Raw genomic sequence first — 72,089 nt, forward strand, 5'->3', positions numbered from 1 at the left:
AAATATTCTGGAACTGAGGGCCATTTTCAATGCCCTAAGTCAGGCAAAACCCCTGCTTCAAAACCAGCCGGTACTGATCCAGTCAGACAACATCACGGCAGTCGCCCATGTAAACCGACAGGGTGGCACAAGAAGCAGGACGGCGATGGCAGAAGCCACAAGGATTCTCCGATGGGCGGAAAATCACGTGTTAGCACTGTCAGCAGTGTTCATTCCGGGAGTGGACAACTGGGAAGCAGACTTCCTCAGCAGGCACGACCTCCACCCGGGAGAGTGGGGACTTCATCCAGAAGTCTTCCAACTGATTGTAAACCGTTGGGAAAGGCCACAGGTGGACATGATGGCGTCCCGCCTAAACAAAAAGCTAGAAAAATATTGCGCCAGGTCAAGAGACCCTCAGGCGATAGCTGTGGACGCTCTAGTGACACCGTGGATGTACCGGTCGGTTTATGTGTTCCCTCCTCTTCCTCTCATACCAAAGGTACTGAGGATAATAAGGAGAAGAGGAGTAAGAACTATACTCATTGTTCCGGATTGGCCAAGAAGAGCTTGGTACCCGGAACTTCAAGAAATTATCTCAGAGGACCCATGGCCTCTGCCGCTCAGACAGGACCTGCTGCAGCAGGGGCCCTGTCTGTTCCAAGACTTACCGCAGCTGCGTTTGACGGCATGGCGGTTGAACGCCGGATCCTGAAGGAAAAGGGCATTCCGGAGGAAGTCATTCCTACGCTGATTAAAGCTGGGAAAGAAGTGACCGCGAACCATTATCACCGCATTTGGCGAAAATATGTTGCGTGGTGTGAGGCCAGGAAGGCCCCAACGGAAGAATTTCAGCTGGGCCGTTTCCTGCACTTCCTACAGTCAGGGGTGTCTATGGGCCTAAAATTGGGTTCCATTAAGGTCCAGATTTCGGCTCTATCGATTTTCTTCCAGAGAGAACTGGCTTCACTGCCTGAAGTTCAGACTTTTGTTAAGGGAGTGCTGCATATTCAGCCCCCTTTTGTGCCTCCAGTGGCACCTTGGGATCTCAACGTGGTGTTGGATTTCCTAAAGTCACATTGGTTTGAGCCACTTAAAACCGTGGAATTGAAATATCTCACGTGGAAAGTGGTCATGTTGTTGGCCTTGGCTTCAGCCTGGCGTGTATCAGAATTGGCGGCTTTGTCATGTAAAAGCCCTTATCTGATTTTTCATATGGATAGGGCAGAATTGAGGACTCGTCCCCAGTTTCTCCCTAAGGTGGTATCAGCTTTTCATTTGAACCAACCTATTGTGGTGCCTGCGGCTACTAAAGACTTGAAAGCTTCCAAGTTGTTGGACGTAGTCAGGGCCCTGAAAATTTATGTTTCCAGGACAGCTGGCGTCAGAAAGACTGACTCGCTATTTATCCTGCATGCGCCCAACAAGTTGGGTGCACCTGCTTCAAAGCAGACTATTGCTCGCTGGATCTGTAGTACGATTCAGCTTGCACATTCTGCCGCTTCCTAAATCAGTGAAAGCCCATTCCACGAGGAAGGTGGGCTCTTCTTGGGCGGCTGCCCGAGGGGTCTCGGCTCTTCAGCTTTGCCGAGCAGCTACTTGGTCGGGGTCAAACACGTTTGCTAAATTCTACAAGTTTGACACCCTGGCTGAGGAGGACCTAGAGTTTGCCCATTCGGTGCTGCAGAGTCATCCGCACTCTCCCGCCCGTTTGGGAGCTTTGGTATAATCCCCATGGTCCTTACGGAGTCCCAGCATCCACTTAGGACGTCAGAGAAAATAAGAATTTACTCACCGGTAATTCTATTTCTCGTAGTCCGTAGTGGATGCTGGGCGCCCATCCCAAGTGTGGATTGTCTGCAATACTTGTATATAGTTATTGCTTAACTAAAGGGTTATTGTTATGAGCCATCTGTTGAGAGGCTCAGTTATTGTTCATACTGTTAACTGGGTATTGTATCACGAGTTATACGGTGTGATTGGTGTGGCTGGTATGAGTCTTACCCGGGATTCAAAATCCTTCCCTATTGTGTCAGCTCTTCCGGGCACAGTATCCTAACTGAAGTCTGGAGGAGGGTCATAGTGGGAGGAGCCAGTGCACACCAGTTAGACCAAAAGCTTTCTTTTAGTTGTGCCCAGTCTCCTGCGGAGCCGCTATTCCCCATGGTCCTTACGGAGTTCCAGCTTGTACCCCTGAGATACTATCTGAAAGATCCAGGGATCCACCCGTGAGCGAGCCCACTGATTGCTGAAAAATTTGAGACGGGCCCCCACCGTACCTGGCTCTGCCTGTGGAGCCCCAGCGTCATGCTGTGGACTTAGAGGAAGCGGGGGAGGACTTTTGCTCCTGGGAACTGGCTGTATGCTGCAGCTTCTTTCCCCTACCTCTACCTCTGGGCAGAAAGGACGCGCCTTTAACCCGCTTGCCCCTATTGGGTCAAAAGGACTGTACCTGATAATACGGTGCTTTCTTTGGTTGTGAGGGAACATGGGGTAAAAATGTAGACTTCCCAGCTGTTGCTGTGGAAACGAGGTCCGAGAGACCATCCCCGAACAACTCCTCACCCTTATAAGGCAGAACTTCCATGTGTCTTTTGGAATCTATATATGCAAAAAAAGAGAAAACAAGATTGCCTTATAGTGGTGCACATTGCTAATATAAAATGTAACTTTTAATTTGTATTAATAAAAAACATTGCGAAATATAGGATAAAATCTAAAGGTGAAAAAATAGAAAAAGTGTTTTAAAATATGTGACTCCTCGCACACAGGGCGTCCGCAAACTGTAAATTCTGTATGCCTTTATAATATGCAAATGTTCATATATTTTACTGTATTTATTAATAAACGTTGTATAATTCCCAGCAGTGATTCATGTCTTGTTTTATATTCATTAAATATTATATAGTTACCAGCAATTCATGTCTTGTTCTTTATTCCTTATTTTCAATATAACCAATAAAGGTCATGTATGACAAGATATACTAATATTCAATCTATATGTAAGAGAATCACTATAGGAGTCTCTAACAAATCAGTGTGCTAGTTAATTTCTTCACAGCAAGATGTTTACAGATGATTTTATTAATTTCTATGTATATACAGTGTGTGTGTGACTCCTTGGGATTCATTCATTCCAGTGAACAAAACAGTCTTGCTTGGTTGCGTTTCTAGAATAAGTAACGTCCATTAAAGACCAGATCCATATCCCACAAATGTCTGGACATATGGTAGAGGTCACTATTATTCCATCTTACCACACATTAAGGAGATATACTATAGTGCTAAGAGTCTAATAAATGTTGTTATATTATGTGTCTGTTCTTCATTTATAGTGCACTATTCAGTCTAGCTGTGACTCATATATCGCCACTTATATTTCAATGTTATAGTTGATTCTATGGGGTTAATTCCCTTCTACACAGGCAAGTATTGATAATAACGGTCATACAGCGTCTGTGTCCTTTATTAGCAGCACAAAGCAAACAGTCTGACTATAACTCATGTGTGGCTCCAAATGTATCAATATTGTAGCTATTCGTTAGCTTCTATCAGCACAAGCAATTGTTGATTGATGTTGTTACACTGTCCGTATCCTTTATTGGTAGCCCAGTCACACAGTCTAGCTGTGACTCATACACTGCTGTGAATGTTACAATATTGTAACTATTTCAGTGAGGTTAATGTCTATCAGTACAGACAGCTCTTAGAACATGATTTCTGTTTAAATCCACAGTATGGTTTATTTCTGTGTGATTAGTGTGGATTACTAGTGCATTCCTTTATTGCAAATTATCCCACCTCAATAATTAACACAGTATATATCCTTCCCTAATTATCTACAGTATTTTACTGCATATACACCATACACTAGATCTCATAATAGAATGTGTTGCTAGTGGTAATTGATTCTATGGGGTTAATTCCCATCAGCACAGACAGCCACCAGTACATAGAATTACACAGCGTCTGTGTCCTTCATTAGCAGCACGAGTCACACAATCTGACTATAGCTCATGTGTGGCTGCAAATAGCTGTTAATTAATGTTGTTACACTGTGTCTATATTCTTTATTGGTAGCCCAAATACGCAGTCTAGCTGTAACTTATATAGTGCTGTGAGTGTTGCAATATTATAACCATATTCATGGAATCAATTTCTATCCGTACAGACAGCTATTAGGACATGATTACTATTTGGATCCAAAGTATGGTTTATTACTGTGTAATTCTTGTGGATTATTACTTTTGGAATCTGCATCTCCTGTCCACTGCCGAGTCCATAACCCTCTCCTGGCAGAAATGGACATTGCACTAATTTTGGATGCCAGCCGGCAAATATCCCTCTGTGCATCCCGAATGTATAAAAGTGTGTCTTTTACATGCTCTACGGTTAGCAATATAGTGTCCCTGTCTAGGGTGTCTATATTTTCTGACAGGGAATCTGACCACGCAGCTGCAGCACTGCACATCAGGCTGAAGCAATAGCCGGTCTCAGTATAACACCTGTGTGTGTATATATATAGATTTCAGGATAGCCTCCTGCTTTCTATCAGCAGGCTCCTTCAGGGCGGCCGCATCCGGATACGGTAGTGCCACCTTCTTTGACAAGCGTGTGAGCGCTTTATCCACCCTAGGGGATGTTTCCCAGCGTGACCTATCCTCTGGCGGGAAAGGGTACGCCATTAGTAACCTCTTAGAAATTACCATCTTTTTATCAGGGGAAGCCCACGCTTCTTCACACACTTCATTTAACTCCTCAGATGGAGGAAAAGCTACTGGTAGTTTTTTCTCTCCAAACATAATACCCTTTTTTGTGGTACCGGGGGTAACATCAGAAATGTGCAACACATTTTTCATTGCCTCAATCATGTAACGTGTGGCCCTACTGGAAGTTACATTAGTCTCGTTGTCGTCGACACTGGAGTCAGTATCCGTGTCGACATCTGTGTCTGCCATCTGAGGTAGCGGGCGTTTTAGAGCCCCTGATGGCTTTTGAGACGCCTGGGCAGGCACAGGCTGAGAAGCCGGCTGTCCCACGTTAGGTATGTCGTCAAACCTTTTATGCAAGGAGTCGACACTGTCGCGTAATTCCTTCCACAGCACCATCCACTCAGGTGTCGACCCCGCAGGGGGTGACATCACATTTACAGGCATCTGCTCCGCCTCCACATCAAACATGTCGACACAGCCGTACCGACACACCGCAAACACACAGGGAATGCTCTGACAGAGGACAGGACCCCACAAAGCCCTTTGGGGAGATAGAGAGAGAGTATGCCAGCACACACCAGAGCGCTATATAACACAGGGATCCCACTATAAATAAGTGTTTTCCCTTATAGCTGCTTATTTATATATCATATATATATATATATATATATATATATACTGCGCCTAAATTTAGTGCCCCCCCCCCCCCCTCTCTTTTTTACCCTTCTGTAGTGTTCAGACTGCAGGGGAGAGCCAGGGAGCTTCCTTCCAGCGGAGCTGTGAGGGGAAAAATGGCGCCAGTGTGCTGAGGGAGATGGCCCCGCCCCTTTTTCGGCTGACTTTCTCCCGCTTTTTCTGGAATACTGGCAGGGGTAATTTTACATCTATATAGCCTCTAGGACTATATATGATGTAGATTTGCCAGCCAAGGTGTCATATATTGCCCTCAGGGCGCCCCCCCCCCCCCCCCCCCAGCGCCCTGCACCCAGTGACCGGAGTGTGAGGTGTACATGAGGAGCAATGGCGCACAGCTGCAATGCTGTGTGCTACCTTGGTGAAGACCGAAGTCTTCTGCCGCCGATTTTCCGGACCTCTTCATGCTTCTGGCTCTGTAAGGGGGACGGCGGCGCGGCTCCGGGAACGAACACCAAGGTCGAGTCCTGCGGTCGATCCCTCTGGAGCTAATGGTGTCCAGTAGCCTAAGAAGCCCAAACTACCACCTGTTAGGTAGGTTCGCTTCTTCTCCCCTTAGTCCCTCGCTGCAGTGAGTCTGTTGCCAGCAGATCTCACTGTAAAATAAAAAACCTAAATATAGTTTCTAGGCGCTCAGGAGAGCCCCTAGTGTGCATCCAGCTCAGCCGGGCACAGGATTCTAACTGAAGTCTGGAGGAGGGTCATAGTGGGAGGAGCCAGTGCACACCAGTTAGACCTAAAGCTTTCTTTATAGTTGTGTCCAGTCTCCTGCGGAGCCGCTATTCCCCATGGTCCTTACGGAGTCCCAGCATCCACTTAGGACGTCAGAGAAATAACCTTGCAGATAAAATCTCCAATGAGATGGCGGACTCCCGCACGCAACAATCAAAGGCTGCGGGATTCTCAAAGACAATGGAACACGTTCTCATCAGGTTAACGCCGCCCGCATAAGCCGTAACAAATGTATGCAGGGCAGTTAAAAGGCCTAATCCTCTTGTACCAGAAGCAGAGGAGAAAAGGGTCTTCTCATTGATACAGAGGAGATGAGTTCATTGAATCTAACCTAGCTGCCGATTTTCCAGAAGAGGACACGGCAATCTCAGGTATTGATTTTTTAAGCGAAGCGGTGAAGGCGATCCTAAACTTTAAGGTAGCAGAAGTAAAGGAGCCAGAAGAATTCAAATTGTTCGAATCCCACAAACCGCGTTCAGCAGCGTTTCCTATTTTTAAATCCCTCCAATCTCAAATGAAGGAGGCTAAATGGAGACAGCCTGACAAACGTTTTCAATTTTTGAACAGTGTTTCAAGTAACTTATCCCCCACCTAGTGGTGTAATGGATAAGTGGGAGACTCCACCGGTAGTGGACGTTTCCCTAGGAAGGTTGTCAAAGGCGACAATCTTACCGTTACCTAAGGTAACGACTTCACGAGGTTGACACAGCTTTAAAGTAAATTTTTGTAGCAGAAACTGAGACCTACGGTCGTCTACGCTTGGGTTACCAAGGCCAGGGGCACATGGTCTGGACGTATTGTACAGGCTATTGAAGAAAAAAAAAAAATTGCTTGGCAGAAATTACCCAACTTGCGGAACACATTCAAGAATCCGCTTCATACTTGCGTCAAGCCTCTAAAGATATTCGCAGGCTAGCATCGCGCGTCTCTGCATCAGCCATATCGGCTAGACGGACGGAGAATGGTGAGAAGACTCTGACACCAAGAGGGCGGTAGAATCCATCCCCTTTGGGGGTGAGATACTTTTAGGTCCAGAGTTGGACAAGTGGATTTTGCAAGCTACAGCAGGGAAGTCCTCTTTTCTGCCTACTCCTTATACAAGAGCCACTCCACAAGTTAGGAGAGGTTATTCGGGAACAGCGTTTAATTCATTTAGATCGCCGTCCTTGCGAGCCCGAGGAAGAGGCTTCGGTACACAAGTACGTGGAGGCAGAGTAGAGGCCGCTCACAGGCAGCAGCCAGAAGGATAAACCTGCTGACGAGACCAGGGCAGGACGGTCTCCCGGCTCACCTGAGATCCCCCTTGGTGGTGCACATCTGGACTGTTTCGGAACATCTGGGCCAACACCGCACCAGAACTTTGGATAAATGACCTAATCTCCCAGGGGTACAACCCGGGTTTTCCCACAGAGGCCTCACAGTCCGTTTTTTTTTTTTTTACAAGGATTGCCTCTGTGCCCTCAGTAAGCAAAAGCACGACTGCCTGCATCAAACATTGCTGCGGTCAGAGGTCATTATTCCGTTTCCCACCTCTGAGAGGTACGGGTCTCTATTCCAATTTTTTGTCATGCCAAAGCCAGATGGGACGGTCAGGCCGATGCTCTATTTAAAAGTTTTAGACCAGTTTCTAACCTCTCCAGTCGGTCATTGCAGGCTTAGAACAAGACGAGTTCATGGTATCCATGGACATAAAGGCTGCATATCCCAATCCGGGCCCTTCACCAGGCTTACATAAGGTTCGCACTGGTGACGGATCCCTACCAATTCACAGCCTTGCCGTTCAGTCCATCATCGGCCCCAAGACTCTTTACGAAGATCATGGCAATCATGGTTGCAGAATCGGGACTATTGAGGGTTACGATTAATCCTTATCTAGACAATGTACTAATCAAGGCATCCTCTCGGGAACAGTTGATCAAGGATGTTCAGACATCTCATCAATTTCTCATTCAACATGGATGAATTGTGGATTTCCAGAAATCCAACCTCATGCCAACTCAACGGATTCAATTCCTCGGTCTCATCTTGGACACGGTACAATTAAGCGTATTCCTACCAGAGAATAAGGTCCAGGACCTACAGAGATCAGTGGCTCCGGTACTGAGGTCACAACCGGTTTCTCTACACCTCTGGGTGCAACTTCTCGGGATGATGGTGACATCTGTCTAAGCTCTCCTGTACGACAGACTTCATTCCCGACCATTACAGATGAACCTCATTGCTCAGGGAGCAGGGTTGCACTGGCTTCCACATCAAAGAATACGACTTCCAAGGCAAGAGATTCTGCATTTGGGATTGGAGGATCCTGACAACAGACGCCAGTCTCAGAGGTTGGGGTGCCGTCTTAGAGATTGCTACTGGAGAGCAGACTTACCCGTAAACATTCTCGAACTAAGAGCAGTTTACAATGCACTTTTCTTAGCCGAAGACCAAGTCATGGGCCAACACATAAGGATGCAGTCGGTCAAGGTCATGACGACGGCATGCATAAACCGTCAAGGTGGAACACTGTGCAGGGTGGCGTTAAAAGAAGCCACACAGATCTTGTTGTGGACAGAAAGGCGTAACATCATCCTCTCGGCAGTGTTCATTCCAGGTGTGGAGAACTAGGAAGCAGATTATCTCAATCACCAGGACATGCATGAGAGTGGTGCCTACATCCACTGAATTTTATTTTTTCATTTTTATACATGGTGGTGAGGAGATGGGGTCTACCTCAGGTCGACCTAATGGCGTACGACAATACAATCTGCTGCCCAGATGTGTGTCCAGGACAAAAGATTCAGCAGCACACGGAGTTGACGCATTCACACTTCCTTGGTGTTACAGGAAGGTTTTAAATTTTTCCACCTTTCCAACTCGTACCCAGGTTTTCTGAACATTAAAACGAGAGCGAGTGTGGGCGTTTCTAACCGCACCAGATTGGCCCCGCAGGAGTTGGTACTCAAACCTGCGAGGGTTACTAGCGGAAGATCCTTGACGGATACCTCAGAGAGAGGACCTGCTATCTCAGGGACCGTTCCAACACCCAGACCTGAACAGGTTACGTTTAACGGCGTGGCTATTGAAACCATGGACTGGTGTCAAGAATGTGGGTGGAATTCGACGAACTTCCACTTTTCCAGACTTCTACTTTTCCTTTCGGCTGGTCTGGAGGTAGGACTGAGGCTGGGCTATCTGAAGGCACAAGTTTCGGTTCTCTCCATCCTATTTCAAGAACGGTTAGCATCCTTGCCAGAGGTTCAAACCTTTTTACAGGGGGTTCAGAGGATCCACCCCCCTTTTTCGTCCTCCCACTGCGCCTTGGGATGTAAATTTGGTGTTGGAATTTTTGTGACCACCAACTTTTGAGCCTATAGACCTGACATATCTACTCTTGGATGGTCGCATTACTGCTTGCCTTGGCTTCGTCCGGGCGGGTTCCTGGGTTGGGAGCCTTATCATGTAAAGGCCCCTTTTTAAATTTTTCATGAGGATAGGGCAGAACTCCGTACAAGAGCAGATTTCTTTCCTCAGGTTGTTTCGGGGTTTCACGTAAAACAGTCACTTGTGGGTCCATCTTTCCAGGATCTCGCAGTTGGGGACGTGTCCTGGGATGTGGTCCGAGCTTTACGGGTAAACGTACAGGTTACGTCGTCTTTCAGACATTCAGGCCTTTTGTTTGTCTTAAGGATGGGCCAACGAAGGGTTGACCAGCATCTAAATAGTCTTTGTCTAGATAGATTAGACTTGCCATTCGGCAAGCTTATATTTTTTGTGGGAAACAGGTTCCGGTTCAGACGGGTGCTCATACTACCCGCTCAGTGGATGCCTCAGGGGCGGCTGCCAGAGGTGTTTACACTACTCAACTTGCAGAGCGGCATTGTGGTCCTCAGCTCACACGTTCGCGAAATTTTGCAAGTTTGATGCCTTTGCGTCCGGAGACTCTACGTTCGGACGTTTGGTTTTGCAGACCACCGACAGCACTCCCTCCCTGGAAGATAACTTTGGGACGTCCCCTATTGTATAGGACTCCAGTGTCCCCTAGTGGATGAAAGAGAAAAGAGGATTTTGGTACTTACCGATAAATCCATTTCTCTGAATCCTCTAGGGGACACTGGACGCCCGCCTCGGTGCTGTCGACCTGCTGTGTTCAAAAGTTCTTTTTAAAACAGTTCGTGCAAACAGCGTTAGTTTTTCTGTCAAAAGAGTTATTGGTTGCGGTTTGCTATGTTGTACGGTTCGGTTCCTCGCTATGGGCTCTAGTATCATGTCCTATTCTCTCGGTCAAATTTTCCAAACCTGAGGGAGGAGGGATATGAAGGGGGAGGAACCGGCTGTGCAGACAATGCTAATTTTAGATTGTGCCACACCTCCGGTTGCAAGCTTCACACCCCTATTGTATAGGACTCCAGTGTCCCCTAGAGGATTCAGAGAAATAGATTTATCGGTAAGTACCAAAATCCTCTTTTTATCTTTCCAATTGTTTCTGCTTGAGTGATCCCAAACTAGCGCTAGCACACGAGAGTGGTTAGTAGAAACCCACCACAAACCATGGTGTAGAGTCTTGGAACCTGTAACATAATTTGTCTCTCAGATCACAGTAACAGAGGTGGCAATGTTGACATTAGGCCAGAATTACAGTCCCCCCTAAGGCGGAGGTTCTCAAATGCGGTCCTCAAGGCACCCCAATGGTCCAAGTTTTAGGAATATACATGGCTCAGCACAGATGGGTAAATCAAGTTGACTGAGTTGGTAATTAAGTCACCTGTAGCCAAGCATGAATAAACTTAAAACCTGGACCGTTGGGGTGCCTTGAGGACCACGTTTGAGAACCTCTGCCCTAAGGACAACTGTGTCCACAGACTTTGAGGATGCTAACAAGTACTGAGAGAGCACCATTAGGATAGGACTATGACTTTCCTACAAGCCAGCCGAGGTTCTGTTGACCATTCTAGCTGTGTAGAGCCATGCTCCATGCACTCTGGGAACTATAGTGCAGTAATTAAGTAAGCAAGACTGATCCACCAAGAAGACCACAGTGGACCCTGCTGCTTGCAAACTTTTTGCAGAATCTGTTGTGCATTTTGGAAGAGGGGTGGACTAGAGATTACCTATTATGGGGGCACCTACTTTGAACAGGGGATTCCTATCTTTCTGTGTGCTATTATGGGGGAGATATAGGTAGATATGGGGATCAAATGAAGAAACATCACTATCATCGATGATGAGGTCCCAATATCTTCTCACCATCAATGCTTTCCTTCCATAAGTATGCTGTGATTGGCTCACAGGGCAGGCCCTTCCCTTCCTGCTTTTAGTTCTTCCTTCAGAATCTGATCTCCCACTGGCATTCCCTACAGAGAACCTTCTGCACAGGGCTCAAGATCAGCTTATTGCGGGCAGTTGCTTTGTCACTGTAGGGGAGATGAGTCAAACCTTTGAGAGATAAAGTGGAGAAATTACCCATAGCAACCACTTCCTCTCTCTAAGGTTTTGATACATCTTCCCCTGTGTCTCACTCGGTTGTTTCGCTGCAGTGCAACTGTGCCTGCTGAAGAGCAAATGCTGGTAATGTTAGGCCAAATAAGTGTGGTTTGTGCGTCAGTTGCCTTTTACTGTGGAACAGGCAACCATTTTAACAGTGCTGGGCAGAGGCCACTGTATTACATTCTAGACCTGGTGCATACCACCCGTGACCCTACAGCAGTTATGTAACTACAAGTAACAGCATGCCCCATAAGACCTAAGGCAGGGCTGGCCAAACCAGTCCTCGAGATCTACCAACAGTTCACATTTTCCAGACCACCTAGCTGGTGCACAGGTGCAGTCATTACTAATTAAGATGTGCTGCATTCATTCCTAACTGACAATTCTACAGATCTCCAGGAGGCCTAGAAAACAGGAACTGTTTGTAGATCTCGAGGACCGGTTTGGCCAGCCCTGCCCTAAGGGGTCTATTTATGAAGCAGTGAAAGACTGGAGAAATGAGCCTGTGGTGAAGTTGCCCACTTTTCACTGCTTCATGAACAGACCCCTAAATGTCAGCAAGTCATGCTAGGGCTTTCCACAATGGCCAATAGGCAGACTTTATGACTCAAGTATTGTAGGCTCAGGCCTGACCAACCTAGGAGTCTTTGATTGCTGTGAACCACAAATCCCAGCATAACATGCCAGTCATCGGAGATGACAACTCCATGTTTTGCATGCCTCAAAATGCAAAGTGAACACACATTAAACTGCTCCTTGTCATTAAAATTATATTTGTCTGTGTGTACATTCTTGGTGTTCTAGTATTTGGGAGCTTGTTAAAGTAATACAGGTGTGCTCTCGCGTTAATCACCCACACAGATATATTGTGGGTTTTAAGTCTGTTCAATTATATATATCGTTGAGAAAAGAGCACATTATGGCACCAAAACAGCTGCCTGGTTTAAACACCATGGTGGGAATTCACATGTTTGAAAAGTTGGTTGTGTGTCTATTTTTTCCTGTCTATTAGATAGGAAAAAACAAAACACTCAACTGACTTTTCAAACAATTGAATATCCCCATTTGTCATTCCGTGTAGGTCTCAGTATTGCTATGCCACTTTATAAAATGAATATGGTTACAACAAATTGCAGAACGTCTTTGTATTGATGTGTGAGCTTGTCCTGAAGATGGGGTCCAGGCATGTACTAAACAATGACGCATAATATTCTTAGATGGAAAGGTTTTTATTTCACATAAGGTAAAAGCAGCAGCATTTCCCCACCTTCTTAGAAGATATAAAAGTATTACATACCGTGGCAGAATGCAGAGACGCACAATGTGAATACTGTAAATACGTGAAACCACTCACATACATTGGTCCTGTGACGTGGCCCATATAGAGGTAATGAGAACGGCAAGCTGTAAGTCAGATCCCCACAGTGGGAAACTGCTTACTGTAATCACTCATCTGGAAGTTGGAAAGTACATTTGTTTCACAAATATAAGCCTTAAGGCGTTCCATTAATAAAAATATATAGTTTTCTTTGTGTGTTGGCAGAAAAAAAATAAAAAACACAAGTATAAAATCATTCATCGCAGATATATACAAAGCTAAAATCAAGCAAACTTGGCTATAAATAATAATAAAAAAAAAAAAAAATCAATACAACAATGAAAACAGCACCAAGGGCACTTTTAGTGGGGTGCTGCACTGGAATATATCTATCTGTACACAGACACATACGCATGTGACATTTACAAAACAATTCATGAAAGTTTAGACACTGGAGGGAAATGATATGTTTCATCTCGCAGCAAGTCCATTGGTAGAGTGTATTACATAGAAAATAAGATCCAGACCAAAGGCTACAACGACATGAGAAAGTCCTTCACCTGAAGGGGGAAAAAAAAAAAAAAAAAATGCAAGTTTTTAAACATCACTGTTAAGTTTCGAACTTCCACATAGTTACACGAGGAAATAATAAATACGTGAAATGTAATATAACGGCCAAGCCCAGTTCTAGGGCACCCACCCATTGTACAGGCTCTCATGTAATGGGACTTTGCTTGAGAGAAGGGTCGCACTGCACGGACGCAGCGTTTCCCCAAACTCAATCCTCAACAGTCCAGATTCTAAAGGATATTTATGTTTGAGCACAGATGGATAAATCAAACTGTCTGGGGTACTAGTTAAGACCCCTGTGCTCATGTATGGATATCCTTAAAACCTGGACTGCCAGGGTGCCTTGAAGACAGAGTTTGTGAAATACGGCACTAACTGAACAGACAACTACCTCCCAAGAGAATGGTCTAGGCCAGGGTTTCACAAACTCAGTCCTCAAGACACTAACAGTCCAGGTTTTATGGATAGCCATGATTATGCACATGTGGCATAATGAAACGGAGGTCCTAATTAAGTCACGTGCTTAAGCATGGCTATCCTTAAAACCTGGACTGTTAAGACAGGGCTTGACAAATTTTTCTAAAATTTAGAAGCCAGCACACCGCTTACCACCCGCAAAATAAAACCCTGAAACAACCCTCGCCGCCCCCCCCCCCCCCCCCCTTTTCCCACAGCCATATACCTGAGCAGCTTCCGCCAACCTACCCCGGCAAATGACCTCCATGGTCACATAGCTACGGAGTACCCCAAGGCAAACCAGTCCTCCACAACCACACTGCTGTGCAGCTACCCCCCAGGCAACCAACCCCCATGGCTCCACAACCAAGGGTTAACCCCAGGCAAACCACCCCTCTGCAGTCACCCCCTCGGCAAACAATCTCTCCCACCCTGTGGCCACATCACTACATCCTCCAAAGCTGCAGTCCCCAGCCACACAGACCCCATTAACGGAAAGCTCTATGCAGCCAGCTATTGATGATTTGAATTGTCGATGGTCTATGACCAATGCTGAATATTTTTACCATCAATGGGGGAGAACCAGATGGTTTACGACAGTCGTTGGTACAGAGCTACCAATTTTTTTTCTCTTCAAGTGTCAGGACACTGAGCTTAGCTTCGCCCCTGACACCCAACAAAGCCCCGCTCCCAGGCTCTTATTGGGCCGCAGCTCATCTAACACCAATGATACCATCGAGAGATAACCCACCAATGGCCATCCCTAGCTGGGACAGACAGGAGGAGGAGGCAGCGCAGGATGGACAGGCACAGCAACCAGCATAGGACAAGACGGACACTCAGCACTTGCACTCCTGTGTATGAAATGGTCACCGCAATACAGGCTCTCCCACGGATGTCCACTGGGGAGTGCCTGTATTAATCTGCTAGTCAGGCAGCTAAAGCTAGGGGCCATTTGTTCAGTCTGCTTTTAGGGTACCACTGATGTAGGCAAGCATCCAATCAGGAGACTGCTTTTATTTTCAGTCAGTCCAGTGGATCCCTCCTATCAGCAGCCACCTGTAACAAAACAAATGCACCACAAAATGCCCTTACTTGTGGCCGGTGTCCCCCTGAGCTGCGATAATGGATAACTGCAGCTGACGCACAATGGGCCTACTTCAGAACTAATCAGTGCTGTGCGTTTTCGGGCCTGACATGTGGGGAGGACTAGCCCTGTGCATGTCTGTGTGATTTAGCACGTCTACGATCAGGTCTGAATTAGGCCCAATGTTTTCACGTTTGCAGTAACACCTCCTGGCCACTTGGTGCTCCCACACTCTCATTCATTGAAGCTTTCACAGGTGCTGAAACCATTTATCATAGCAGTCACTAATGTGACAAGCACCGAGGCTGTATTCACATAACGGTGAAAACAGATGGTCAGCATTAAAGTCCCTGTGAGTATGTACCTCACGCTTAGTCTATTACTAAGACAAACAGATGGTACTACACAACATGCCCAGCAAATGGGGAGGCCACTGCCTGTGTCTTATCAGAGACAACAATGCAGCTATTACAGTGTTGCACAACAGACTGTAATAGATGACCGACCGCATGGACATCTTCAATAAACAAAAAAGGACAATCCCACTTAGGATCCCTCCAACGCAAGATAAGAACTATGGGGTAAATTTCCTAAGGTGGGAGTCTTTTAGAACTGCTGATGTTGCTCATACCAACCAATCAGATTCTTTCTAGCTACTTTTAGAAGATAAGATAGATAGATGTTAAGTAAAATCTGATTGGTTGCTATGAGCAACATCACCAGTTCTAAAAAACAAAACAAAAAAAACCTCCCACCTTAGCAAATTTACCCTGATGTTTCTTACACCCACGTGTTTCATCGGGTGGTAGTCAGTATGCCGGCTGTCGGGATCCCGGCGCCGGCATACCGACACTTATTCTCCCTCGTGGGGGTCCACGACCCCCCTGGAGGGAGAACAAAATACCGTGCCCGCAGTGTGGCGAGCGCAGCGAGCCCACAAGGGGCTCATTTGCGCTCGCCACACTGTCGGTAAGCCGGCGGTCGGGCTCCCGGCGCCGGTATGCTGGTCGCCGGGAGCCCGACCGCCGGCAGACCGTACTACACCCGTTTCATCAGCTTATGTATTACTGTACTGCTATTCCTGGAGAGCTGGGCATCCTCCCAGTATTCCTCATACAGGGGCAGATGTATTAACTTGGAGACAGCATAAGGAAGTGATAAACCAGTGACATGTGCAAGGTGATAAAGGCACCAGCCAATCAGCTCCAATATGTAAATTAACAGTTAGGATCTGATTGGCTGGTGCCTTTATCACCTTGCACATATCACTGGTTTATCACTTCCTTATGCCTTCTCCAGGTTAATGCATCTGCCTCACAGTGTGTAAAGTGATGATGTACCCCTGCATCCAGCTCAGAAACCGTAAATTCACTTTCCAATTGCTACAACTTATATGGCTGAACACATCTTAAATCAATTTAGAAACTCTTACTTTGTCAATCAATGCCTCCTGCTTGATCTTGTCATGTTTGAAGTCTTCATTTACATCCAGAACCAGAATTGGTGTTTGTTTGAGGGATTCAAAATCCAATCTATTGGGGGAGAGGGGGGAATAAAATTAAAATGAATACATAATAAAAATGTACATCCACTTTAAAGAGAAACCCTTCATTTTAACCAACTAATAACATGGCTTGGATCATCTATCACATTGAACACTCCATCCAAGTTAGGTGGCTTTTTATAATGCACCTGGTTATCTTACACAGTTCAGAGGCAGCCAACTTGGGCAAAAACTTATTTTTGGAGTGTAACCAATCCATCTCCTCAGACCTTGGCAAGAACGGTCCAGCTTAAAGGCCGAACACTGATCGCAGTTGTGTTATCAGGTTTTGTATGAAGAGCTCAGGAACCACACAAAACATCCCCCCCTATTAGTGTTTTAGTGGCGCTACAACCACCATATACTTCAACAGTTTTTGGATACAAATGGTCAATGTTAAATTCAGAAGCCAGACCAATACATCCTAGAGCCAAGCCAAGGCTGCATGTATTTCAGAAAGATTCCAAAAACATTTTTCAAGCATTACGTACTTGGTCGTCCTTTCGTACAGCCACTGTTCATGTTTATAATGCAAGCTTTCCAAGTATTGAAGCTCAATTCCTTGCTCTTCTTCCCGACCTCGGGAATGTAACCTCCCCATGCATTTCTGGATTATTAGAAAACAGAAAAAGTTCACTTACAAAAAAAGTAAACAGGTCTGAACCTCTGGAATCATTTCTATATTTTATGGTTTCATACATGATCTACTGCAGTATTATATAGCTGTTACCTGGCTCGATTAACATCAGTTACTTAGTAATTGTGTGCACCCAGACTAGCAGGGGGACTTAAGTTTAGGCACTAAAGGAGGGAGGGATAAGTTCAGGCACCACCAGGGGGAGGTTAGAGGTAGGTTGCAGAAAGGGAGGGTTAGGGGAGAGGGATCAGTATTAAGCAACGTACACACGGGGGTGAGATGTGTGCTGAACAATCTATCAGTGAACGCTCCGCACACATCTCTCCCCACCGCTCAGCACAACGCGATGTGTGCTGTGCGAGTAGGGGGGGGGGGGGGGGGGGGGGCTCATATCACTCAGCGGTGAAATGAGCGACCTGCTAGATTGTGCCAATCTAGCACCAGCGATAGCGCCACGCATAACTATCGCTGTGGGGGGTACACACAGAGGATCCGTGCTTAAATTCTAAGCAATCTAGTCAGATTGCTTAGAATTTAAAGCATAGATCTCTCCGTGTGTACCCCCCTTTTACCCCCATCATGATTTACACTACCTGGATGCTGGGCAATCATACTAAATCAGTCACAACCCTCTCTGCTCTCTTCTCACATTGTGTACACCACCATATTCCTTATAAAGACTAAGCGGTAGCTCCTATTTAGGTGCATGCTGCAGATTGAGAGTTGTGGATATCTCTGCAAATTTGAAATTAAGTTTAAAACTTGCACTGCACCAGGTAAAGTAAATGCACATTTTTGCGTTCTCAACCCACAGAGGGCAAGAGATGGTAAGAAAAACCCTTATCTTGAGGTTAAAATGTCAAGACACCATGCAGAACCTCTTGGACACCCCCACAATGACTAAATTAGGCAATTGTAATTTGCCCAATAATTCTACGTGGGTTTTTTTTTTTTTGGGGGGGGGGTTAGTACGAAAAAAAAATGCCCTCAAGTTACCCAAAATCAGCTTTTTCATTGCTTTATGCACCCAATTTAGAGTATTTTTCATTTATTTATATTTAACAATTGCTTTTTATATTTTTTACATTTACTGAATCTGCAGAATGCAAATCTTTTAGACACCGGCAGCCACTAGATGGTGCCCAATGGAGATATTCAAATATAGCTCCGTTCGGCCGCCGGCTTCTACATTTCGGCTCACACTTGCTGGGGAAGGGCAAGCTGTAATGTGTGGAGATAAGTTTGGCCGCCTAAACAGCACTTTTTTGGATTGCGTCTATTAGTTTAGTCAGGTTTACACGGCTAAACCAAACACTAATGGACGCGATCAGAGAGATAGGGGGCATCAAATGAATATCACCCCCTGCGATCTCCAGTCACTTTAGACGGGAGATCAGGGGCGATAAAATTTGAATTCCCCCTCTTAAAGTCACCTGAGTACCCCAAAAGCATTTTCCCTACTTTTTCCATACGAAAGTAAACAAAAAAGTTGCTTATAAAAAAAAAAAAAAAAAAATCAGCCATTTTACACCTTTAAAAAATAAATAAATAAAAATCTTAGTGTTTTCCTCTTGCCCACTAACATCCTTCTATATGAATCTGCTAACTAAATTATCACTTTTCTGGGGTCCAGGAAGGTATTCCCACTGTTTCACGCACTTCTCACAATTCATAAACCCCACGCTGCAAGTTCCGCAAATATGCATTTTTAATTGGATTGGAGAATTCTTGGGAGATCACACCTAATTGGATTGAGCACTAAGCTTTGATGAGTAGGGCCCTCAATCCTTTGTCCTCTACATAATAATGCTGCCTGCTCACTGTAATTATGAGTCAATGGGCAGGATTCAAATGTTAAACCCTCCCCCTATCGTGCCCGCCGGCGTTATTCTAATGTTACTGCCGACAGGCGCGACAGCTTAATTTCTGCACGCCACCCCCGGAGGTAGGGAGCTGAAATGGGTGTCAAGAGACCCGTTTGGGCCCTCTTCACAATAACACCCATTACTTTAGTAGGGTTTCGGCGCTTGTCGCGCCTAAACCACACTGTAACGAGTGCTATCGGCGCGACAGTGGGGCACATTTGAATATCGCCACTATCTCCCGTCACTTTAGACAGGAGATTAAGCGGGTGTGATGTCATTTGAATCCGGCGCTTTGAATTGCCTTAATTAGTCTGTACTTCTGTATCTGGCTGTCAGCTGTATTCCCTCCCCCCCAGAACACTTGTGGCACCTTATTAATAGACAAAACCAATGTGGCTGCTTCTATTTAATATGAGCATGCAAATATAAGCCACTATGTACTTCTTTCTTAGAACCTATGTAGCTTGTCCTTACCTCTGGTGTTGCCCTGAGATAAATAATGCCATCCAGCTCTATATCACTCTCAAATTGGTTCAGGAGCCAGGTATGCCAATCTTGATAAATAGCCCACTCCGTTTCATTGATGTTCTCCGATTCAAACAAGCTTGAGGCAAACACGTACCTAGGAAAGCAAGAATAAATGGAAGTTTGTCATTTTGGGGAGAGGGCGCATGACGCTAGACTGGTTTCAACTGGCGTATTAATATTTAGAAGTCACTACCTGTCGCTGTATACTGATCGTTCGAAGAACTGTACGGGGTGTTCGGCTTCTCTGAGTTTTGGAGAGACTGGCTTTAGCTGCGCCTTGACACGGCTCAAGCAAGCATAGGTCTGGAAGGTGTACGCCCATCTTTTAGGGTCGTCGTACAACATCTGAAGGAGGTTCCCCCCACTCTTCTGTGAGGTGGACAGTTCCTGCAGAATAGTAATAAAATATTTATTTAAAGAGTTTCCTATTATCACATTGCTGTGATTAAATAGAAAAAAATAGGAATTCAGATTTATTTATTTTATTTATTTTTTATATTAGGACACAATATTTACCTCATGTTCATCTTCGGTGGTTTGAACATTACACCATTTTGCAATTGGCTCGGGCACAACCTCCCATTCATTGCTCGCTTTTTCTAAAATGCGAACAAAAGTGGACTTCCCTGCAGCTGTATAACACGGATTGAGAGAAATACATGTTAAATATACTCTTTCTAAAGCAGATTTATACCAATCTTAACATTTACACAAAAAAAAGCTACGTAAAATGACTTAAGGCCCTGTGTCGGTATGCAGTCAATAGATCTAGTGTCTTGTTAGACAGTCAAAATCATATGGTCGACACAAACATGGTTGACAGGTGAGTATAATTTTATTTTCAGGTACCCCGGATTCTACTTGGAGACGTGGACAGTCGGCGGGTCAACATAGGTAAGTATGTGTGTGTCGGCATGTATGTAATAAAGTTGTACTTTCACGGTGTGCGTGTCCTGTTTTTATTTGGGTATTTTTTTTGCAGAAGAACTACAGGTACCAGCGGGCCCGTTTTACCCCCGCATGCTGGTACTTGTGCTTCACCCCTGTCCCTTGGGTGGCTGGAGGGGGGGGGGGGACCCCTTGATTTCAGGGGTCCCCACTCCTCCAGGGTACCCCGGCCAGGGGTGACTAGTTGGAGATTTAATGCCACTGCCGCAGGGACCGGTATAAAAGTGTCCCCCGGCTGTGGCATTATCTCTCCAGCTAGTGGAGCCCGGTGCTGGTGTTGAAAATACGGGGGACCCCTACGCTTTTTGTCCCCCGTATTTTTTGCACCAGGACCGGACGCAGAGCCCAGTGCTGGTTCTAAAAATACGGGGGATCCCCAGTCAATTTTTCCCCTGTATTTTTACAACCAGGACCGGCTCAAAGAGCCCGAGGCTGGTTATGCTTAGGAGGGGGGACCCCACGCAATTTTTTTCAGGGTTTTTTTAACCATTTTTGTGCCGTCCAAAAAGTCGAACCTAGGACGCACTTGTCAGTCAACTGGTCCGTTTTTCGACAGCGGGACTGTCGAATCCGGTTTTTATTGAATATGTCAAATTCCGCGTTCGAATTGTGTCGAATTTAAAAACGGGAGAAAAAAAGCCGCAATTCGCCGGAATTGCATATACCCCTATGTCAGGCATTCCCAACCACAGTCCTTAAAGGCACACTAACAGTGCAGGTTTTAGCGATATCCAAGCTTCAGCACAGATGGTTAAATCAAAATAACTTGGGTACTAATTAAGTCACCTGTGCTCAAGTATGCAAATCACTAAAACCTGGACTGTTAAGGTGCGTACACACGTGTGATACAGGAAATGCCAGACATTGACTATGCGATGTGGCTGGTGCCCTGCACCACCGATATAGTCAATGTTGGCTTGCCTGCACAGTCTATTTTTTTCTTGTGATGCCGATCATCTATACTGCAAGGAAAACTGCACCGTGTGTATACACCTGTTGTGTGCCTTGAGGACTGAGGTTGGGAATACCTGGCCTATGGGTCTAATTCAGAGTGGTACACTAATGAATTTGCAATTGCGATTTTTTTAGGCTACAGAACCGCTAGTGTTAGGTAGTGAAGCTGGCGCCCAGAAATGAAGAGAGACGCTCAACGGAGCCAGCGCAAGCTCCTTCGCAATTGCGTATACATTTGCAGCCTATAGGCAACAAGGGAACTTTGACTGCTCAAGTAGGTCTATGGCTACGCAGACTGGCCGAGACAATAGTGATGTAGGTGCCATGGTTCTCTGCATACACGTTTGCAGCAGACGTCAGCTATAACCCCCGAAAACGCAGTGCATTATTGACACCACTCCCCATTACCACCCCCCAAACAGTCACTTCCTGACAATCACTGCAGATAAATCCTCCTTGCTAGCGGCATCGCAAAGCCACCTTTACACATGCAGTCTGAAGATAATCGCTCAATAGGGCAAACACTGGCATAGCGTACAACTCCGAATAAGGACCTATGTACTAATAATTGTGACAACAGCGCGTTTATTTATTTTTTTACTATGCCATAAAATGACCTCACAAGGACAGCGGTAGCGACTTAAATCCCGGCCTGTTCAGCGTTTTGCACAGGGGTCAGCCTTTAGTCCCCATTGATAATAATGCATTATACACAAACTGCAGCGTCTACATTTTATTTTAATGTATTTATTTATTTGGGGGGGGGGGGGGGGGCTTAAAAAATAAGAATTTACTTACCGATAATTCTATTTCTCGGAGTCCGTAGTGGATGCTGGGGTTCCTGAAAGGACCATGGGGAATAGCGGCTCCGCAGGAGACAGGGCACAAAAAGTAAAGCTTTAGGATCAGGTGGTGTGCACTGGCTCCTCCCCCTATGACCCTCCTCCAAGCCAGTTAGGTACTGTGCCCGGACGAGCGTACACAATAAGGGAGGAATTATGAATCCCGGGTAAGACTCATACCAGCCACACCAATCACACCGTACAACTTGTGATCTAAACCCAGTTAACAGTATGATAACAGCGGAGCCTCTGAAAAGATGGCTCACAACAATAATAACCCGATTTTTGTAACTATGTACAAGTATTGCAGATAATCCGCACTTGGGATGGGCGCCCAGCATCCACTACGGACTCCGAGAAATAGAATTATCGGTAAGTAAATTCTTATTTTCTCTATCGTCCTAGTGGATGCTGGGGTTCCTGAAAGGACCATGGGGATTATACCAAAGCTCCCAAACGGGCGGGAGAGTGCGGATGACTCTGCAGCACCGAATGAGAGAACTCCAGGTCCTCTTTTGCCAGGATATCAAATTTGTAGAATTTTACAAACGTGTTCTCCCCTGACCACGTAGCTGCTCGGCAGAGTTGTAATGCCGAGACCTCTCGGGCAGCCGCCCAAGATGAGCCCACCTTCCTTGTGGAATGGGCCTTAACCGATTTAGACTGTGGCAGGCCTGCCTCAGAATGTGCAAGTTGAATTGTGTTACAAATCCAACGAGCAATCGCCTGCTTAGAAGCAGGCGCACCCAACTTGTTGGGTGCATACAGTATAAACAGCGAGTCAGATTTTCTGACTCCAGCTGTCCTGGAACATATTTTCAGGGCCCTGACAACTCCTAGCAACTTGGAGTCCTCCAAGTCCCTAGTAGGTGCAAGGCACCACAATAAGCTGGTTCAGGTGAAACACTGACACCACCTTAGGGAGAGAACTGGGGACGAGTCCGCAGCTCTGCCCTGTCCGAATGGACAAACAGATATGGGCTTTTTTGAGAAAAAACCACCAATTTGACACTCGCCTGGTCCAGGCCAGGGCCAAGAGCATGGTCACTTTTTATGTGAGATGCTTCAAATCCACATATTTGACTGGTTTTAAACCAATGTGATTTGAGGAATCCCAGAACTACGTTGAGATCCCACAGTGCCACTGGAGGCACAAAAAAGGGGTTTGTATATGCAATACTCCCTTGACAAACTTCTGGACTTCAGGAACTGAAGCCAATACTTTCTGGAAGAAAATTTACAGGGCCGAATTTGAACCTTAATGGACCCCAATTTGAGGCCCATAGACACTCCTGTTTGCAGGAAATGCAGGAAACGACCGAGTTGAAATTTCTTTGTGGGGCCTTCCTGGCCTCACACCACGCAACATATTTTCGCCACACGTGGTGATAATGTTGTGCGGTCACCTCCTTTCTGGCTTTGACCAGGGTAGGAATGACCTCTTCCGGAATGCCTTTTTTCCCTTAGGATCCGGCTTTCCATCGCCATGCCGACAAACGCAGCTGCGGTAAGTCTTGGAACAGACATGGTACTTGCTGAAGCAAGTCCCTTCTTAGCGGCAGAGGCCATAAGACCTCTGTAAGCATCTCTTGAAGTTCCGGGTACCAAGTCCTTCTTGGCCAATCCGGAGCCATGAGTATAGTTCTTACTCCTCTACGTCTTATAATTCTCAGCACCTTAGGTATGAGAAGCAGAGGAGGGAACACATACACCGACTGGTACACCCACGGTGTTACCAGAACGTCCACATCTATTGCCTGAGGGTCTCTTGACCTGGCGCAATACCTGTCCCGTTTTTTGTTCAGACGGGACGCCATCATGTCCACCTTTGGTATTTCCCAACGGTTTACAATCATGTGGAAAAAACTTCTCAATGAAGTTTCCACTCTCCCGGGTGGAGGTCGTGCTGAGGAAGTCTGCTTCCCAGTTTCCATTCCCGGGATGAAAAACTGCTGACAGTGTTATCACATGATTTTCCGCCCAGCGAAAAGTCCTTGCAGTTTCTGCCATTGCCCTCCTGCTTCTTGTGTCGCCCTGTCTGTTTACGTGGGCGACTGCCGTGATGTTTTTCCCACTGGATCAATACCGGCTGACCTTGAAGCAGAGGTCTTGCTAAGCTTAGAGCATTATAAATTTACCCTTAGCTCCAGTATATTTATGTGGAGAAAAGTCTCCATACTTGATCACACTCCCTGGAAATTTTTTCCTTGTGTGACTGCTCCCCAGCCTCTCAGGCTGGGCTCCGTGGTTACCAGCATCCAATCCTGAATGCCGAATCTGCTGCCCTCTAGAAGATGAGCACTCTATAACCACCACAAGAGAGACACCCTTGTCCTTGGATATTGGGTTATCCGCTGATGCATCTGAAGATGCGATCCGGACCATTTGTCCAGCAGATCCCACTGAAAAGTTCTTACGTGAAATCTGCCGAATGGAATTGCTTCGTAGGAAGCCACCATTTTTACCAGGACCCTTGTGCAATGATGCACTGTTTTTAGGAGGTTCCTGACTTGCTCGGATAACTCCCTGGCTTTCTCTTCCGGGAGAAACACCTTTTTCTGGACTGTGTCCAGAATCATCCCTAGGCACAGCAGACGTGTCGTCGGGATCAGCTGCGATTTTGGAATATTTAGAATCCACCCGTGCTGATTGTAGCAGTATCCGAGATAGTGCTACTCCGACCTCCAACTGTTCCCTGGACTATGCCCCTACCAGGAGATCGTCCAAGTAAGGGATAATTAAGACGCCTTTTCTTCGAAGAAGAATCATCAATTCGGCCATTACCTTGGTAAAGACCCCAGGGTGCCGTGGACAATCCAAACGGCAGCGTCTGAAACTGATAGTGACAGTTCTGCACCACGAACCTGAGGTACCCTTAGTGAGAAGGGCAAATTTGGGACATAGAGGTAAGCCTCCCTGATGTCCCGGGACACTATATAGTCCCCTTATTCCTGGTTCGTTATCACTGCTCTGAGTGACTTCATCTTAATTTGAACCTTTGTAAGTGTTCAAAAACAAATTTTTAGAATAAGTCTCACCTAGCCTTCTGGCTTCAGTACCACAATATAGTGTGGAATAATACCCCTTTTCTGTAGTAGGAGGGGTAATTTAATTATCACCTGCTGGGAATACAGCTTGTGAATTTTTTCCCATACTACCTCCTTGTCGGAGGGAGACTTGGTAAAGCAGACTTCAGGAGCCTGCGAAGGGGAAACGTCTCGACATTCCCATCTGTACCCCCGGGATACTACTTGTAGGATCCAGGGGTCCTGTACGGTCTCAGCGCCATGCTGAGAACTTGTCAGACGCGGTGGAACGCTTCTGTTCCTGGGAATGGGCTGCCTGCTGCAGTCTTCTTCCCTTTCCTCTATCCCTGGGCAGATATGATCTTATAGGGACGAGAGGACTGAGGCTGAAAAGACGGTGTCTTTTTCTGCAGAGATGTGACTTAGGGTAAAAAACGGTGGATTTTCCAGCAGTTGCCGTGACCACCAGGTCCGATGGACCGACCCCAAACAAGTCCTCTTCCTGTATACGGCCATACTGTGCCGTTTGGAATCTGCATCACCTGACCACTGTCGTGTCCATAACATCTTCTGGCAGTTATGGACATCGCGTTTATTCATGATGCCAGAGTGCAAATATCCCTCTGTGCATCTCGCATATATAGAAATGCTCTATAGTCAATAAAATACTGTCCCTGTCAAGGGTATCAATATTTTTAGTCAGGGAATCCGACCAAGCCACCCTAGCTCTGCACATCCAGGCTGAGGCGATCGCTGGCCGCAGTATAACACCAGTATGTGTGTATATACTTTTTATTATATTTTCCAGCCTTGTCAGCTGGTCCTTGAGGACGGCCCTATCCATAGACGGTACCGCCACTTGTTTTGATAAGCGTGTGAGCGCCTTATCCACCTTAAAGGGTGTTTCCCAACGCGCCCTAACTTCTGGCGGGAAAGGGTATACCGCCCATAATTTTCTATCGGGGGGAACCCACGCATCATCACACACTTTATTTAATTTATCTGATTCAGGAAAAACTATGGTAGTTTTTTCACATCCCACATAATACCCTCTTTTGTGGTACTTGTAGTATCAGAAATACGTAACACCTCCTTCATTGCCTTTAACGTGTGGCCCTAATAAGGAATACGTTTGTTTATTCACCGTCGACACTGGATTCAGTGTCCCTGTCTGTGTCTGTGTCGACCGACTAAAGTAAACGGGCGTTTTAAAACCCTTGACGGTGTTTTTGAGACGTCTGGACCGTACTAATTGTTTGTCGGCCGTCTCATGTCGTCAACCGACCTTGCAGCGTGTTGACATTATCACGTAATTTCCTAAATAAGCCATCCATTCCGGTGTCGACTCCCTAGAGAGTGACATCACCATTACAGGCAATTGCTCCGCCTCCTCACCAACATCGTCCTCCTACCTGTCGACACACACGTACCGACACACAGCACACACACAGGGAATGCTCTGATAGAGGACAGGACCCACTAGCCCTTTGGAGAGACAGAGGGAGAGTTTGCCAGCACACACCAAAAACGCTATAATTATATAGGGACAACCTTATATAAGTGTTTTCCCTTATAGCATCTTAATATATATATAAGCATATCGCCAAATTAGTGCCCCCCCTCTCTGTTTTAACCCTGTTTCTGTAGTGCAGTGCAGGGGAGAGCCTGGGAGCCTTCCCTCCAGCCTTTCTGTGAGGGAAAATGGCGCTGTGTGCTGAGGAGATAGGCCCCGCCCCTTTTTCGGCGGCCTCGTCTCCCGCTCTTAACGGATTCTGGCAGGGGTTAAATATCTCCATATAGCCTCCGGAGGCTATATGTGAGGTATTTTTAGCCAAAATAGGTATTCATTTGCCTCCCAGGGCGCCCCCCTCCCAGCGCCCTGCACCCTCAGTGACTGCCGTGTGAAGTGTGCTGAGAGGAAAATGGCGCACAGCTGCAGTGCTGTGCGCTACCTTTAGAAGACTGAGGAGTCTTCTGCCGCCGATTCTGGACCTCTTCTTACTTCAGCATCTGCAAGGGGGCCGGCGGCAAGGCTCCGGTGACCATCCAGGCTGTACCTGTGATCGTCCCTCTGGAGCTGATGTCCAGTAGCCAAGAAGCCAATCCATCCTGCACGCAGGTGAGTTCACTTCTTCTCCCCTAAGTCCCTCGTTGCAGTGATCCTGTTGCCAGCAGGACTCACTGTAAAATAAAAAACCTAAGCTAAACTTTCCTAAGCAGCTCTTTAGGAGAGCCACCTAGATTGCACCCTTCTCGGCCGGGCACAAAAATCTAACTGGCTTGGAGGAGGGTCATAGGGGGAGGAGCCAGTGCACACCACCTGATCCTAAAGCTTTACTTTTTGTGCCCTGTCTCCTGCGGAGCCGCTATTCCCCATGGTCCTTTCAGGAACCCCAGCATCCACTAGGACGATAGAGAAAAAATATACTAAGAAATATTACATTTTGTTTAAAAGTGCGACTAATATAACAACTAACACTAAAGCAAAATCCACTTTTAAATGTGGTGAGTACACCTTGGCAAGGCTCCAGCTATTATATACACACACAGCAGGCCTGTGGTGGGAAAAAAAAAAAAAAAAAAAAAAAAAATTTACAATAATATATATATATATATATATATATATATATATATATATATATATATATATATATATATATATATATATATATATATATATATATATATATATATATATATATATATATACACACACACACACATACACAAAAATAAGCTCTGCATAGTCTGCTCGGCAAACGACTACAGGCTGCAATATGTCCGCACGCCAGCAAGTGGCGCCACCCGCTATGCAGCTGTACAATGCAGAGCACTCGCCAAGGCTGCAAGCTCTCCTGGTCACCCTATCACAGCGCAGGAAAGTAGCGGGACTTTTAATTTTGCTTTTTAGCGCCTGAAATAGTGCAGGGTCATGTGACCGTTTTATAATGGCTAATGCACCACAATGCTAAATGGCTGATGCACAATGCATATAATGCACTGGATATACAGGAGACAAGATCAGTAGTTCCTCGCTCTACAGAGCGTTCTATATACAGCTTACTGTGGCTACAATGAAGAGAACATCACTAATAAACATGAAAGTAAACACACTTGCAATGCAAACCCAAAAGCCACATATATATACATATATCAGCAGCAGCTGACACATTACGAGACATTCCGCGTTTAAATGGCCCCGACACTCACCGATGTTCCCCTCAATGGACAGCTTCTTCGACCTCTTCTCAAAACTATCGTCAAATACCGGGCTGTAGCACATCCTCTTCGGCGGGGTCTGGGAGTCCTCCATAGCGACAAATCGCAGTGTTCTCGCCGCAGCAAAGTTCGCGTCTCTTCCCCAGGCTACAGTACACTGATTACACACTGACTGACTACTGCTGCTACCGGGCTCCGAGTCTCCGGACCAGCGTCCATCGCCCAATCAACGCACAGGTCGCTTCCAGCCTCCCAGCACCTGCAGCCAATGGTAACCAAGGGGCGGGTCACCGCCTGCTGTTGGCGAGCGCGGGATTCTGTCATTCTTATTCAATTTTTTTTAAAAACAATCGAACGTTCCACGGAGATTGCGCCTGCGGCGCTTTCGGTAGGGGGTGATTGCGCCAGTCACACATAGTTTTGTGTCATCATCTTCACTGCCTGGCTGGCTCAGTGATAAGGGAATGGAATGGCGTGGTCTGACTCTGCGCTGGAAGGTGCACAGTATTCAGCAGCAGTGAGTGCAGTCATAATTCCCCCCAGAAATGGGCAAATTCAGTATGAATTGCAAGTAGCGATTCGTACGGAATTTTTGCTGAGAGGGCGCATGCACAGCAGGCCCTACTGCACATGTGCCCGCAATTTCTGCGGGGGACCGCAGAAATTACGATCGCCTCTGCCTGTCAATTAGGCAGAGGCGGGAGGGGGCGGCAACGCTCCGTTTTCTGGGTGGAAACGGAGCGTTGCAGGGGCGTGCCAGCCCAAACGGTGGGCTGGTACTCGCGAACTGGGTGGGTGCGGATGTGTGACGTCTCACACAGCCGCTGCGACAACAAAAATGGCGCCGGGACTCCTGCGGCCGCAGCTAAGCTGCGCTGGCAGGAGTCATCCTTAATTTCTGCTAGCAAGCAGAAATTGCGTGCCATTCGCAATTTCTGCTTGAAGCAGGGGGGGAGGCGCCGTTCAGCATGCTGGGTGGCCTTGCCCAGCGCTGGGCGGCCCCCAGCATGCGTGCTAATGGTTAGCAAATTCTGATTAGCAAAATTTGCTAACCTTACTGAATTGGCCCCTATATCATTATTATTATCATCCTTTATATGGCTTCCACAAGGGTTCCGCTGCACCTTGACCTTCCACCCGCCACCGTTGCAATCTCTTTTTCTCTAACGTCCTAGTGGATGCTGGGGACTCCGTCAGGACCATGGGGAATAGCGGGCTCCGCAGGAGACAGGGCACATCTAAAAAAGCTTTTAGGTCACATGGTGTGTACTGGCTCCTCCCCCTATGACCCTCCTCCAAGCCTCAGTTAGGTTTTTGTGCCCGTCCGAGAAGGGTGCAATCTAGGTGGCTCTCTTAAAGAGCTGTTTAGAAAAGTTTTTTTTTAGGTTTCATTCAGTGATTCCTGCTGGCAACAGGATCACTGCAACGAGGGACTTAGGGGAGAGATCTCCAACTCACCTGCGTGCAGGATGGATTGGGATCTTAGGCTACTGGACACTGAGCTCCAGAGGGAGTCGGAACACAGGTCAGCCTGGGGTTCGTCCCGGAGCCGCGCCGCCGATCCCCCTTACAGACGCTGAAGAAGACGGCAGAACGGAGGTCCGGAAACAGGCGGCAGAAGACTTCACAGTCTTCATGAAGGTAGCGCACAGCACTGCAGCTGTGCGCCATTGTTGTCACACGGCTCACTGACCTAGTCACGGAGGGTGCAGGGCGCTGCTGGGGGCGCCCTGGGCAGCAATATAAGTACCTTATTGGCAAAATAAATACATCACATATAGCCATTAAGGCTATATGTATGTATTTTAACCCAGGCCAGTTCTTAAAAACCGGGAGAAAAAACCCGCCGAAAAGGGGGCGGAGCTTATTCTCCTCAGCACACAGCGCCATTTTCCCTCACAGAAAGGCTGAGGGGAAGGCTCCCATGCTCTCCCCTGCACTGCACTACAGAAACAGGGTTAAAACAGAGAGGGGGGGCACTGATTTGGCGATATAAATATATATTAAATGCTATAAGGGAGGAACACTTTTATAAAGGTTGTCCCTGTATAATTATAGCATTTTGGTGTGTGCTGGCAAACTCTCCCTCTGTCTCCCCAAAGGGCTAGTGGGTCCTGTCCTCTATCAGAGCATTCCCTGTGTGGGTGCTGTATGTCGGTACGTGTGTGTCGACATGTATGAGAAAAATGTTGGTGAGGAGGCGGAGCAAATTGCCTGTAATGGTGATGTCACTCTCTAGGGAGTCGACACCGGAATGGATGGCTTACTTGTGGAAGTACGTGATCATGTCAACACGCTGCGAGCCGGTTGACGACATGAGACGACCGGCAAAAAAAAAAAAAAAAAATTAGTACCTGTCCAGGCGTCTCAGACACCATCAGGGGCTTGTAAAAACGCCCATTTACCTCACGGACACTGACTCCAGTGTCGACGGTGAAGAAACAAACGTATTTTCCTTTAGGGCCACACGTTACATGTTAAGGGCATGAAGGAGGTGTTACATATTTCTGATACTACAAGTACCACAAATAAGGGTATTTTGTAGGGTGTGAATAAACTACTTGTAGTTTTGCCTGAATCAGATAAATTAAATGAAGTGTGTGATGATACGTGGGGTTCCTCCGATAGAAAGTTATGGGCGGTATACCCTTTCCCGCCAGAAGTAAGGGCGAGTTGGGAAACACACCTTAGGGTGGATAAGGCGCTCACACGCTTATAAAACAAGTGGCGTTACCGTCTCCAGATACGGCCGCCCTCAAGGAGCCAGCTGATAGGAAGCTGAAAAATAGCCTAAGAAGTATATACACACATACTGGTGTTATACTACGACCAGCAATCGCCTCAGACTGGATGTGCAGCGCTGAGGGGGCTTGGTCGGATTTCCTGACTGAAAATTTTGATACCCTTGACAGGGACAAGATTTTATTGTCTATAGAGCATTTTAAGGATGCATTTCTATATATGCGTGATGCGCAGAGGGACATTTGCATTCTGGCATCAAGAGTAAATGTGATGTCCATATCTGCCAGACGAAGACACGACAGTGGTCAGGTGAGGCAGATTCCAGACGGCACATGGAAGTATTGCCGTATAAAGGGGCGGTCCATCGGACCTGGTGGCCATGGCAACAGCTGAAAAATCCACCTTTTGTTCCCCGAGTCACATCTCAGCAGAAAAGGACACAGTCTTTTCAGTCTCAGTCCTTTCGTCCCCATACGGGCAGGCGGGCAAAGGCCAGTCATATCTGCCCAGGGGTAGAGGAACGGGAAGAAGACTGCAGCAAGCAGCCCATTCCCAGGAACAGAAGCCCTTCACAGCTTCTGCCAAGTCCGCAGCATGAAGCTGGGGCAGTACAAGCGGACTCAGGTGCGGTAGGGGGTCATCTCAAGAGTTTCAGCACGCAGTGGGCTCACTCGCAAGGGGACTCCTGGATCCTACATGTAGTATCCCAGGTGTACATTGGAAATTCGAGACGTCTCCTCCTCACAAGTTCCGGAAGTCTGTTTTACCAACGTCTACCTCCGACAGGGAGGCAGTATTGGAAACAATTCACAGGCTGTATTCCCAGCAGGTGATAATCAAAGTACCCATCCTACAACAAGGGAGGGGGTATTATTCCACACTATATTGTGGTACTGAAGCCAAACGGCTCGGTGAGATATGAAATATTTGAACACTTACATACAAGCGTTCAAATCAAGATGGAGTCACTCAGAGCAGTGATAGCGAACCAGGAAGAAGGGGACGAGATGGTGTCACTGGATATCAGGGACATTTACCTACATGTCCAAATTTGCCCTTCTCACCAAGGGTACTTCAGGTTCGTGGTACAGAACTGTCACTATCAGTTCAGACGCTGCCGTTTGGATTGTCCACGGCGCCCCGGGTCTTTACCAAGGTAATGGCCGAAATGATGATTCTTCTTAAAAGAAACTTGGACGCTTTCCTGATAAGGGCAAGGTCCAGAGAACAGTTGGAGGTCGGAGTAGCACTATCTTTAATAGTTCTACGACAGCACGAGTGGATTCTAAATATTCCAAAATCGTAGCTTTTCCAAGGACACGTCTACTGTTCCTAGGGATGATTCTGGACACAGTCCAGAAAAAGGTGTTTCTCCCAGAGGAGAAAGCCAGGGAGTTATCCGAGCTAATCGGGATCCTCCTAAAACCAGGAAAAGTGTCAGTGCATCATTGCACAAGAGTCCTGGTAAAAATGGTGGCTTATTACGAAGCAATTCCATTCGACAGATTTCACGCATGAACTCTTCAGTGGGATCTGCTGGACAAATGGTCCGGATCGCATCTTCAGATGCATCAGCAGATAACCCTATATCCAAGGACAAGGGTGTCTCTCCTGTGGTGATTACAGAGTGCTCATCTTCTAGAGGGCCACAGATTCAGCATTCAGGAGTGGATGCTGGTGACCACGGAGGCCAGCCTGAGAGGCTGGGGAGCAGTCACACAGGAAAAAAAAAATTTCCAGGAAAGTGTGATCAAGTCTGGAGAATTCTCTCCACATAGATGGAGCTAAGAGCAAAATTATAAGGCTCTAAACTTAGCAAGACCTCTGCTTCAAGGTCAGCCGGTATTGATCCAGTGGGATAACATCACGGCAGTCGCCCACGTAAACAGAAAGGGCGACACAAGAAGCTGGAGGGCAGTGAAAAAACTGCAAGGATTTTTCGCTAGGCGGAAAATCATGTGATAGCACTGTCAGCAGTGTTCTCTCCGGGAGTGGACGACTGGGAAGCAGACTTCCTCAGCAGGCATGACCTCCACCTGGGAGAGTGGGAACTTCATAGGGAAGTTTTTCCGCATGATTGTGAGCCATTGGCAAAGACCAAAGGTGGAAATGATGGCGTCCCGCCCGAACAAAAAACGGGACAGGTATTGCGCCAGGTCATGAGACCTTCAGGCGATAGCTGTAGATGTCCTAGTAACACCGTGGGTGTAACAGTCGGTGTATGTGTTCCCTCCTCTGCTTCTCATAACCAAGGTATTGAGAATTATAAGACATAGAGGAGTATGAACTATACTCGTGACTCCGGATTGGCCAAGAGGGACTTGGTACCCGGAACTTCAAGAGATGCTCACAGAGGACTAAGGGCCTGGGGAGCTAAGAAGGGACTTGCTTCAGCAGGTACCATGTCTATTCCAAGACTTACCGCGGCTGCGTTTGACGGCATGGCGGTTGAATGCCGGATCCTGAAGGAAAAAGGCATTCCATAAGAGGTCATACCTACCCTGGTCAAAGCCAGGAAGGAGGTGACCGCACAACGTCATCACCACATGTGGTGAAAATATGTTGCGTGGGTGAGGCCAGGAAGGCCCCACGAAGAAAATTCAACTAGGTCGAATTCTACACTTCCTGAAAACAGGAGTGTTTTGAGCCTAAAATTGGGGTTCTTTAAGGTTTTAAGTTTCGGCCCTGTAGAATTTCTTCCGAAAAGAATTGACTTCAGTTCCTGAAGTCCAGATTGTCAAGGGAGTATTGCATATACACCCCTTTTTGTGCCTCTAGTGGCACCGTGGGATCTCAACATAGTGTTGGGTTTCCTTAAAATCATATTGGTTTGAACCGCTCAAATCTGTGGATTTGAAATATATCACATGGAAAGTGAACATGCTGTTGACCAATATCTCACATGGACAGTGACCATGCTGTTGGTCCTGGCCTCGGCCAGGCGATTGTCAGAATGGGCGGCTTTGTCTTACAAAAGCCCATATTTAAATTTCCATTCGGACAGGGCAGAACTGGGACTCGTCTCCAGTTTTCTTCCTAAGGGGGTGTCAGGTTTTTCACCTGAAACAACCTATTATGGTGCCTGCGGCTTCTAGGGACTTGGAGGACTCCAGGTTAATAGACGTTGTCAGGACCCTAAAAATATATATATATATATATATATATATATATATATAGTTTAGGACGGCTGGAGTCAGAAAGTCTGACTTGCTGTTTATATTGTATGCACCCAACAAGATGGGTGCTCCTGCGTCTAAACAGACGATTGCACGTTGGATCTGTAGCACAATCCAACTTGCACATTCTGTGGCAGGCGTGCCACAGCCTAAATCTGTAAAGGCCCACTCCACTAGGAAAGTGGGCGCATCTTGGGCGGCTGCCCGAGGGGTCTCGGCATTACAACTTTGCCGAGCAGCTACGTGGTCAGGGGAGAACACGTTTGTAAAATTTTACAAATTTGATACTCTGGCTAAGGAGGACCTGGAGTTCTCTCATTCGGTGCTGCAGAGTCATCCGCACTCTCCCGCCCGTTTGGGAGCTTTGGTATAATCCCCATGGTCCTGACGGAGTCCCCAGCATCCACTAGGACGTTAGAGAAAATAAGAATTTACTTACCGATAATTCTATTTCTCGTAGTCCGTAGTGGATGCTGGGCGCCCATCCCAAGTGCGGATTGTCTGCAATGCTTGTACATAGTTATTGTTACAAAAATCGGGTTATTCTTGTTGTGAGCCATCTTTTCAGAGGCTACTTCGTTTTGTTATCATACTGTTAACTGGGTTCAGATCACAAGTGGTACGGTGTGATTGGTGTGGCTGGTATGAGTCTTACCCGGGATTCAAGATCCTTCCTTATTGTGTACGCTCGTCCGGGCACAGTACCTAACTGAGGCTTGGAGGAGGGTCATAGGGGGAGGAGCCAGTACACACCATGTGACCTAAAAGCTTTTTTAGATGTGCCCTGTCTCCTGCGGAGCCCGCTATTCCCCATGGTCCTGACGGAGTCCCCAGCATCCACTACGGACTACGAGAAATAGAATTATCGGTAAGTAAATTCTTATTTTCTTAACATTTGGACGCTTGTCATTTATTTCACAAAGCATGCTGTTTGACATGAATAATTAGGTATACATTGATGCGAACAAGAAATAAAATGTATATAGAGTACATATACTGTATAAAGAGGTTCTCAATATCATTTATAAGAGACTAATGGGTCCTATTTCTCAAGCCTAAAAAATGTGCAAAAGGCCGTTTCAAGTGATTTAGGTTTAGGGCTATGGAACCTTGACCACAGTGGCTAATGCCAGCTGGCTGTGTGGCGTTAGTCACTTTGTCCCTGTGGAGACATTGGGCTGTTGTCAGCATTATTGATTTCTCTGACGTCCTAGTGGATGCTGGGACTCCGTCAGGACCATGGGGAATAGCGGCTCCGCAGGAGACAGGGCACAAAAGTAAAAGCTTTAGGATCAGGTGGTGTGCACTGGCTCCTCCCCCTATGACCCTCCTCCAAGCCTCAGTTAGGTTTTTGTGCCCGTCCGAGCAGGGTGCAATCTAGGTGGCTCTCATAAAGAGCTGCTTAGAGTAAAAGTTTTGATAGGTTTCTTATTTTCAGTGAGTCCTGCTGGCAACAGGCTCACTGCAACGAGGGACCTAGGGGAGAAGAAGTGAACTCACCTGCGTGCAGGATGGATTTGCTTCTTAGGCTACTGGGCACTAGCTCCAGAGGGACGATCACAGGTACAGCCTGGATGGGTCACCGGAGCCGCGCCACCGACCCCCTTGCAGATGCCGAAGTAAGAAGAGGTCCAGAAACCGGCGGCTGAAGGCTTTTCAGTCTTCATGAGGTAGCGCACAGCACTGCAGCTGTGCGCCATTGCTCTCAGCACACTTCACACCAATGGTCACTGAGGGTGCAGGGCGCTGGGGGGGGCGCCCTGGGCAGCAATGTTAATACCTTTTCTGGCTAAAAAGAATACATCACATATAGTCCCTGAGGCTATATGGATGTATTTCACCCCTGCCAGGTCTCAGAAACACCGGGAGAAGAGCCCGCCGGAATAGGGGGCGGGGCCTATCTCCTCAGCACACAGCGCCATTTTCCCTCACAGAACTGCTGGTGGGAAGGCTCCCAGGCTCTCCCCTGCACTGCACTACAGAAACAGGGTTAAAACAGAGAGGGGGGGCACTTATTTGGCGATATGTTTATATATTAAGATGCTATAAGGGAAAACACTTATATAAAGGTTGTCCCTGTATAATTATAGCGTTTTGGTGTGTGCTGGCAAACTCTCCCTCTGTCTCCCCAAAGGGCTAGTGGGGTCCTGTCCTCTATCAGAGCATTCCCTGTGTGTGTGCTGTGTGTCGGTACGTGTGTGTCGACATGTATGAGGACGATGTTGGTGAGGAGGCGGAGCAATTGCCTGTAATGGTGATGTCACTCTCTAGGGAGTCGACACCGGAATGGATGGCTTATTTAAGGAATTACGTGATAATGTCAACACGCTTCAAGGTCGGTTGACAACATGAGACGGTCGGCAAACAAATTAGTACCTGTCCAGACGTCTCAAACACCGTCAGGGGCTTTAAAACGCCCATTTACCTCAGTCGGTCGACACAGACACGGACACTGACTCCAGTGTCGACGGTGAAGAAACAAACGTATTTTCCTTTAGGGCCACACGTTACATGTTAAGGGCAATGAAGGAGGTGTTACATATTTCTGATACTACAAGTACCACAAAAAAGGGTATTATGTGGGTGTAAAAAAACTACATGTAGTTTTTCCTGAATCAGATAAATTAAATGAAATGTGTGATGATGCGTGGGTTTCCCCCGATAGAAAATTATTGGCGGTATACCCTTTACCGCCAGAAGTTAGGGCGCGTTGGGAAACACCCCTTAGGGTGGATAAGGCGCTCACACGCTTATCAAAACAAGTGGCGTTACCGTCTCCAGATACGGCCGCCCTCAAGGAACCAGCTGATAGGAGGCTGGAAAATATCCTAAAAAGTATATACACACATACTGGTGTTATACTGCGACCAGCTATCGCCTCAGCCTGGATGGGCAGCGCTGGGGTGGCTTGGTCGGATTCCCTGACTGAAAATATTGATACCCTTGACAGGGACAGTATTTTATTGACTATAGAGCACAGAGAGATATTTGCACTCTGGCATCAAGAGTAAGTGCGATGTCCATATCTGCCAGAAGATGTTTATGGACACGACAGTGGTCAGGTGATACATATTCCAAACGGCACATGGAAGTATTGCCGTATAAAGGGGAGGAGTTATTTGGGGTCGGTCCATCGGACCTGGTGGCCACGGCAAAAGCTGGAAAATCCACCTTTTTTACCCTAAGTCACATCTCAGACGTCTCCCCCTCGCAGGTTCCTGAAGTCTGCTTTACCAACGTCTCCCTCCGACAGGGAGGCAGTAGTGGAAACAATTCACAAGCTGTATTCCCAGCAGGTGATAATCAAAGTACTCCTCCTACAACAAGGAAAGGGGTATTATTCCACACTATATTGTGGTACTGAAGCCAGACGGCTCGGTGAGACCTATTCTAAATCTGAAATATTTGAACACTTACATACAAAGGTTCAAATCAAGATGGAGTCACTCAGAGCAGTGATAGCGAACCAGGAAGAAGGGGACTATATGGTGTCCCGGGACATCAGGGATGCTTCCTCCATGTCCCAATTTGCCTTTCTCACCAAGGGTACCTCAGGTTCGTGGTACAGAACTGTCACTATCAGTTTCAGACGATGCCGGTTGGATTGTCCACGGCACCCCGGGTCTTTACCAAGGTAATGGTCGAAATGATGATTCTTCTTCAAAGAAAATGGACGATATCCTGATAAGGGCAAGGTCCAGAGAACAGTTGGAGGTCGGAGTAGCACTATCTCAAGTAGTTCTACGACAGCATGGGTGGATTCTAAATATTCCAAAACCGCAGCTGTTTCCGACGACAATTTGCTGTTCCTAGGGATGATTCTGGACACAGTCCAGAAAAGGGTGTTTCTCCCGGAGAAGAAACCAAGGGAGTTATCCGAGATAGTCAGGAACCTCCTAAAACCAGGAAAAGTGTCAGTGCATCATTGCACAAAGGTCCTGGGAAAAATGGTGGCTTCTTACGAAGCGATTCCATTCGGCAGATTTCACGCAAGAACTTTTCAGTGGGATCTGCTGGAAAAATGGTCCGGATCGCATCTTCAGATGCATCAGCGGATAACCCTGTCTCCAAGGACAAGGGTGTTTCTTCTGCGGTGGCTGCAGAGTGCTCATCTACTAAAGGGCCGCAGATTCGGCATTCAGGACTGGGTCCTGGTGACCACGGATGCCAGCCGGAGAGGCTGGGGAGCAGTCACACTGGGAAAAAATTTCCAGGGAATGTGATCGAGTCTGGAGACTTCTCTCCACATAAAACAATGCTCTAAGCTTAGCAAGACCTCTGCTTCAAGGTCAGCCGGTATTGATCCAGTGGGACAACATCACGGCAGTCGCCCACGTAAACAGACAGGGCGGCACAAGAAGCAGGAGGAAAATGGCAGAAACTGCAAAGATTCTTCGCTGGGCGGAAAATCATGGGATAGCACTGTCAGCAGTGTTCATTCCGGGAGTGGACAACTGGGAAGCAGACTTCCTCAGCAGGCACGACCTCCACCCGGGAGAGTGGGGACTTCATCGGGAAGTTTTCCACATGATTGTGAACCGTTGGGAAAGACCAAAGGTGGATATGATGGCGTCCCGCCTGAACAAAAAACTGGACAGGTATTGCGCCAGGTCAAGAGACCCTCAGGCAATAGCTGTGGACGTTCTGGTAACACAGCGGGTGTACCAGTCGGTGTATGGGTTCCCTCCTCTGCTTCTCATACCCAAGGTACTGAGAATTATAAGACGTAGAGGAGTAAGAACTATACTCGTGGCTCCGGATTGGCCAAGAAGGACTTGGTACCCGGAACTTCAAGAAATGCTCACAGAGGACTCATGGCCTCTGCCGCTAAGAAGGGACTTGCTTCAGCAAGTACCATGTCTGTTCCAAGACTTACCGCGGCTGCGTTTGACGGCATGGCGGTGGAACGCCGGATCCTAAGGGAAATAGGCATTCCGGAAGAGGTCATTCCTACCCTGGTCAAAGCCAGGAAGGAGATGACCGCACAACATTATCACCACATGTGGCGAAAATATGTTGCGTGGTGTGAGGCCAGGAAGGCCCCACGAAGAAATTTCAACTCGGTCGATTCCTGCATTTCCTGCAAACAGGAGTGTCTATGGGCCTCAAATTGGGGTCCATTAAGGTTCAAATTTCGGCCCTGTCAATTTTCTTCCAGAAAGAATTGGCTTCACTTCCTGAAGTCCAGAAGTTTGGCAAGGGAGTACTGCATATACAACCCCCTTTTGTGCCTCCAGTGGCACTGTGGGATCTCAACGTAGTTCTGGGATTCCTCAAATCACATTTTAAACCGCTCAAATCTGTGGATTTGAAATATCTCACATGAAAAGTGACCATGCGGTTGGCCCTGGCCTCGGCCAGGCGAGTGTCAGAATTGGTGGCTTTGTCTCACAAAAGCCCATATCTGATTGTCCATTCGGACAGGGCAGAGCTGGGGACTCGTCCCCAGTTTCTCCCTAAGGTGGTGTCAGCGTTTCACCTGAACCAGTTTATTGTGGTACCTGCGGCTATTAGGAACTTGGAGGACTCCAAGTTGCTAGATGTTGTCAGGGCCCTGAAAATATAGGTTTCCAGGACGGCTGGAGTCAGGAAAACTGACTTGCTGTTATCCTGTATGCACCCAACAAACTGGGTGCTCTTGCTTCTAAGCAGACGATTGCTAGTTGGATGTGTAGTACAATTCAGCTTGCACATTCTGTGGCAGGCCTGCCACAGCCAAAATATGTAAATACCCATTTCACAAGGAAGGTGGGCTCATCTTGGGCGGCTGCCCGAGGGGTCTCGGCTTTACAACTTTGCCGAGCTGCTACTTGGTCAGGAGCAAACACGTTTGCAAAATTCTACAAATTTGATACCCTGGCTGAGGAGGACCTGGAGTTCTCTCATTCGGTGCTGCAGAGTCATCCGCACTCTCCCGCCCGTTTGGGAGCTTTGGTATAATCCCCATGGTCCTGACGGAGTCCCAGCATCCACTAGGACGTCAGAGAAAATAAGAATTTACTTACCGATAATTCTATTTCTCGTAGTCCGTAGTGGATGCTGGGCGCCCATCCCAAGTGCGGATTGTCTGCAATACTTGTACATAGTTATTGTTACAAAAATCGGGTTATTATTGTTGTGAGCCATCTTTTCAGAGGCTCCGCTGTTATCATGCTGTTAACTGGGTTCAGATCACAGGTTGTACAGTGTGATTGGTGTGGCTGGTATGAGTCTTACCCGGGATTCAAAATCCTTCCTTATTGTGTACGCTCGTCCGGGCACAGTATCCTAACTGAGGCTTGGAGGAGGGTCATAGGGGGAGGAGCCAGTGCACACCACCTGATCCTAAAGCTTTTACTTTTGTGCCCTGTCTCCTGCGGAGCCGCTATTCCCCATGGTCCTGACGGAGTCCCAGCATCCACTACGGACTACGAGAAATAGAATTATCGGTAAGTAAATTCTTATTATTGTCCCCAATATTATTGGGCAATATTCATGCAACTTTATATTTTCTGTCAACATTTATCACTGCTATTCAGCAATAAACTTTGTGGGAACAGTAACTCTCTGTTCCTGCGAAGTTCTCAACGGCTTAAGGGGGGTACTCACGGAGCGATATTCTAAGCAATCTGACTAGATTGCTTAGAATTTGAGCATTATCGCTCCGTGTGTACCCCCTACTGCGATAGCGATGTGCAGCCCCGCGCATCGCTATCTCTGGTGCTAGATTGGCCTGCATGCAGGCCAATCTAGCGGGTCGCTCACTTCACCCGCTGGGTGAAATGAGCGGGCCCCCCCCGTCTCCCCCCGCACGCTCAGCACAGATCGCGCTGTGCTGAGCGGCGGGAGAGATGTGTGCTGAGCGGTTCGCTCAGCACACATCTCTCCCGCATCGGCCCGTCTATATGGGCCTTTAGTTTTCCGAAATCTGAAAACAAAACCTATTTCTCTGACGTCCTAGTGGATGCTGGGAACTCCGTAAGGACCATGGGGAATAGCGGGCTCCGAAGGAGGCTGGGCACTCTAGAAAGATTTATGACTACCTGGTGTGCACTGGCTCCTCCCACTATGACCCTCCTCCAAGCCTCAGTTAGATCTTGTGCCCGGCCGAGGTTGGATGCACACTAGGGGCTCTCCTGAGCCCTTAGAAAGAAAGTATAGATTTAGGTTTTTTATTTTCAGTGAGACCTGCTGGCAACAGGTTCACTGCAGCGAGGGACTAAGGGGAGAAGAAGCGAACTCGCCTGCTTGCAGCCGGATTGGGCTTCTTAGGCTACTGGACACCATTAGCTCCAGAGGGATCGACCGCAGGCCCAGTCCTTGGTGTTCGGTCCCGGAGCCGCGCCGCCGTCCCCCTTACAGAGCCAGAAGCAAGAAGAGGTCCGTAAAATCGGCGGCAGAAGACATAAGTCTTCACCAAGGTAGCGCACAGCACTGCAGCTGTGCGCCATTGCTCCTCATACACACTTCACACTCCGGTCACTGAGGGTGCAGGGCGCTGGGGGGGGGCGCCCTGAGAAGCAATAATAACACCTTGGCTGGCAAAAATACCACAATATATAGCCCCAGAGGCTATATATGTGGAAAATACCCCTGCCAGAATCCAGAAAAAAAGCGGGAGAATAGTCCGCGGAAAAGGGGCGGAGCTATCTCCCACAGCACACTGGCGCCATTTCTCCTTCACAGATCCGCTGGAAGGAAGCTCCCTGGCTCTCCCCTGCAGTCTACACTACAGAACAGGGTAAAAACAGAGAGGGGGGGCACTAAATTTAGGCGCAGTATAAATTATATAAAAGCAGCTATAGGGGACATAACTCAGTTAGTCCCTGCATTATATAGCGCTCTGGTGTGTGCTGGCATACTCTCACTCTGTCCCCCCAAAGGGCTTTTGTGGGTCCTGTCCTCATTGGAGCATTCCTTGTGTGTGTGCGGTGTGTCGGTACGGCTGTGTCGACATGTTTGATGAGGAGACTTATGTGGAGGCGGAGCAGATGCCGATAAATGAGATGTCGCCCCTGTGGGCCGACACCACAGTGGATGGATAGGTGGACGGTATTAACCGACAGTGTCAACTCCTTACATAAAAGGCTGGATGACGTAACAGCTATGGGACAGCCGGCTTCTCAGCCCGCGCCTGCCCAGACGTCTCAAAGGCCATCAACGCTTCCTCAGATGGCAGATACAGATGTCGACACGGAGTCTGACTCCAGTGTCGACGAGGTTGAGACATATACACAATCCACTAGGAACATCCGTTACATGATCCCGGCAATATAAAATGTGTTACGCATTTCTGACATTAACCCAAGTACCACTAAAAACAAAGGGTTTTATGTGTGGGGAGAAAAAGCAGGCAGTGTTTTGTTCCCCCATCAAATGAGTGAATGAAGTGTGAAAAAGCGTGGGTTTCCCCGATAAGAAACTGGTAATTTCTAACAAGTTACTGATGGCGTACCCTTTCCCGCCAGAGGATAAGTTACGCTGGGAGATATCCCCTAGGGTGGATAAGGCGCTCACACGTTTGTCAAGGTGGCACTGCCGTCTTAGGATACGGCCACTTTGAAGGTACCTGCTGATAAATAGCAGGAGGCTATCCTGAAGTCTGTATTTACACACTCAGGTACTAGACTGAGATCTGCAGACTGCTGCAGCGTGGTCTGTACCCCTTTCAAACAGGGATACTATTTTGCGAACATAAGACGTCGTCTTATATATGAGGGATGCACAGAGGAATATTTTGCCGGCTGGCATCCTGAATTATTGCAATGTCCATTCTGTCAGGAGGGTATTGGAGACCCGACACTGGACAGGTGATGCTGACTTTAAAAGGCACATAGAGCCTTATAAGGGTGAGGAATTGGTTGGGGATGGTCTCTGGGACCTCGTATCCACAGCAACAGCTGGGATGAAAATATTTTACCTCAGGTTTCCTCACAGCCTAAGAAAAGCACTGTATTATCAGGTACAGTCCTTTCGGCTTCAAAAAAGCAGGCGGGTCAAACGAGGGAAGAGGGAAAAAGCTGCACCAGCAGCCAGTTCCCAGAATCAAAATTCTTCCCCTGCTTCCTCTGAGTCCACCGCATGACGCGGGGGCTCCACAGGCGTAGCCAGGTACGGTGGGGGGCCGCCTCAAAAATTTCAGCGATCAGTGGGCTCGCTCACAGGTGGATCCCTGGATCCTTCAAGTAGTATCTCAGGGGTACAAGCTGGAAGTCGAGGCGTCTCCCCCCCGCCGTTTACTCAAATCTGCCTTGCCGACAACTCCCTCAGGCAGGGAGGCTGTGCTAGAGGCAATTCACAAGCTGTATTCCCAGCAGGTGATAGTCAAGGTGCCCCTACTTCAACAAGGACGGGGTTACTATTCCACACTGTTTGTGGTACCGAAACCAGCCGGTTCGGTGAGACCCATTTTAAAATGGAAATCCTTGAACACTTACATAACAAAGTTCAAGATGGAATCACTCAGGGCGGTTATTGCAAGCCTGGACGAGGGGGATTACATGGTATCCCTGGACATCAAGGATGCTTACCTGCATGTCCCTATTTACCTTCCTCACCAGGAGTACCTCAGATTGTGGTACAGGATTGCCATTACCAATTCCAGACACTACCGTTTGGACTGTCCACGGCACCGAGGGTGTTTACCAAGGTATTGGCAGAAATGATGATACTCCTTCAAAAAAAAGGGTGTTTTTATTTATCCCATACTTGGACGATCTCCTTATAAAGGCAAGGTCCAGGGAGCAGTTACTGGTCGGAGTAGCACTATCTCAGGAGGTGCTACAACAGCATGGCTGGATTCTGAACATTCCTAAGTCACAGCTGGTTCCTTCCACTCGCTTACTGTTCCTGGGGATGATTTTGGACACAGAACAGAAAAAAGTGTTTCTCCCGCAGGAGAAAGCCAAGGAGCTGTCATCTCTAGTCAGAGACCTCCTAAAACCAAAAAGGGTATCGGTGCATCGTTGCACACAAGTCCTGGGAAAAATGGTGGCTTCATACGAAGCAATTCCATTCGGCAGGTTCCATGCGAGGACCTTCCAGTGGGGCCTCTTGGATAAGTGGTCGGGATCGCATCTTTAAATGCATCAAATGATAACCCTGTCTCCAAGGACCAGGGTGTCTCTACTGTGGTGGCTGCAGGGTGCTCATCTTCTAGAGGGCCGCAGTTTCGGCATACAGGACTGGGTCCAGGTGACCACGGATGCCAGCCTTCGAGGCTGGGGAGCAGTCACACAGGGAAGAAACTTCCAGGGCCTATGGTCAAGTCAGGAGACTTCCCTACATATAAATTCTGGAACTGAGGGCCATTTACAATGCCCTAAGTCAGGCAAGACCCCTGCTTCACAACCAGCCGGTACTGATACAGTCAGACAACATCACGGCAGTCGCCCATGTGAACGACAGGGCGGCACAAGAAGCAGGATGGCAATGGCAGAAGCCACAAGGATTCTCCGATGGGCGGAAAATCACGTACTAGCACTGTCAGCAGTGTTCATTCCGGGAGTGGACAACTGGGAAGCAGACTTCCTCAGCAGACACGACCTACACCCGGGAGAGTGGGGACTTCATCCAGAAGTCTTCCTGCTGTTGGTAAACCGTTGGGAAAGGCCACAGGTGGACATGATGGCGTCCCGCCTCAACAAAAAGCTAAAGAGATATTGCGCCAGGTCAAGGGACCCTCAGGCGATAGCTGTGGACGCTCTAGTGACACCGTGGGTGTACCAGTCGGTTTATGTGTTCCCTCCTCTGCCTCTCATACCAAAGGTACTGAGAATAATAAGATGGCGAGGAGTAAGAACGATACTCGTGGTTCCGGATTGGCCAAGAAGGGCTTGGTACCCGGAACTTCAGGAAATGATATCAGAGGACCCATGGCCTCTGCCGCTCAGACAGGACCTGCTTCAGCAGGGGCCCTGTCTGTTCCAAGACTTACCGCGGCTGCGTTTGATGGCATGGCGATTGAACGCCGGATCCTGAAGGAAAAGGGTATTCCGGAAGAAGTCATTCCTACGCTTATTAAAGCCAGGAAAGATGTTACGGCAAAGCATTATCACCGCATATGGCGGAAATATGTTGCATGGTGCGAGGCCAAAAAGGCCCCAACAGAGGAATTTCCACTAGGTCGATTTCTACATTTCCTGCAAGCAGGAGTGAATATGGGCCTAAATCTAGGCTCCATTAAAGTACAGATCTCGGCTCTGTCGATTTTCTTTCAAAAATAACTAGCTTCAGTACCTGAAGTTCAGACATTGTGAAAGGAGTGCTGCATATTCAGCCCCCGTTTGTGCCCCCTGTGGCACCTTGGGATCTCAACGTGGTGTTGAGTTTTTCTTAAAATCACATTGGTTTGAGCCACTAAAAAACGTGGATCTAAAATATCTCACGTGGAAAGTGGTCATGTTATTGGCCTTGGCTTCAGCCAGGCGAGTGTCAGAATTGGCGGCTTTATCATGTAAAAGCCCTTATCTGATTTTCCATATGGATAGGGCAGAATTGAGGACTCGTCCCCAATTTCTCCCTAAGGTGGTGTCAGCGTTTCACCTGAACCAGCCTATTGTGGTGCCGGCGGCTACTAGTGAATTGGAGGACTCCAAGTTGCTAGACGTTGTCAGGGCCCTGAAAATATATGTTTCCAGGACGGCTGGAGTCAGAAACTCTGACTCGCTGTTTATCCTGTATGCACCCAACAAGCTGGGTGCTCCTGCTTCTAAGCAGTCTATTGCTCGCTGGATTTGTAGTACAATTCAGCTTGCACATTCTGTGGCAGGCATACCACAGCCATAATCTGTAAATGCCCATTCCTCAAGGAAGGTGGGCTCATCTTGGGCGGCTGCCCGAGGGGTCTCGGCTTTACAACTTTGCCGAGCAGCTACTTGGTCAGGGGCAAACACGTTTGCAAAATTCTACAAATTTGATACCCTGGCTGAGGAGGACCTGGAGTTCTCTCATTCGGTGCTACAGAGTCATCCGCACTCTCCCGCCCGTTTGGGAGCTTTGGTATAATCCCCATGGTCCTTACGGAGTTCCCAGCATCCACTAGGACGTCAGAGAAAATAAGAATTTACTCACCGGTAATTCTATTTCTCGTAGTAGGTAGTGGATGCTGGGCGCCCATCCCAAGTGCGGATTGTCTGCAATACTTGTAAATAGTTATTGTTAACTAAAGGGTTATTGTTGAGCCATCTGTTGAGAGGCTCAGTTGTTTTCATACTGTCAAACTGGATATAGTATCACGAGTTGTACGGTGTGATTGGTGTGGCTGGTAAGAGTCTTACCCGGGATTCTAAATCCTTCCTTATTATGTCAGCTCGTCCGGGCACAGTGTCCTAACTGAGGCTTGGAGGAGGGTCATAGTGGGAGGAGCCAGTGCACACCAGGTAGTCATAAATCTTTCTAGAGTGCCCAGCCTCCTTCGGAGCCCGCTATTCCCCATGGTCCTTACGGAGTTCCCTGCATCCACTACGGACTACGAGAAATAGAATTACCGGTGAGTAAATTCTTATTTTCTCTTACGTCCTAGAGGATGCTGGGGACTCCGTAAGGACCATGGGGATAGACGGGCTCCGCAGGAGACATGGGTACTAAAAAAGAACTTTAGGTATGGGTCATGGGTGTGCACTGGCTCCTCCCTCCATGCCCCTCCTCCAGACCTCAGTTTGATACTGTGCCCAGAGGAGACTGGGTGCATTACAGGGAGCTCTCCTGAGTTTCCTGAAAGAAAGTATTTTAGTTAGGTTTTTTATTTTCAGGGAGCCTGCTGGCAACAGGCTTCCTGCATCGTGGGACTGAGGGGAGAAAAGCAGACCTACTTAAATGCTAGGCTCTGCTTCATAGGCTACTGGAAACCATTAGCTCCAGAGGGAGTCGGAACGCAGGTCTCACCCTCGCCATTCAATCCGGAGCCGCGCCGCCGTCCTCCTCACAGAGCCGGAAGATAGAAGCCTGGTGAGTATGTGAAGATAGAAGACTTCAGAGGCGGCAGAAGACTTCGGTTCTTCACTGAGGTAACGCGCAGCGTTACCGCTGCGCGCCATTGCTCCCACACAACACACACATAGCAGGCACTGTAAGGGTGCAGGGCGCAGGGGGGGCGCCCTGGGCAGCAATTAAACCTCAGATCTGGCTGAAATATAGATATATAGGCTTGATACTATATATATATATATATATATATATATATATATTTAAGAGATCCCCCGCCAGTTTTGAAAGATTTTAGCGGGACCGAAGCCCGCCGCTGAGGGGGCGGAGCTTGATCCTCAGCACTCACCAGCGCCATTTTCTCCACAGCACACCGCTGAGAGGAAGCTCCCCGGACTCTCCCCTGCTGAACACGGTGAAAGAGGGTTTGAAGGAAAGAGGGGGGGCGCACATAATTTGGCGCAGTGTAATAATAAAAAAGCGCTATCTGTGTAAAGATATTTATTTTTCCCTGGGTCACTGGCGCTGGGTGTGTGCTGGCATACTCTCTCTCTGTCTCTCCAAAGGGCCTTCTGGGGGAACTGTCTTCAGATAAGAGAATTCCCTGAGTGTGTGGTGTGTCGGTACGCGTGTGTCGACATGTCTGAGGTAGAAGGCTCTCCTAGGGAGGAGGTGGAGTAAATGTGTGTGGTGTCTCCGTCGGCAACACCGACACCTGACTGGTTGGATATGTGGAATGTTTTAAGTGCTAATGTGAATTTATTGCACAAAAGGTTGGACAAAGCTGAGTCCAGGGAGTCAAGCCCTGCCTGCCACTATGTCGCAGGGACCTTCTGGGTCTCAAAAGCGTCCACTATCCCAATTAGTAGACACTAATACCGACACGGATTCTGACTCCAGTGTCGACTACGATGATGCAAAGTTACAGCCAAAATTGGCTAAAAGTATTCAATATATGATTATTGCAATAAAGGATGTACTGCATATCACAGATGACCGCTCTGTCCCTGACACGAGGGTACACATGTTTAAGGAAAAGAAACCTGAGGTAAACTTTCCCCCATCTCATGAGCTGAACGAGTTATTTGAAAAGGCTTGGGAATCTCCAGACAAGAAACTGCAGATTCCCAAAAGGATTCTTATGGCGTATCCTTTCCCAACTGCGGACAGGATAGATACGGTGGGAATCCTCCCTGAGGGTGGACAAAGCGTTGACACGTTTATCCAAAAAGGTAGCGCTGCCATCTCAGGATACGGCAACCCTCAGGGATCCTGCTGATCGCAAGCAGGAGACTACCTTGAAGTCAATTTATTCACATTCTGGTACCTTACTCAGACCGGCGATAGCGTCGGCTTGGGTTTGTATCGCTGTAGCAGCATGGACAGATACCTTATCGGCAGACATTGAGACCCTGGATAAGGATACCATTTTATTGACCCTGGGTCATATTAAAGATGCTGTCTTATATATGAGAGATGATCAAAGAGACATTGGCCTACTGGGTTCTAGAGTCAACGCTATGGCGATTTCTGTTAGACAAGTCCTATGGACCCGACAATGTTATGATTCCTGTACTCCAGACCGGAGGAGATCTTATGGCAGAGGTCTGAGTACAGGGAAAATAAGCTGGTTGTGGGAGCAGGAGAGCCTAGTAACCCCTGGCACCCTAACTCCGTTGTCTCGCCCGTGTTATCAGAAATCCCCTGCGAGACTATGGTTGCTTGAGCCCATGGCAGCCGCGTTCGAAGGGCGGATTATGTCTGCCCAACCCCGATGCCCCCGCAGGTCTTAAAGGGAGACAAGGGGAAGTCCGAGACAGGGTGATAACAAGGGGCCCTCTGACTAAGCAACCAGGCCAGGGGTTACAAGCTAACTAACTTAAACCAAAGGTATGTGCGGACTAGCCGCCAGGGAAAAGGACAACCAAAGATCCCCTGATCCGTTACTCCTATCCAGCACCGCTGGATACCAGAGTGGATCTGTGGGAGCGGAATCCTCCGCAAAAGCTCCAGAACACAAGTAAACTAAATAATAAACAGTAAGCGGACAAGCCGCAACACACGGCTGAGCCGCGACTCACGAACACCACAAGATGTTAAAGGTGCTCGGTCAGACTCCAGGAACAGATGACAAACTTCCGAGTACAGGATCTCTGAGGACAGGAACAACCGGATTGAGCAGGACTGGAAACTCTCTGTAGCAGACACAGGCAAACAGGAAGCTATCACCGGCGTCTGTAAGGAGTCCTGAGGGTGCCTTTATTCAGGAACCCTCCAATCAAAATCCAGACAGGGTAATCAACTGAAATGCCGTGCAGCTTGCATGCTGCACGGCCAGCACACCATGAGGTAATCAGGACAGACCCAGCAACGGGGAACGCGGCTGAACGTGGCGTCCCCGTTGCTAAGGTCAGAGCGGCTCCGTGCGCCCGGCGTCTAGCGTTGCCAGGGAGCCGGCGGCTGTACGCGCACGGCGTCCCTGGTTGCTAGGCGCCGGGCCGCACCGACGAGCGGACCCCGGCGCCTAACAGTACCCCCCCCTTGAGGAGGGGTCAAGGAACCCCTAAAGCCGGGTTTCTGAGGAAATTCTCGAAAAAATGCCCTTTTGAGCCTCGGGGCATGAAGATCCTCATCCAGGACCCAAGACCTTTCCTCTGGCCCATAACCTCTCCAATGTACCAAAAAATAAAGCCGACCCCGGGACAACTTGGAATCGAGAACCTTCTCCACCAAGAACTCCTGCTGACCCTGTACATTTATTGGTGATCTCCCCTGAGATATTTTACGAGGAAATCTACTGGACGAAACATATGGTTTCAGTAATGAGCAATGGAAGGTATTTCCGATCCGTAAAGTTTTTGGTAAACGTAACCGGAAAGCAACTGGATTGACTTTTTTGATAATGAGAAATGGTCCAATAAATCTAGGACCCAATCTGGCTGAGGTTTGTCGAAGTTTAATGTTGCGAGTCGACAACCACACCCTGTCTCCTACTTTAAAAGTGCACGGCCGCCGGAGCCTGTCAGAAAATCTTTTTTCCCGGAATGCTGCTTTTCTGAGAGCCAAGTGCACTTTTTTCCAAATAAGTTTAAGATGAGAGGTCAGGGCCAGAGAGGAGACAGAGGAATGTTGAAAAAATGAATTAGCTCTGGGGTGAAAACCAAAAACTGCAAAAAATGGAGACACATTGGTGGAGGAATGACAGGCATTATTATAAGCAAACTCCGCCAAAGGAAGAAACTCAGACCAGTCATTTTGGAGTTTGGCCGAGTACAAACGCAAATATTGTTTTAGAGATTGGTTAACTCGCTCAGTCTGCCCATTGGATTGGGGATGATAACCGGACGTTAAAGATAATTTCATCTTTAACGAAGCACAAAAAGACTTCCAAAATTGTGCAATGAATTGTGGACCCCTATCAGAAACAATATCAGTGGGTAAGCCATGGAGTCTGAAAACATGGCGGAGGAACAAGACTGCCAATCCCTGGGCAGATGGCAATCGGGGAAGAGCAATGAAATGGGCCATTTTGCTAAAACGGTCCACTACCACCCATATGACTCGGCATCCGGCTGACAGAGGGAGGTCCACCACAAAATCCATGGAGATATGCGACCATGGCCTAAGGGGAACATTCAAGGGCATAAGTTGACCTATAGGCAAAGAACGGGGAACTTTATGCTGTGCACAGACCTGACAAGAAAAAACAAACTCTTTAATGTCTTTGGAAAGACCAGGCCACCATACTGAGCGGGAGACTAATTCCAAAGTCTTAGCGATTCCCGGATGCCCGGCAACCTTGCTATCATGAAACTCCGCCAAAACAGTAGCTCTCAAAAACTCAGGGACAAAAAGACGACCAGCAGGAGTATTTCCAGGAGCTTGATGTTGAAGCAGCTTTAACTGGGTAAATACATCCTGTGTGAGGCCTGCCCGAATGACTGAAGACGGAAGTATGGGAGTAACAGGACTATTGTCTTGAACTGGAAGAAAACTGCGTGACAGGGCATCTGCCTTAGTATTCTTGGAACCTGGCCTGAAGGTGATAATGAATTTGAAACGAGTAAAAAATAAAGCCCAACGAGCCTGCCGGGCATTCAGTCGTTTAGCAGATTCAATGTATTGAAGATTTTTGTGATCAGTCAAAACTGAAATGGTATGGGTCGCTCCTTCAAGCCAATGCCTCCACTCCTCGAAAGCCCATTTAATAGCCAGCAATTCCCGGTTACCAACATCGTAGTTGGATTCTGCAGATGAGAATTTCCTGGACATAAAGGCACAAGGATGTAATTCAAGGGAATCTGGATCCTTCTGAGAAAGGATAGCCCCAACTCCAACCTCCGAGGCATCAACCTCAACAATGAAAGGCAATTCTGGGTTGGGATGTCTAAGGACAGGGGCTGAGACAAAGGCTTGTTTTCAAGGCCTGAAAAGATAACTCAGCTTCACATGACCAATTGGTAGGATCTGCTCCCTTCTTAGTAAGTGCCACAATGGGAGCAACTAGGTCAGAGAAAGAGTGAATAAATCTTCTATAGTAGTTCGCAAACCCTAAAAAGCGCTGAATTGCTTTTAAGTTGGTGGGTTGCGCCCAACTAAGGATGGCTTGGAGCTTCTTTGGTTCCATACGGAATCCCCGAGGGGAAATAATGTACCCTAAAAAGGATACCTCCGTGACATGAAATTCACACTTCTCCAGTTTGGCATATAGGTGATTTTCACGTAATTTCTTTAGCACCTGACGCACCTGGGTAACATGTTGTTCTACAGAGTCAGAATATATCAAAATATCGTCTAAGTAGACTACAACGAATCTTCCAAGAAATTCACGGAGCACATCATTAATGAGATCCTGGAAAACTGCCGGAGCGTTTGACAGGCCGAATGGCATAACCAGATACTCATAGTGGCCTGATTGAGTACTGAATGCCGTTTTCCACTCATCCCCTGACTTGATTCTGATGAGGTTATATGCTCCTCTAAGGTCAATCTTAGAAAAAATCACAGCCGAACGTAGCTGATCAAAGAGGACAGAGATCAGCGGCAGAGGGTAAGTATTCTTTACTGAGATTTTATTCAAAGCTCTAAAGTCAATGCAGGGTCTGAGTGAACCATCCTTCTTCTCTACGAAGAAGAAACCTGCACTTAAAGGGGATTTAGATGGCCTGATAAAACCTTTCCCAAGGCTTTCTTTCATATACTCATACTCATTCATGGCCACAGTTTCAGGACCAGACAATGCATATAACCTTCCTTTAGGCAACGTGGCACCAGGAATTAGCTCAATGGCACAATCGTAAGGCCTATGGGGAGGCAGAATATCCGCATTGCCCTTGGAAAACACGTCAACAAAATCCTGATATTCCTCAGGAATGGGTGCAGGAACGGCGGCAGCTACTCGGATAGGAAGCGTAATACATTCTTTATTACAGATGGTACCCCATTGTAAGATCTCCCCCGACTGCCAATCAATGATGGGATTATGAAAGGCCAGCCAAGGGTGACCCAGAACCACAGGAACTGCTGGACAATGAGTAAGGAAAAACTCAATCTTTTCAGAATGCAGGGCTCCCACCGAGAGTAAAACAGGAGGTGTACCTAGAGAAATAACCCCATTGGACAAGGGACTCCCATCTAAACCATGCATGGTGACACACCTACCCAAGGTTAACTGAGGAATACCTAAGGCCTTGGCCCATGTTAAATCCATAAAGTTCCCTGCAGCTCCACTGTCCACAAAAGCAGAGACCGAGGAACAGAGGCTGCCAAAGGAAACTTTAGCAGGAACTAACAGTGAGTTATTTGAGGAGATGAGCTGCAGACCAAAGTGAACCCCCTCACAATTCACTTGGTCAGGAAGTTTCCCGATTTGTTCGGACAACTACGGGCAAAATGTCCCTTACCTCCACAGTATAAACAAAGACCAGAATTTTGCCTCCTGGTTCTTTCTTCAGGAGACAGTTTGGAGAGACCTATCTGCATAGGCTCCTCCATGTCTACAGGAATGGAAAGCACACAAGGAGTAGACCCGACAGATGCCCCTTTTTCAGCCCTCCGCTCTCTGAGCCGACGATCTATCTTAATAGAGAGCTCCATGAGTTTATCGAGAGTCTCAGGAGCGGGATACTGAAGGAGACTGTCTTTTATAGATTCAGATAAGCCGAGGCGAAACTGACTGCGCAGAGCTGGGTCATTCCATCCACAGTCGTTCGACCAACGGCGAAACTCCGTACAATAATTCTCTGCGGGATTCCTACCCTGTCTAAGAGCACGCAACTGACTCTCAGCGGACGCCTCTCTATCAGGGTCGTCATACAATAGCCCTAAAGATTTTAAAAAGGCGTCTACAGACGATAAGGCCGGATCGTCTGTCTTTAAACCAAAAGCCCAGGTCTGAGGATCCCCCTGAAGCAGAGAAATAATAATTCCAACCCGCTGAGCCTCCGTACCTGAGGAGACTGGTCTTAAACGAAAATAAAGTTTACAAGACTCTTTAAAATTAAAAAACTGTTTTCTATCCCCAGAAAAACGGTCAGGCAGATGCATTTTTGGTTCAGGGATGACCCTCGGGGAAGTCCGTAACAGATCTTCCTGTGACCTCACCCGGAGGGACAGATCCTGAACCATCTGAGTAAGTTCTTGAATCTGACTAACTAGAAGCTGGCCAGGATTTGGCCCAATACCGGCGGGATTCATGAGGCCGACAAAATCTCCCAACTGAATAAGTGAAAAAATTAACTCCTGTTAATTAAAAATTTTTCTTTTGTCTGGCCGGTGATAATGTTATGATTCCTGTACTCCAGACCGGAGGAGATCTTATGGCAGAGGTCTGAGTACAGGGAAAATAAGCTGGTTGTGGGAGCAGGAGAGCCTAGTAACCCCTGGCACCCTAACTCCGTTGTCTCGCCCGTGTTATCAGAAATCCCCTGCGAGACTATGGTTGCTTGAGCCCATGGCAGCCGCGTTCGAAGGGCGGATTATGTCTGCCCAACCCCGATGCCCCCGCAGGTCTTAAAGGGAGACAAGGGGAAGTCCGAGACAGGGTGATAACAAGGGGCCCTCTGACTAAGCAACCAGGCCAGGGGTTACAAGCTAACTAACTTAAACCAAAGGTATGTGCGGACTAGCCGCCAGGGAAAAGGACAACCAAAGATCCCCTGATCCGTTACTCCTATCCAGCACCGCTGGATACCAGAGTGGATCTGTGGGAGCGGAATCCTCCGCAAAAGCTCCAGAACACAAGTAAACTAAATAATAAACAGTAAGCGGACAAGCCGCAACACACGGCTGAGCCGCGACTCACGAACACCACAAGATGTTAAAGGTGCTCGGTCAGACTCCAGGAACAGATGACAAACTTCCGAGTACAGGATCTCTGAGGACAGGAACAACCGGATTGAGCAGGACTGGAAACTCTCTGTAGCAGACACAGGCAAACAGGAAGCTATCACCGGCGTCTGTAAGGAGTCCTGAGGGTGCCTTTATTCAGGAACCCTCCAATCAAAATCCAGACAGGGTAATCAACTGAAATGCCGTGCAGCTTGCATGCTGCACGGCCAGCACACCATGAGGTAATCAGGACAGACCCAGCAACGGGGAACGCGGCTGAACGTGGCGTCCCCGTTGCTAAGGTCAGAGCGGCTCCGTGCGCCCGGCGTCTAGCGTTGCCAGGGAGCCGGCGGCTGTACGCGCACGGCGTCCCTGGTTGCTAGGCGCCGGGCCGCACCGACGAGCGGACCCCGGCGCCTAACAGACAATGGACGGGTGATGCCGACTCGAAGAGGCATATGGAGGTTTACCTTACAAGTGTGAGGAATTGTTTGGGGAAGGTCTCTCGGACCTAGTTTCTACGGCCACGGCAGGTAAATCAACTTTTTTGCCTTATGTTTCCTCACATCCTAAGAAAGCGCCACATTATCAGATGCAGTCCTTTCGGTCGCATAAAAACAAGAGAGTACGGGGATCATCCTTTCTTGCCAGAGGTAAGGGCAGGGGGAAAAAGCTGCCATCCACAGCTAGTTCCCAGGAGCAGAAGTCCTCCCTGGCCTCTACAAAATCCACCGCATGACGCTGGGGCTCCGCTGAGGGAGTCCGCCCCAGTGGGGGCACGTCTTCGACTTTTCAGCCACATCTGGGTTCACTCACAGGTGGATCCCTAGGCAATAGAAATTGTTTCCCAGGGTTACAAGCTGGAATTCGAAGAGGTGCCTCCGCGCCGCTTTTTCAAATCGGCCCTACCAGCTTCTCCCCCAGAGAGGGAGATAGTATTAAATGCAATTCAAAAATTGTGTCTTCAACAAGTGGTGGTCAAAGTTCCCCTGCTTCAACAAGGGATGGGGTATTACTCAACCCTATTTGTAGTCCCGAAACCGGACGGTTCGGTCAGACCCATTTTAAATTTAAAATCCTTAAACCTATACTTAAAAAGGTTCAAGTTCAAGATGGAATCGCTCAGAGCTGTCATCGCCAGCCTGGAAGGGGGGGATTATATGGTGTACCTGGACATAAAGGATGCATACCTTCATGTTCCCATATATCCACCTCATCAGGCATACCTGAGATTTGTGGTACAGGATTGTCATTACCAATTTCAGACGTTGCCGTTTGGGCTTTCCACGGCCCCGAGGATTTTCACCAAGGTAATAGCGGAAATGATGGTGCTCCTGCGCAAGCAGGGTGTCACAATTATTCCGTACTTGGACGATCTCCTGATAAAAGCGAGATCACGAGAGCAGTTGCTGAACAGCGTATCACTCTCGCTGTGGGTGTTACAACAACACGGTTGGATTCTCAATATCCCGAAGTAACAGTTGGTTCCTACAACTCGTTTGCCCTTCTTAGGCATGATTCTGGATACGGACCAGAAAAGGGTTTATCTTCCGATAGAAAAGGCCCAGGAACTCATGACTCTGGTCAGGGACCTATTGAAGCCAAAAAGGGTGTCAGTGCATCACTGCACTCGAGTCCTGGGAAAGATGGTGGCGTCTTACGAGGCCATTCCCTTCGGCAGGTTCCATGCAAGGACTTTCCAATGGGACCTACTGGACAAGTGGTCCGGGTCACATCTACAGATTCATCAGATAATCACCCTGTCCCCTAGGGCCAGTGTATCTCTCCTGTGGTGGCTGCAGAGTGCTCACCTTCTAGAGGGTCGCAGGTTCGGCATTCAGGACTGGATTCTGGTAACCACGGACGCGAGCCTCCGAGGTTGGAGAGCAGTCACACAGGGAAGAAACTTCCAAGGTCTCTGGTCAAGCCAGGAGGCTTGTCTTCACATAAACGTCCTGGAATTGAGGGCCATATACAACGCCCTTCGTCAAGCGGATAATTTGCTTCGCGACCTACCGGTTCTGATTCAGTCAGACAACGTCACCGCAGTGGCTCATATAAACCGCCAAGGCGGAACAAAGAGCAGAGTGGCAATGGCGGAAGCCACCAAGATTCTTCGCTGGTCGGAAAATCATGTTAGCGCACTGACAGCAGTGTTCATTCCAGGAGTGGACAACTGGGAAGCAGACTTCCTCAGCAGACACGATCTACATCCAGGAGAGTGGGGACTTCATCAGGAAGTCTTCGTTCAGATTGCAAGTCAGTGGGGACTGCCCCAGATAGACATGATGGCGTCCCGCCTCAACAAGAAACTGGAGAGGTATTGCGCCAGGTCAAGAGACCCTCAGGCGGTGGCAGTGGACGCCCTGGTGACACCGTGGGTGTTTCAGTCGGTCTATGTGTTTCCTCCACTTCCTCTCATCCCCAAGGTATTGAGAATCATAAGAAGAAGAGGAGTACAGATAATTCTCATTGTTCCAGATTGGCCGCGAAGGGCCTGGTATCCGGATCTGCAGGAGATGCTCACAGAAGATCCGTGGCCTCTTCCTCTAAGACAGGACCTGTTGCAACAGGGGCCCTGTCTGTTCCAAGACTTACCGCGGCTGCGTTTGACGGCATGGCGGTTGAACGCCGGATCCTAGCGGAAAAGGGCATTCTGGATGAGGTTATTCCTACTCTGATAAAGGCTAGGAAGGACGTGACAGCTAAACATTATCACCGTATATGGCGGAAGTATGTTTCTTGGTGTGAGGCCAGGAATGCTCCTCCGGAAGAATTCCATCTGGGCCGTTTCCTTCATTTCCTACAGACTGGAGTGAATTTGGGCCTAAAATTAGGCTCCACTAAGGTTCAGATTTCGGCCCTATCAATCTTCTTTCAGAAGGAATTGGCTTCTCTCCCAGAAGTACAGACTTTTGTCAAGGGAGTGCTGCATATTCAGCCTCCTTTTGTACCTCCAGTCGCACCCTGGGACCTTAATGTGGTGTTGCGGTTCCTTAAGTCTCACTGGTTTGAACCACTTAAAATTGTGGAATTAAAATATCTCACTTGGAAATTAGTCATGTTGTTAGCCTTGGCATCGGCTAGACGAGTGTCGGAGTTGGCGGCTTTGTCTCACAAAAGCCCCTATCTGGTTTTCCATGTGGATAGAGCAGAATTGCGGACTCGTCCTCAATTCTTGCCCAAAGTGGTTTCATCTTTTCATATGAACCAACCTATTGTGGTGCCTGTGGCTGCGAGAGACTTGAAGGATTCCGAGTCCCTTGATGTGGTCAGGGCTTTGAAAATTTACGTGACCAGAACGGCTCGGGTCAGAAAAACAGAGGCACTGTTTGTCCTGTATGCAGCCAACAAGGTTGGCGCTCCTGCTTCTAAGCAGACTATTGCTCGCTGGATCTGTAACACGATTCAGCAAGCTCATTCTACGGCTGGATTGCCGTTACCAAAATCGGTTAAGGCCCATTCCACTAGGAAGGTGGGCTCTTCTTGGGCGGCTGCCCGAGGGGTCTCGGCATTACAGCTGTGCCGAGCTGCTACTTGGTCGGGTTCAAACACCTTTGCAAAGTTCTACAAGTTTGATACCCTGGCTGAGGAGGACCTCATGTTTGCTCAATCGGTGCTGCACAGTCATCCGCACTCTCCCGCCCGTTTGGGAGCTTTGGTATAATCCCCATGGTCCTTACGGAGTCCCCAGCATCCTCTAGGACGTAAGAGAAAATAAGATTTTAAACCTACCGGTAAATCTTTTTCTTCTAGTCCGTAGAGGATGCTGGGCGCCCGTCCCAGTGCGGACTACATCTGCAAGACTTGTATATAGTGTTTGCTTACATAAGGGTTATGTTACAGTTTTGATCAGTCTTGGGCTGATGCTGTTTTGTTTCATACTGTTGACTGGTTCGTATATTCCAAGTTATACGGTGTGATTGGTGTGGCTGGTATGAATCTTGCCCTTAGATTAACAAAAATCCTTTCCTCGTACTGTCCGTCTCCTCTGGGCACAGTTTCTCTAACTGAGGTCTGGAGGAGGGGCATGGAGGGAGGAGCCAGTGCACACCCATACCTAAAGTTCTTTTTTAGTGCCCATGTCTCCTGCGGAGCCCGTCTATCCCCATGGTCCTTACGGAGTCCCCAGCATCCTCTACAGACTAGGAGAAAAAGATTTACCGGTAGGTTTAAAATCTTATTTCTCTGACGTCCTAGTGGATGCTGGGGACTCCGTAAGGACCATGGGGAATAGACGGCTCCGCAGGAGACTGGGCACATCTAAAGAAAGATTTAGGTCTATCTGGTGTGCACTGGCTCCTCCCCCTATGACCCTCCTCCAAGCCTCAGTTAGATTTCTGTGCCCGGCTGAGCTGGATGCACACTAGGGGCTCTCCTGAGCTCCTAGGAAGAAAATGAGGTGTGTGAGGAAGCGTGGTCTTCCCCCGGTAAGAAATTGATAATTTCTAAACGGTAATTGGCAGCGTACCCTTTCCCGCCAGAGGATAGGTCACGTTGGGAAACACCCCATAGGGTAGATACAGCGCTTACACGCTTATCAGAAAAGGTGGCACTACCGTCTCCGGATACGGCCGCCCTGAAGGAACCTGCTGATAAAAAGCAGGGGGTTACCCTAAAAGATATAGTCACACACTCGGGCATTATATTGCGACCAGCCATTGCTTCGGCATGGATGTGCAGTGCTCCCGCTGCGTGGTCAGATTCCCTGTCGGAAAATTACTATGGATAGGGACAATATTTTGCTGACAATAGAGCATATAAAAGACGTGGTCTTATAGATGCGTGATGCACAGAGGGATATTTGCCGGCTGGCATCAAAAATAAGCGCTAGGTCCATTGCCGCCAGACGGGGGTTATGGACTCGGCAATGGTCAGGCGATGCCGACTCGAATCGGCACATGGAAGTTTTGCCCTATAAGGGGGTAAAACTGTTTGGGGATGGTCTTTCAGACCTCGTTTCCACAGCTACTGCTGGGAAATCGACTTTTTTGCCACAGGCTACCCCACAACAAAAGAAAGCACCGTATCATCAAGTACAGTCCTTTCGGCCCCAGAAAAGCAAGAGGGCTAGAGGCTCATCCTTTCTGCCGAGAGGCAAAGGTAGAGGAAAAAGCTGCAGCACACAGCTAGTTCCCAAGAGCAGAAGTCCTCCCTGCGTCCGGTAAGTCCACATCATGACGCTGGGGCTGCTCAGGCGGACCCGGGTACGGTGGGGGCCCGTCTCAGAAATTTCAGCGCCCAGTGTGTTCTCTCACATGGATCCCTGGGTCCTTCAAGTAGTATCTCAGGGGTACAGGCTGGAGTTCGAGACGTTCTTCCCCCCGCCGTTTCCTAAAATCTGCCTTACCGGCACCTCCCTCTGCCAGGGAGGTGGTGTTGGTGGCTATTCAACACTATAATCACAACAAGTGATTGTCAAGGTGCCCCTCCTTCAGCAAGGAAGGGGTTACTATTCCACAATGGTTGTGGTACCGAAACAGAACGGTTCGGTGAGACCCATCTTAAAATTAAAATACTTGAACTTTTATATCAGAAGATTCAAGTTCAAGATGGAATCGCTCAGGGCGGTTATTACGAGCCTGGACGAGGGGAATTACAGGGTCTCCCTGGACATCAAGGATGCGTACCTGCATGTCCCCATTTACCCTCCTCACCAGGAGTACCTCAGATGTGTGGTACAGGACTGTCACTATCAGTTCCAGACGCTGCCGTTGGAGTTGTCCACGGCACCGAAGGTCTTTACCAAGGTAATGGCCGAAATGATGATACTCCTTCGCAAGAAGGAAGTTTTTATTATCCCGTACTTGGACGATCTCCTGATAAAGGCGAGGTCCAAAGAACAGTTGGTAGTGGGGGTAGCACTCTCTCGGGAAGTGCTACAACAGCACGACTGGATTATCAATATTCCAAAGTCACAGCTGGTCCCGACGACACGTCTTCTGTTCCTGGGAATGATTCTGGACACAGACCAGAAAAGAGTGTTTCTTCCAGTGGAAGCACACGAGTCCTGAAAAAAAATGGTAGCTTCGTACGAAGCATAATTCCATTCGGAAGGTTCCACGTAAGGACGTTCCAGTGGGACCTGTGGGACAAATGGTCCGGGTCCCATCTACAGATACAACAGCGGATGACCCTGTCGGCAAGAAACAGGTTGTCGCTGCTGTGGTGGCTGCAGAGGGCTCATCTACTAGAGGGCCGCAGATTCGGAATACAGGACTGGGTCCTGGTGACCACGGAGGCCAGCCTTCGGGGCTGGGGTGCAGTCACACAGGGAAGAAATTTCCAAGGAGATTTCGCTTCAAGCAAGGCCCCTGCTTCAGAACCAGCCGGTACTGATCCAATCAGACAATATCACGGCGGTCGCCCATGTAAACAGACAGGGCGGCACAAGAAGCAGGATGGCGATGGCAGAAGCCACAAGGATTCTCCGATGGGCGACCTACACCCGGGAGAATGGGGACTTCTTCCAGAAGTTTTCCAAATGCGGGTAAACCGTTGGGAATGACCACGGGTGGATATGATGGCGTCCCGCCTCAACAAAAAGTTGAAAAGATATTGCGCCAGGTCAAGGGACCCTCAGGCGATCGCTGTGGACGCTCTAGTGACACCGTGGGTGTACCAGTCGGTTTATGTGTTTCCTCCTCTACCTCTCATACCCAAGGTACTGAGAATAATAAGAATGCGAGGAGTGAAAACCATACTCGTGGTTCCGGATTGGCCAAGAAGAGCTTGGTACCCGGAACTTCAAGAGATGCTGGCAGAGGACCCTTGGCCTCTGCCGCTCAGACAAGACCTGCTGCAGCAGGGACCCTGTCTGTTCCAAGACTTACCGCGGCTGCGTTTGACGGCATGGCGGTTGAACACCGGATCCTAAAGGAAAAGGGTGTTCTGGAGGAAGTCATCCCTACCCTGATCAAAGCCAGGAAGGATGTCACCGCAAGACATTATTACCGCATTTGGCGGAAATATGTTGCTTGGTGTGAGGCCATGAAGGCCCCGAAGGAGGAATTTCAACTGGGTCGATTCCTACACTTCCTGCAAGCAGGGGTGACGTTGGGCCTCAAATTGGGGTCCATCAAGGTCCAGATTTCGGCTCTGTCGATTTTCTTCCAGAAAGAACTGGCTTCACTGCCTGAAGTTCAGACTTTTGTCAAAGGAGTTCTGCATATTCAGCCTCCTTTTGTGCCCCCAGTGGCACCTTGGGATCTCAATGTGGTTTTGGCATTCCTGAAATCACATTGGTTCGAACCACTTAAGACTGTGGAATTGAAATATCTCACGTGGAAAGTGGTCGTACTGTTGGCCCTGGCTTCGGCCAGGCGGGTTTCAGAATTGGCGGCTTTGTCTTGAAAAAGCCCTTATCTGATTTTCCAGATGGATAGGGCAGAATTGAGGACTCGTCCTCAGTTTCTCCCGAAGGTTGTCTCAGCTTTTCACTTGAACCAACCTATTGTGGTGCCTGCGGCTACTAGGGACTTGGAGGATTCCAAGTTGCTGGACGTAGTCAGGGCCCTAAAAATTTATGTTTCCAGGACGGCTGGAGTCAGAAAAACTGACTCGCTGTTTATCCTGTATGCACCCAACAAGCTGGGTGCTCCTGCTTCTAAGCAGTCTATTGCGCGCTGGATTTGTAGCACTATTCAGCTGGCGCATTCTGCGGTAGGATTACCGCAGCCTAAATCAATAAAAGCCCATTCCACAAAGAAGGTGGGCTCATCTTGGGCGGCTGCCCGAGGGGTCTCGGCTTTACAACTTTGCCGAGCAGCTACTTGGTCAGGGGCAAACACGTTTGCTAAATTCTACAAATTGTATTCCCTGGCTGAGGAGGACCTGGAGTTCTCTCATTCGGTGCTGCAGAGTGATCCGCACTCTCCCGCCCGTTTGGGAGCTTTGGTATAATCCCCATGGTCCTTACGGAGTCCCCAGCATCCACTAGGACGTCAGAGAAAATAAGATTTTACTCACCGGTAAATCTATTTCTCGTAGTCCGTAGTGGATGCTGGGCGCCCATCCCAAGTGCGGATTGTCTGCAATACTTGTACATAGTTATTGTTACAAAAATCGGGTTTTGTTGTGAGCCATCTCTTCAGAGGCTCCAATTGTTATCATACTGTTAACCGGGGTTCCTATCACGTGTTATATGATGTGATTGGTGTGGCTGGTATGAGTCTTACCCGGGATTCAAAAATCCTTCCTTATTGTGTCAGCTCTTCCAGGCACAGTTCCTAACTGAGGCTTGGAGGAGGGTCATAGGGGGAGGAGCCAGTGCACACCAGATAGACCTAAATCTTTCTTTAGATGTGCCCAGTCTCCTGCGGAGCCGTCTATTCCCCATGGTCCTTACGGAGTCCCTAGCATCCACTACGGACTACGAGAAATAGCTTTACCGGTGAGTAAAATCTTATTTTTCTGGTTCTACACACGCTCATTCATGCACTTACTCAATAATGCAAATAGTCTCCTTCCCTGAAGTCAGGGAGGCCAATCTCTTACTGCAGGATCAGCGGGATCTCAGGATTGGAGCCTCCAATCTCAGAATTGAGGGATTCATTTGCACATTGGCTGTCTAGTAATTTATGCCAGGCAGTGCTGAGCACCTGCAGCACCTGGCTCAGATGCTGCCCAGCTGTGCGGCATGATGTCAAAGGTCATACAGCACAGCCCCACACTTGCCCGACCGTTTGACCGCTCCTGTCCGCTTAAGTACTGCAGGCTTGATTTCCAATCCCAAATCACGGGATTGAAAAAAATGGCCCGAGATTGGCCTCCCGACCTGGCATTATATGAAGAAAATCCTTACATTTCATGAAAACTGACAGAGGGAAGTTTTCCCATCAGTCCCTGCAGGATCTTGAAATGAGCAGCAAGTGTATGTCTAGCTCCAGCCTCCCAAAAGTGACTAAGGGGTACATTTACTAAGCAGTGATAAGAGCAGAGAAGTGAGCCAGTGGAGAAGTTGCCCATGGCAACCAATCAGCACTGAAGTAACATCTAGAATTTGCATACTATAAAATGATACAGAGCTGCTGATTGGTTGATGGGGAAATTTCTCCACTGGCTCACTTCTCCGTTCTTATCACTGCTTAGTAAATGTACCCCAAGGGGTATATATGCAATTAGGGTCGAAAACTGCCATCTCTCGAAAAGACGGCAGTTTTCAACTTTTTCAATCCCAGCAGTTTTTATTCGACAAGTCGTGGAATTCGACTTGTCGAATAGTACGTGAATCGGCGGTATAGCTGCCGATTCACGTACTTTTGATTAAAACGGGGCCAAATCCTGTCGAATTTGGCCCCGTTTCCGACCATCTCAGTCCGACATAAAAAAAATGTCGGACTGAGATGTGGGACCCAGAGGAGGAGAGGGGGGGAGACGGGGGACAGCCGCGGGCATACAGGGGAGAGCAGCGCTACAGCACAGCGCTGCAGCAGGATGTCTCACAGCCGCGCCGCTCACGGCCGCGTCCACCCGGCTCCAGCAAGTGAGGTCACGCTTGCTGGAGCCAGGTGGACACTGCCGTGAGGTCTGGCGGCTGTGTGACATCCTCCTCCAGCGCTGCTGTAGCGCTGATCTCCTCCGTCTGCCCGCTGTCCCCGCTGGTCTCTCCCCTCTCCGGTCCGAATTGAGATGAGATTGAATAGAGGCTGTCGGATCCATTCCGACAAATGCATATCGGAATGGATCCGACCCTAATTGAATATACCCCTAAATTGGTTAAAATGAGTAAATAGGCTTTATACTTATACATTTATATTTATGTGGTTTTATATCAACTTTTTTTGAATCACGGCGCCCTAGAATATCAGATTTGTTTTCACGGCACCCCTAGGCCAAAAAAATCTTATTGAGAAATTTAGAAAGAAATATTACATTAAGTAGATTGTGTTTATATGTCATCCTTAGGGTCAGTTGTGTGGTGAGGGACAAGATTTGCTTCTGTTCGGCCACATATTTTATGACTGGCAGCCACCAGCACTGGTTTTGCCTATTACAATGACCATAAATAATTTGAATTTCTCCTGGTCCACCAACCCAGGGCACCCCTGCAAGTGTCCCGAGGCACCCCAGGGTGCCACGGCACCCAGTTTAAGACACACTGTTTTAACCAATTAACTGGCATGGTCAGATTACATGTGATTGCGCCGCGCCACTGTGTTCCCCGGTCAGGTATGCAGATGTACATAATAAAATATTTAAAAAAATACTTTTAAAATATATTATATGTAAAAAAAATAAAAACTATATGAACGGTAGTTAAGTGGTTAAAAGGCAAAATTAACCTGGTATTGCCTTTTAAATGGCTGACCCTTTAAAACATCAGCCAAACTCGCCGGAAATTTGCAGATGCCTGCATCCCACAAGCTATTACATTTACCCCCAGAGGTTGAAGACAAAAAGACGTAAATGACATCACTCCGATGTGTATTCATCAACACGCTCTTCAAACGAGGAGAGATCTGGAGCAAGGTCTCCTGACCAGGAACGACGTCCTGTAATTCCCCAGCACATCTCTAAGTATTACTACAAGCCAGCGTATTATCCTAACCCCCAGCCTGCACCTACAAACTATATCATCTTACTGAAACTACTTAGAGTAGACCAAGATAGCAGGTGTAAAGACTTTAAATACTGTGTTCAAATTTCCATATCGAGAACCCATGCACTGTTATGCAATAAATTATCCTGAACTCGGCTCAGGTCTGAAAAAGGAGGACACGTCAGTGGCGATCTCTGTCTCTCCTTCTCCTCCTGTCTCTCCTTCTCAGTAAGGGGTATATGCAATTGCGGTCGAATTCCCGAAATTGTCGAATTTCGGGACTTTTTCGCCAAAAAAAAAAAATCGTCAATGCAATTCAGTACTTTCCGTCAAAAAAAACGGACTTTCAAAATTCGACTTTTTGAAATTCGACTTTTGTCAAATTCGACTTTTCTGCAATGATACAAGTGCTGCAATTCAACCAAAGTATATTCAATTGAAGTTTGGAAATTCGACAACAGTGCTTTTAGACAGTAAATTCGACATTTTCAATCCGCCACACTTTGGTGGGTGAAACTAATAAAAAAAAATTAAAACGTGTTTTTTTGTGTGTTTTTTTTATTGATAATATAGCATATCTATTTATATTAGAAGGGATTAGGTACTTGGTTTGTCTTTTTTGGAGGCACAAGTATTATTTATATATTTTTTAAAATATTTTTTTTTTTAGATGAAATGGTAAAATTCAGAAATAAAATGGTGTGGGGTCCCCCCTCCAAAGCATAACCAGCCTCGGGCTCTTCGAGCTGGTCCTGGTTCTAAAAATGCGGGTGGAAAATTGACAGGGGATCCCCCGTATTTTTAAAACCAGCACCGGGCTCTGCGCCTGGTGCTGGTGCAAAAAATACGGGGGACAAAAAGAGTAGGGGTTCCCCGTATTTTTTACACCAGCATCGGGCTCCACTAGCTGGACAGATAATGCCACAGCCGGGGGGTCACTTTTATACAGTGCCTTGCGGCCGTGGCATTAAATATCCAACTAGTCACCTCTGGCTGGGGGAGTGGGGACCCCTTCAATCAAGGCCCCCCCCCCCCCCAGCCACCCAAGGGCCAGGGGTGAAGCCCGAGGCTGTCCCCCCCATCCAAGGGCTGCGGATGGGGGGCTGATAGCCTTGTCAAAATTGAAAGAATATTGTTTTTTCCAGTAGTACTACAAGTCCCAGCAAGCCTCCCCCGCAAGCTGGTACTTGGAGAACCACAAGTACCAGCATGCGGGCGAAAAACGGGCCCGCTGGTACCTGTAGTACTACTGGGAAAAAATACCCAAATAAAAACAGGAGACACACACCGTGACAAGTACAACTTTATTACACACTGCCGACACACACATACTTACCTATGTTGACATGAAACAGTCGGTCCTCTTCTCCAAGTAGAATCCACGGGTACCTGAAAATAAAAGATAATTATACTCACCTGATCCAGGGTCCAGAGATAAATCCACGTACTTGTCAAAACAACAAAACAAAACAACAAAACTCTGCTGATTGGCTCTGTGTGCATCTGAGTTCAGACAGCGCATCGCAAAGCCTCTCCATTATATTTAATGGTGGGAACTTTGCGGTTAGTGGTGGGGTCACCCGCGGTCAGCGGCTGACCGCGGGTAACCCCGCCGCTGACGGCAAAGTTCCCACCATTGAAAGTAATGGAGGGAGCTGTGCGATGCGCTGTCTGAGGTCACACGCGCACAGCCAATCAGGTGAGCGCCACGGAAGTAGCGCTTCCTGATTGGCTGAAGGGACCTCAGTGACAGGAGTCACGTGGGGTCCCGGCACATTCGGGGAAAGGGGTCTGATGTGTAAACATGGGACCCCTTTCAGTCCGCTGGTACGGGTGTTCGTTTTCTTTTTTAACAAGTACGTGGATTATCTCCCGGACACTGGATTGAGGTGAGTCTAATTTTTTTCACAGGTACCCCGGATCGTCGGAAACTGTTGCAGTCGGCGGGTCAACATAGGTAAGTATGTGTGTGTCGGCAGTTGTGTAATAAAGTTTTACTATCAAGGTGTGTGTCTCCTGTTTTTATTTGGATATTTTTTTTCCAGTAGAACTACAGGTACCAGCGGGCCCGTTTTTCTCCCGCATGCTGGTACTTGTGGTTCTCCAAGTACCAGCTTGCGGGGGAGGCTTGCTGGGACTTGTAGTACTACAGGAAAAAAAACAATATTCTTTAAATTTTCTCAAGGCTATCAGCCTCCCATCCGCAGCCCTTGGATGGGGGGGGACAGCCTCGGGCTTCACCCCTGGCCCTTGGGTGGCTGGGGGGGGGGGACCCCTTGATTGAAGGGGTCCCCACTCCCCCAGGGTACCCCGGCCAGGGGTGACTAGTTGGATATTTAATGCCACGGCCGCAGGGCGCTGTATAAAAGTGACCCCCGGCTGTGGCATTATCTGTCCAGCTAGTGGAGCCCGATGCTGGTGTATAAAATACGGGGGACCCCTACTCTTTTTGTCCCCCGTATTTTTTGCACCAGCACCAGGCGCAGAGCCCGGTGCTGGTTTTAAAAATACGGGGGATCCCTGTCAATTTTTTCCCCGCATTTTTAGAACCAGGACCAGCTCGAAGAGCCCGAGGCTGGTTATGCTTTGGAGGGGGGACCCCACGCCATTTTTTTTCGGGTTTTTCCCCGTTTTTTAAAATCGCGGCAAAATCCGGCAAATCGGCCGTTTTTCGCCCGCGTGACTGTCGAATCCGTTTTCCATTGAATATGGTGAATTTCGGCAACCACTTGCCGAAATTGGACGGTCGAATTGTGTCAAATTAAAAAACGGCGATAATTTGCCGCGATTCGCCGCTAATTGCATATACCCCTAAAGCTCCACACTGACGCGCTCCAGCTACTGCACTCATGTTCGCATGCACAGACACAGCTGAGCTAATCAGCCGGCCCAGCACTGACAGAGAGCAGGCTTTTCCTTGTTTACAGCCTTTGTGAAGTTGGTTGGGCGGGAACTGAGCTCCGAGATTAGGACTGTCCCAGAAACGGACAGTGGGGTCTCTTCATGTAGCAATGGACAGCCCTTTATCAGTGATAACAGAGCTTTTCACTGCTACCTCCTATTCACAAAAGGGGTTGACGTGGATAAATGTCAGATTTCTCCTGTGGTGCCCCTAATCAGCGTAGATATCGCTGCCCCATAGTATGGCATCTCAGGATGGCATAGGGACAGGGCAGCCATCAGGGAGGGGACTGTGGGGACTGGTGTCCCGGGCCCTTACAGAAAGGGGGACCAACCCCTTGCTCCTACCGCCAAGACCTGTAGAGCTGCACCAGTCTGTGAATCAGCAGCAGGCTGACGCGCAAGGAGGGCTTCTTAAAACAAGCTTTGGGCCTAATTCAGACCTGATCACTCGCTAGGGATTTATTGCACTGCTGCGAGCAGATAGTCGCCGCCCATAGAGGAGTGTATTTTTGCTTTGCAAGTGTGCGATCGCATGTGCAGCCGGGCGGTACAAAAATATTTGTGCAGTTTCTGAGTTGCCCAGAACTTACTAAGCCGCTGCAATAACTTCGGCCTGTCCAGTCTCGGAATTGACGTCAGACACCCGCCCTGCAAACGCTTGGACACGCCTGCGTTTTTCCAACCACTCCAAGAAAACAGTCAGTTGACACCCACAAACGCCTTCTTCCTGTCAATCTCCTTGCGATCGGCTGTGCAAATGGATTCTTCGTTAAACCCAATGCACAGCTGTGTACCCGTGCGACACGTCTGCGCATTGCGGTGTATACGCATGCGCAGTTCTGACCTGATCGCAGCGCAGCGAAAAAAAACTAGCGTGCTATCAGGTCTGAATGACCCCCTTTATCTGCGCATCAGCTCCCTGTGAACCATTCCTGTAAATCCGCAACACTCCACCTATATGTAACGTCACACTGTATGACATTACATAGGGGTGGAGCAGTGCGTCAGAATCCTTTTTTGGGGGGAGGGAGGAGCCCTGTCTATTTTGTCAGTCTCAGGCCCCACAATTTCTGATGGCAGCCCTGCATAGTATTTAACTACTTAAATTATTAAATTAATAATTAAATTATTACTGGGCATAATTCAGACCTGATCGTACATTTAGCACATCTACAATCAGCTTCCCTGACATGCGGGAATCCGCCCCGCATGTCAGGCCTGTCGAAGTCAAAAATATTACATAGAGAGAACATACAGACTCCACACATTATGAGTCGCTAAACTTGCAAATACGCGCAGCGAGCACAGCAATATATGGTAACATACGCATTTACACAGACATGCCACAGAGATAGATTCGACACATTTCATACAGCACATAATTATAACATATCAAGCGCCAGACATCATAATGTTTTAAATGTATTTAATGGAGTAACGTCATGTATGTGTATTATTGGAGCAGAGCAAGATGGGCATGTCGTGTTTGGTGTCACAGTAACCAGATTAATGTGTAGATTAATTTGATGCTTGTTATTAAGTTGTAGCACATTGCTATGAGTAGTTACGATTAAATGTATGAAAGCTTAAGTCACTCTTATTAGAACAATGGATATTCCAAGCATGTGATGGACAGGAAACTCAGGCCAGCCCTTTTGATGTCTTCAAGGCTGAACCATGTTTGCATATGAACCGATCAGTGACTCATCATGAATGAGAAAGTTCCCTCCCCTAGACTAGTCTGTGCACTCCCCCAAACTACACAGTGTATTGCTGAAGAAACACACAGAAGCGTGCCTTTTTCCCCTGGATCCTGAACGAGATGGGTTTCTGCCGATACTCTGCAGTGAGCATGGAGGGAGAGCTAAAGATGGAGGAGGGGGAGCATAGAAAGCATTGAGCAAAATATGGTAATTGTATCGCTGGCCATGTGGCTGTATTTTGAATTAGATTGTATTAACTGCTTACTGTATAAATTGTAACCATGTAACTATATATATATATATATATATATATATACTGTACATTGTGATATATTGAATAAATATCTTTTTAATAACAAATATACACATCAATGAGCTTTGGAACTCAGACAATGTGTGCATGTATTGTTTTCTCTTAAGGGATGTAATGTTTTGCGACGTACAGCACACTTTTATCATATATGGTAATAAGATGCGCCTGGCGTCCGCAGTATATATTAGAGCTGGCATTTTAAATATTTGTTAGAAAGCAATTTGGTATTCACAGGCCCTACCCCGCCGCACAAGTACAAAAGCATCGCACAGCGGTGATGCTTTTGTACTTGAAGAGTAGCTCCCTACCAGAGCAGCTACAGGGAGCTACTCGTCACTGCCCGGGTCGCAGCGGCTGACATCACGCAGCTGCAGCGCCCCCCGCATGGACCGGGCACGCCTGCGTTGCCTGGATCGCGCCCCTAAAACAGCAGCCAAACACCGCTGTCAATCAGGCAGAGGCGATCGCAGGGCTGAGACGCCGGCACATGCGCTGTTCAGACCTGATCAGCTGCTGTGCGAAAACGCACAGCAGCGATCAGCTCTGAATTAGGCCCTGTGTCCCCAGTCTATGACAAGAAGATCCATTCTGCAGATGTGCATAATATTTAAATCAAAAAACAAAACAAAAACTTCTTAAATTATATTAAATAAAAAATAAACAATATTATGAACAGTTTAAAGGGAAAAATCGTCAGGTAAGAGGTTAAGAGGGGAGAAAAGCAGCAGAGACTGCAATCTCCCTACCTTGTCACCAGTCTCTCCGCCCCCATGAGTGTCCGTAATGCATAAGCAATGGATAATAAAGGTCTGATCTCAAACAGTCTCAACTGGCCCCCATATTTCAAAGATGTCTCCACTTCCAGTGTATATTGGGACCCTGCACAGTAGCTGCTTAGGTGTCACGATCCGTGTATCTGGACGCCATTTCTTACCCATCAGATGCCTCCTAAGGCTGGCTCAGCGCTCCAGGACCGGATCCCATCTGTTATCCTGATGTGTACATTCCTGTATCCTCTCCTGTCACTCTGGGACGCTGTCACAGTAAACGCCATATTACACCTGGCATGGCGTCTCCCGCGGCCTCCGCCGCCGTCCCTGAACTTCTGCATGCAGAGTGTCTGAGTGGCGATTACGTCAGCCGCGGCCTCCGCTGTGTCCGCGTGGTTGGATGTGCATCTGTCAGCCTGGCGCCTCCTGTCTCCGGTGGCCGGCGCCGCCATTACTGTTTTCATTACCACATGGATTACAAACCAAACTTCCCTCCAAGTGTCTGCATGGGCGCAGCCATCTTGGATTCTGTCAGCTGATCATTTCCACCAATCTGTTGTCAGTATTGTTAATCTGCATAATTGCCTAGCCAATCCCTTCCTTGCTGCAGGTATAAATACACTGTGCCTGAGCAAGGAAGGCGTCAGTGCTTTGGTTGTCAAACCTAGTTCCTGTTTGTCTCTCTCCTGTGATTGTCTTCCAGGTTCCAGCTCCTGTCTCAAGACTTCCACCATAGAGACCCGCACCAGCATTCCACCTGCGGTGTAGCCTGACTCTCCAATCCATTGTGGATTCATCTGTTTCCAGCTACAACATTACCTGCTTCCAGCTCAGCTTCCAGCAGAGTACAGCTTCCCTTAAAGGGCCGGTGTCCTTTCTACACTTTACCACTCTCCACCGGTATTATTATTTCTCCGCTCTCAAGTTCTACATTTCAGTTCATATTTCATCGCTCCCAAGTTCATTTATTATTTAACTGGTTCCAGCCAGTATCCACTCCGTGCTAACAACAGTCTGGTTCCAGCCAGTATCCACAGCAGCTGTTTTATCTTCAGCAACCCAGCTTTTCCTGGAACACCAGCTGGCACAATCCTGGGTTATCTCCATTGCTACAGTCGGGCCTGGTAAGGA

General features: G+C 47.9%; 1 protein-coding gene across 1 annotated transcript; it reads right to left on the bottom strand.

The window, feature by feature from the left end:
• Positions 1 to 12,795: 12,795 nt before the first annotated feature.
• Positions 12,796 to 28,877, bottom strand: LOC135054826 (deoxycytidine kinase 2). Its single transcript, XM_063958205.1, has 7 exons — positions 28,570 to 28,877; positions 20,106 to 20,221; positions 19,783 to 19,976; positions 19,536 to 19,683; positions 17,051 to 17,166; positions 16,449 to 16,548; positions 12,796 to 13,463 (listed from the first exon to the last, which is right to left on the bottom strand). The coding sequence occupies exons 1-7, from the start codon at positions 28,670 to 28,672 to the stop codon at positions 13,437 to 13,439; spliced, it is 804 nt and encodes a 267-aa protein (XP_063814275.1). The 5' UTR covers positions 28,673 to 28,877; the 3' UTR covers positions 12,796 to 13,436.
• Between the last annotated feature and the right edge of the window lie 43,212 nt (positions 28,878 to 72,089).

This window comes from Pseudophryne corroboree, chromosome 3, assembly GCF_028390025.1.
Source record: "Pseudophryne corroboree isolate aPseCor3 chromosome 3, aPseCor3.hap2, whole genome shotgun sequence".
In the NCBI taxonomy this organism is placed as follows: Eukaryota; Metazoa; Chordata; class Amphibia; order Anura; family Myobatrachidae; genus Pseudophryne; species Pseudophryne corroboree.

Bases quoted from the DNA above. Each gene is read 5' to 3' on its own strand.
- LOC135054826 (XM_063958205.1), bottom strand. From the start codon at position 28,672: ATGGAGGACTCCCAGACCCCGCCGAAGAGGATGTGCTACAGCCCGGTA. The intron at 19,977-20,105 runs GTAAATATTGTG...ACTATTCTGCAG, and splicing joins CCACCGAAGATGAACATGAG to GAACTGTCCACCTCACAGAA. The intron at 13,464-16,448 runs GTAAGAGTTTCT...TTCCCCCTTCAG, and splicing joins AGGAGGCATTGATTGACAAA to GTGAAGGACTTTCTCATGTC.